Genomic DNA, 58,176 nt, shown 5'->3' with positions numbered 1-58,176 from the left:
CATTCTTTTCTTTTTCTTCTTTTTTTTTTCCATTAAAAAAAAAGAGTTGTTTCCATGTTGCTCAGGCTCACCTTGAACCTTCCAGGTTCAAGTGATTCACCTGAGTACTGGGAAGACAGGCATGTCTCACCCTTAATTTCAAATGTTCTCCTTTTTTTTTTTTGGTTTTTTTGAGACAGGGTTTATCTGTGGTTTTAGAGCCTGTCCTGGAACTAGCTCTTGTAGACCAGGCTGGTCTCGAACTCACAGAGATCCGCCTGCCTCTGCCTCCCAAGTGCTGGGATTAAAGGCGTGCGCCACCACCTCCCGGCCTTTCAAATGTTCTTAATACAAAATTTATACTTTTAAAATTTTTAAGAAAACTTATGAAAAATGAGAGAAGGATAAATGTTAATGTAGGGTTTTGTTGAAGTTTTCATTTGCTTTGATGGGATGGCGTATTTGGATTTGCTTTGGATGGGTTTAATACTGAGGTTAGTAAGACCAAATTAAGAGATACCTGCCTGCACTGTATTTTGAGTCTTCAGATCACCAGATCTGGTCTCTTTTTTATAAATTGTCCCCACTTTCAACTAGCCAGTGATTTGATAAAATTCTTTGTCCAGTAATGTAAACTGATGGATAAAAGGGCATATTTACATCACTATAACGTGAGAACTAGCACTTACCAAGAGCTTACTGTGTGCCAGGCATCATACTAAGTGTTTCCATGTGTATAAATGTCTCTCGTCACACTGTGAGGTAAGTATTAATAACCTTACAGATGATAAACAGAGGCACAAAGAAGTAAAGGAATTTATTCGGATTAAAACTAGAATTAGCTAAGATCAAACTACAAAAACTTGGTAGTTTGAACCCAGAACTAGTGCACCTTAACACTACCTATGCTGTGAGTCTTAGAAAGCCTTCTCTGTTTACAGCCTTCATTCAAGGTCTTTTGATTACACACAATTTCAACACGTTTTCCAAGCTAAAGAACTTCACTAAAAGCATCTAAAACAGTGGCTTTTTCTCACATTATATTGATAATCTAATGTATCCTGACAGCTGAAATAACCGTGGTGTACATTTTCTGAAGGCTTCAGCTTGTGACTGTGCAGCCCTCCTTCCAAATCCAGGAAACACGTTATCTACATTTGTCTCGCCAGGTGCTCCAATTATGGAGATTTTGGCCCTAGTGTCACTTTAGCACATGCCGGGGAGCACACAGCAGAATAGACCTGCGCATCAGTCAGATGGCAGGCATGGTCTATTGATGTCCAGGATTTTCTGCGGTTGTTCTATGGCGTTGGGAACTAGTTAATTTTCTAGAATTGCATAATGCAAGGAAATATGTCATTCAAGAAATGTGCCTTGAGTACTCCATCTTTACAATTTAAGGAGTCAAAGCAGGAATCTGCACATCATGAGTGGTTAGAGGGCTAGCAGGATTTTTGGGGAAATGAGAAAGTCTAAGGGCTTTAATCACAGAGGCTGCATCTGAATGTTTCAAGTCCACAAACCTTAGGTGGTTCCTTTAAGAAGTGGAGGAGCTGCAGCTTCCCGGATGTGGAAGAATGGCCCGCCTCTACCATCTGTCACAAATTGTATTGTGGTACTCAGTGACGCTAAGCAACACCAATGGTGGGGAATAGTTTCTGGGTGGGGCTGCGCCTGCGCCGCCTGGAAGCTCCTCCAACGCTTGCGCTGTAGGAACTTCCCAGGGTTCCCTGCGCATGCGTACCGCTGCCAGGCCCCCCCACCTTTCTCAGGTCGGGGCTGAGACATGGTGCTGTCAGAACTAGCTGTGCGCCTTAATTGCGCTGAGTACAAAAACTGGGTGAAGGCTGGACACTGCCTGCTGCTGCTGCGCAGCTGTCTGCAGGGCTTCATCCGCCGCGAGGTCCTCTCATTCCATCGCGGACTGCTCGCTGCAGTCCCTGGCCTTGGTCCCCACGCCATCTGTCGCGGTGGTTCCCGGTGCAGCCCTCGCGCCCGCCAGGTAAGTTGCTGGCCCCGGGGCTGGGACAGTTCCCAGCCTTTCCCCAGTTCCTTGAACTTGTCTTTTTTTTTTTCGAGGGGCGGGGCTGCTCCTGGGGTGTTCCTATTTCCTCTGCCCAGCACGCCTGGGTCTTGTCTCATGTCTGCCCCCTGTAGTTTCAGCCTCAGTGTGTGGTGTGCACAGAGTGGAAACGTGAGATCTTGAGGCATCATGTCAACAGAAATGGAGATGTGCACTGGGGAAACTGCCGGCCTGGCCTCTGGCCCGTGGACGCTTGGGAGGTAGCCAAGGTAAGCACTTGCAGCCTGGAGGAAAGCCGAAGGCAGGTCACCTGTTGCCCCAGGGCAGAGGATGGTTTGTGAGTGAAAGCTGACACTTAAGAAACTACAGGTACAAAGAGATTAGTTGGCCTCGTGTTCTAGTGGTTAAAGGCTGTTAGAGTGGACCCATCCCAGTGCACTAAAATAGAATCTTTTAGCTCTTCCTTCAGGCCTTTGAGCTTTGCTTCTTGAAAGCTATAGTAAAGATTTCAATAAGAGATGCTGATGCAAGACGTGTAGTGAAGCCAAATGCTGTGGCTCATGACTGTAATTCCACCACTACAGAGGCCCAGGCAGGGTTGCTCAAGTTTGGGGATATCCTAGGCTATGTTGTTTAAGACCTTGTCTCAAAAGAAGGGGAAAGAAGGTACAGACCAGGGGACGTGGAAGAAGAGATAAGGTGTGCCTTACAGCAAGATCATTAAAAGGCTCATTTTGGCCGCGGAGTGCCTAGCCAAGGTATAAAATTTTAGAAGGTAGAGCTGTGGTGAGTAGAGCTGTGGTGAGTTATGAGGTAGATGATGTTAGGCCTGTCTTTAGATTTTGGCGCTGTGACTTACTGCCTGGGCTGATTGGGAATTTGTTTTGATTTCTTGATGTTTCCTGGAAGCTCAGTAGTGAGTGGAGGGATGAGTCAGAAGTAGTAGCTTTCTAACACAAGTTGACTTTAGGAGTTAGTATATGGACAAGTACACAATTGCCAGGTGGAAGGGGGGCATTGCTGGGACTGCAGTTAACATGTTGAGTCCACCTCTGTTCTCTCCCTGTCTTTTCCAGTTTATTAAGACAAGATCTCATGTAACCCAGGCTGGCCTTGAACTCCTAACCATCCTGCTTCCATCTCCCAAGTGTTTTAGACTACATATATGTACTACTATACCCAACAGTCCTTTAAAAAAATAAGATTAGAAAGTTTCTATTGGGGGCTAGAGAGATGGATCAGCGATTAAGAGCGGTGGCTGTCCTTCCAGAGGACCTGGATTCAGTTCGCAGCTTTCAAATAGCAGCTCACAAATGTTCGTAACTCCAGTTCCAGGATACAAAACACTCTCATACAGTTATGCATGTAGGCAAAACACCAGTGCACATAAGTAAAACTTTAAAAGAAAAATTTCTATTGGGCTGGACTCGGTGGTGCCTGCCTGAAATCCCAGCACTGGGGAAGTAGAGGCAGACAGATCTATTGAGTTTAAGGCCAGCCTGGTCTACATGGCTAGACTACATAGGGATACCCTGTTTCCAAAAAAAAAAAAAAAAAGAAAAGAAAAGTTTTATATGTCAGTGTGTGAGTGTATGCCATCTGTATTCCGGTGCTTACTAGAGCCAGAAGAAGGAATTGAGTCCACTGGAGCTGGTGTAAGAGGTGGTTGTGAGTCTCCCAAGTTATGAGCTCAGTCAGTACATGGCAGATGTCCCCGAATATGAACCCATGGGATCAGCGACTTGGAGACCCATTCAGGCTGGTGGTGCTACAGTGAAGCCTTCCAGTGTGTCTAGTGTCTCAATCCTAAGCTTTCTGTCGACCCCCTGTATGGGACCTACTCACCTCACACCATTGACGTCATAATTGCTGACTCTCAGATTTCTTTATACCATATGCTCAGCACAGTGCTTTTTCTATGCCCACTTAACTTCTCACACCATCCTTTGATGTGTATGACGATACTTAACCCCTAATGACCAACAGAGACTGAGGATTAGGTAGGTAACTTGCCTAAGGCCATAAGGAGTAGCCTAGCTGGTGTTTGAACCTGGCTCTGTTATACTCCAGGTTATGGTGATGGATAGAAGTTTCTCATGTTACTAAGGAACTGTCTACTTTTTAATGACAGGCACTGCAGTTTTACCAAGGAAAAGAGGGGAAAGCATTTATCTTTTTAATATATACCTCTAAGACAGGACAGAAGCTGATGGTACATAGCTTAAATTTCAGCACTCAGGAGACAGAGAAAGTGGCTCTTTGAGTTCAAGGCTAGCCTGGTCTACATAGCAAGTTCCAGGACAGTCAGGGATACATAGTGAGACTTGTCTCAAAATAACAAAAAAGACAAGAGGCTGGGCATGGTGGCATCCACCTTTAATACCAGCACTCAGTAGGCAGAGGCAGGAAAATCTCAAGAGTTTGAGGCCTCTGTCACGGCTTACCCTCGTCCCGCAAGGAAGACGCGACCACCGGAGCTCTTCTCACTGCAGTTTATTCCAGGACTTGATTCACTTTCTCTCTCTCTTCCCCTCTCTCCTCTCTCCTCCCCCTCCCCCTCCCCCTCTCTCTCTCCCTCTCCCTCCCTCCCTCCCTCCCTCCCTCGCTCCCTCACTCCCTCGCTCTCCCTCTCTCTCTCTGGGCAAACCTCTCCCAGCCCTTAAGTAGGCATGGGCTGCCAACCCCGAACTGCCAGGTGGGCACTGCCCATAGGTTCACGCATATGCAGGCAGCTGATAATCATTGCATGATCATAGCATAGGTCAGGCCTTAGCCATCTCAGGAGTTGATTATAAATCTCCATCAGGTGTGATTCCACGCAGCTCGCTACAGGCCTCCCTGGTTTACATAGTGAGGTTCAAGAAAACCAGTTACATCAGCTCTATGTAATATTGCAGAGGGATAGTGCAACCCTTCAATTAGTCCCCTTGCCAAGGCTTAGTATGATATGACCTTTCCAACTTGCATTTTGAACTCATTGCGTTCTAGCTTGAAACTTCAGGGAATAAGAGAACATTAGTCATCAGTTGGGAAATGGAGAAAGAGTTGGAGGACACTCAAGTGACCTGGTACATCCTCTTACTCTAGGCCTTCATGCCTCGAGGACTGGCAGACAAACGAGGACCTGAGGAATGTGATGCAGTTGCTCTTTTAAGTCTCATCAATTGCTGTGATCACTTTGTGGTTGATCGGAAGAAAGTTACAGAGGTAAGAGCTGTCAGTTTCAGAACTGTCCACTCCATAGTGGTCAATACTAGGAAGGCTGAAATGAAACTCTGATGATAAGCCAGCCATGTAGGCATAGCATAGCAGCACTCAGAATGGCAATAGCAAAGAAAGACTTCAGTCCAAAATTGGCATCCCTAAACAGCTCTTGGGCCTCGTGTCATATGTACCTACTGTGATGTCCAAGAACCTGAATATGAATGTGGTCAAGCACTAACCCTACAGCTCTCTAAAATTAAAGTTTCCTGACAATTTGTTACTGTGCTTGTATAAAGAAAAACATTTAATTGGGGCTGGTTTAATTCATTGTTGTCATGGTGGGAGGCATGGTGGCATGTAGGCAGACGTGATGCTAGAGAAGGAGCTGAGAGTTCTACATCTGGATCTGCAGGCAACAGGAAGAAAGTGATACTGCGACTAGCTTGAGCTTCTGAAACCTCAAAGCGAAGTAGTGACACACTTCCTCCTATAAGACCACACCTACTCCAACAAGGCCGTACCTCCTAATAGTACCACACCACATGAGCCTATGGGGGCCGTTTTCATTCAGGCCTCCACAGTGCTGTACATGGAACTGAGATTTATCTTCTCTGTTCTGCCATAAACAAGAGCAAAGTTGTTTTCTATATAAAAAATGGGTCTGATATTGAGGAAATGGGTCAGTCAGTAGGCAGGCATGAGGACCTCAGTTCAGATTCCAAGCTCCTATGTAGCTGGGTGTGACAGTGTACACCTCTCACCCCGGTTCTGGGGAGAAGGACAGAGACAGGGCTTTCTGGCAGCTTGTCTAGCATAACCAGTATGCTCCAAGTACATTGAGAGACCCTATCTCAAAAAATAAGGTGAAGGGTTATGGATGAAGATACCCTATGTTGGCATCTGGATTCTACACAGACACAGGATCATACATGCATAGAACACACATACGCAAGACAGAAAAACACAGCGCACTGGGCAGTGGTGACATGTGCCTTCAATCCTAGTGCTCAGGAAGTAGAGACAGGCAGATCTCTGTAAGTATGAGGCCAGCCTGGCCTACAGAGTGAGTTCCAGGACTAAAACTTCAAATAAAAATACAGAGTTAGGTGTGAAACTCAATGATAAAGTGCTTGTAAGGCATGTACAAGGCTCTAAATTCCATCCTCGTCCCCACAATTACAAGCCAAAATAAAACAAACAATGGAAACAACACTGGCCTTCTACAAAATAGCCATGAGATCAAGTTAGGTAGAAGAAAATATAAGCACTAATGCACAATGCATGTCAGGGGAGATTGCTCTCCCTGTCGCAGAATTCCAGAAGGTTTTGATTTTCCACTATATCACCAAACAATAACCCTCACTCATCTTTAATTTTGAGGCCCTTGAAAAGAATGTGTAGAAGTCTTGGGTTATTTATAATATTGGTCAAAAATGATACTATTTCAGCAGCATAGCAGCAAGTGAAGATAAATTGATGATATTAAATCTCCCCCCTCCCCGAGATGAACATTTAACATAGTGGTTAATCTCATCTTCTAGCCAAGAACACAGACCATTTGAATTGTCTTTAAATATGTAGTAGCACCGTTTTTCTCATAAGCAAAAGTTTATTTTGTTTTCATTACGGTTTCCACATCAGAAATCTCCCTTTACTCAACTTCCTAGCACTGGATGGGATTTGAAAGATTTTGTGCATTTATGAGTTGTCTGCTGCAGCCTCAGGTTATATCTGGAGCCAGTATACTTGCTCTGTAGCAGGTTGTTTTAAGTCATTTGGGAGAAAAAATATGCAAAAAAAATTTTTAGAGGAAATAAAAACTTTATCTTTCTATTGCTGTGCTAGTTGCCGTGACTAAAACCAACCTGCTTACACTTCCACAGCACAGTCCATCATTGAAGGAGGTCAGAACAAGAACTCAGACAAGGCAGAAACCCGGGGGGCGGGGGCAGAAGCTCATGCAGAGGCCATGGAGGAATGCTGCTTATATAACAGGTGGCACCACCCACAGTGAGGTAGGACATCAGTCAAGAAAATGTACCACAGGCCAGTCGATTGGAGGTTACCTTTCCCAAAATGACTCCAGCCTATGTCACAGATATGTGCAAAGACATCTGGGGAAAATGATTTTCAGGGCAAAGGATGGAGATTTCTTTGTATTTCTTGTTTATTTTCTTCTTGAGACAAGGTGTCACTGTGTGTGCCTTGAACTCATGATTCTCTTGCCTCCCATGTGCTGTTATTTCAACTGCATGCCACCATGACTTTAAACCTTTTTGTTTAAAGAGCGATTATTTTTATTTTATGTGTGGGGGTATTGTGTCTGCATGCATATCTGTGTATCATGTGCATGTAGTGCCAGTGGAGGCCAGCAGAGGATGTCAGACTCCATGGACTGGAGGTATAGTCTTTCTTACCTGCCATGGAAGTGTTGGGAGTCAGGTGCTCTTAACCACTTAGCCACCTCTCCAGCTCCTTCTTTGTATTTCTCTACCTTGATTGTTATTTTTGTGTCACTTGGTTGAATAATTCTTTAACCCTTGACAGTCTTCTATACCCAAAATCTGGCTTGCAGACCTACTTTATTAATCCTGAGTTTACAAAATTATTAAGTTTTTTTTTAAATTTTTTTGTCATTTACTATATGTATATGAGTATTTTGCATACATGTATGTATGTGCACCATGTGTCTACCTGGTGCCTGTGGAGGTCAGAAGAGGGTGTTGTAATTTAAAAAGCAGCACAAGAGAGAAAAGACCACATGGCAGCTGGGGGAGGGAGGGTTTGTTAGGGGAAGTGAATGGAAAAATGGGGGAGGGGAGAGACCAGCCTCTGGGAACAAGAATGGCAGAAGAGAAGAGAGAGGCAGAAGAAGAAAGAGGGAGAAACACACACACACAGGGGGGGAGGTGGACAGGGCCCATCTTTTAAAAGGGAACATAGCCAATGTGAACAGAAGGTGCTCTTAGTGGCTGCAGCTGAGGATGGATCCATCCTGTCAGGACCTCAAGGGCAGCTAGTACAGATGCCTGAATACTAACAGGGCATCAGATCTCTTGGAGCTAGAGTTACAGAGGTTGTGAGGCTCTGTGTGAGTACTAGGAACTAAACCTAGGCTCCTTGAAAGAGCAACAAGTGCCTTTTTTGAGGGAAGGGGTTTTAAAACAGGGTTTCTCTGTAGCCCTGCCTGTCCTGGAACTGAGCAAGTAGATTAGGCTGGCCTCAAATTCAGATCCAGCCGCCTCTGCCTTCGAGTGTCGGTATTAAAGGCGTACACCAGCACCGCCTGGCCAAAAAGTACTCTTAACCACCAAGTGCCGTATATTTATTTGGGGTGTGTGTGTGTGTGTGTGTGTGTGTGTATGTGTATGTGTATGTGTATGCGTGTGTAGATGTGGTCATGTAACTGTAAGAGGATAACTTTCTTTTTTATTTTCGAGACAGGGTTTCTCTGTGGCTTTGGAGCCTGTCCTGGAACTAGCTCTTGTAAACCAGGCTGGTCTCGAACACACGGAGATCCGCCTGCCTCTGCCTCCCGAGTGCTGGGATTAAAGGCCGCCTGGCGAGGATAACTTTCAAAAGTCAGTTCTTTCCTCCCACCTTGTGGGTCCCAGGGCTTGAAGGTTTTCAGGCTTGGCAGTTCCTGCCAAGTTCTAGCCAGTCCCTGTCTAGTTATTTTTAAAACAACTTTTGAATTAGTTGTCATATCAGAATTTCTATCTTTGAAATAAAAAATAAGATCTGGTGACAGTGAGTTCACCCCTCCCATAGCAACAAATCACAAGGTTAGTAAGCTGCTGCTTAAATGGGACATCCATTCTCTACTTCATGCCTATCCCTCTGCCTTCATTTTCCTAGCTGTTTGAACCAGCTTCACTAAGGTTTCACCTGTCCCTTGAGAACATTTCAGTATGTGACTCAACAGAGATTTCACTGCTTGATAGATGCCCTCGGGGCAGGCACAAATTAAAGGGACTAAAGGCTTTATTGTATTGTGTGTTATTTTAAATACTTGCTAGAGTAAAAGCATGGCAACAGGAAGAGCTGAGCATGCACATGAACTATAAGTAGAAAACATGCTGGGAATGTCTTGAGTCTTTTGAAACAACAAAGCCTGACCCTGGCGAGTCTTGTCCTCCAACAATGTCACACAGCTCCTAATTATTCCCAAACAATTCCCTGTTGGTGGAGGCTGCTCATTTGTTTCCAGCTACTCAGACCTGAAATTTCACTGAGAAATCATATTATTTGCAATACTGTTTGGCCAATAGCTTAAGCGTATTTTTGGCTAATTCTGGTTGGTGTACAATTTTATTATTTATTTATTTTGGTTTTTCACGACAGGGTTTCTGTAGCTTTGGAGTCTGTCCTGGAACTAGCTCTTGTAGACCAGGCTGGCCTCGAACTCACAGAGATCCGCCTGCCTCTGCCTCCCGAGTGTTGGGATTAAAGGCATGTGCCACCACGGCCCTGCAAATTTTTATTTATGACTTTTTATTTGTTTTTGGTATGAGTGCTCCATCTGCATGTACCCCTGCACACAAGAAGAGGGCATCGGATGCCATTATAGATGGTTGTGAACCACCATGTAGTTGCTCAGAATTGAACTCAGGACTTCCAGAAAAGCAGTCAGTGCTCTTAACCTCTGAGCCATCTCTCCAGCACCCCCTCCCCCCGGCTAATTTTTTATTTCTTAAATTAACCCATTTCTATTATTTTCTATTTTACCACGAGGTTCATGGCCTACCAGCAAGGTTCCAGCTGGCAGCTTGCATCTTTTTCCTCTGGCAGCTCCATGGCTTCTCACTGACTCCACCTACTCTCTATCTCTTTCAACTGGGCTATGTTCTGTTGAGCCATTGGCCGAAAGCAACTTCTTTATTAACCAATAAAAGTAACACATATACAGAAGGACTTCCCATACCAGTTCCCTAATTGGGGATCAGCTATTCAAACACATGAGCCTGTTTGAGGCATTCTCATTCAATTCATCATACGTTCTACTGTGTGGGTTCCAGGGATTGAATTTAGGCTCTTGGTCTTGGCAACAAACACCTTTACCAGCCCAACTCCGTTTTGGGTTTTTTTTTTTCTGTAGGTAATTAAGTGTCGGAATGAGATAATGCACTCTTCAGAGATGAAAGTATCGTCTACATGGCTTCAAGATTTTCAGATAAAGATCCAACATTTTCTGAATGAATTCAAGAATATTCCAGAGATTGAAGCAGTACATTCCAGAATAGAACAGGTAAAGATGCCTCTACTTAAATGAGTGCTGGGATTATGGGCATGCACCACTATGCCCATCTGAAACTTCATTTAACAGTTCTGGTATACAAACCTAAGGGGTTTAAAACATCCATAGTCTTTTTTATGTTAAGTCAGGTGTGGTGGTATATGTAAGTCCCAGCACTTGGTACACTGAGGCAGAAGTATGGCTATTTCAAAGGTAGTCTTTATTACATAGTAAGCTCCTGGGAAGCCTGGGCTACTTAAGAAATAAGGTGAATTTGATGTTTATTTAAACTAAAATATATTTATTATTGTTGCAATACTGATGATAATGCACACACAGATCCTCATTCCCGACAAGCACTCTATACTCCTAGTCTTTATTTTATTCTGTTATTATTTGAGAGCCTACTTGGGGTAGAACCTAGGACTGGGCCTTTCACATGTCAAGCACTTTCTCACTGAACTACAATCTCAGCCCCAAGCTAAATTTTATAATGTGAACAGAGGAAAAACTGCTGGTATAAAATGTGGAATTAGTAGTTTTTTTTTCTTTAATAACTGTGTGGTTAAAATAGGTCTATCTAGATAATGGTATTTTATTATAAATCCTTCAAGTTACCCAGTAGAATTTCTTTTCTATTAATATTGTTCATTTATTTTGTGTGTATATGTGTGTGCCTGTGTGTCCACGTTGATGTGCACACGTGCATGTGGAGATCAGAGGACAACTCTTGGGAGTCTGTTCTCTCCTTTGACCTTAAGAAATCCAAGAAATCTAAGGTTGTTAGGCCTGCACTCAATTACAGGCTCTCTCTTATTGCAGTACAAGTGGCTGAGGGTGTGACTTGCTGGTAGAATTGTTATCTACCAGCAGGCAACATCCTCAGTTAGTCTCTGAGTTCCATCCCCAAAACTGCAAACAGTGATATATCTTAAGAATGAACTTTTAATGTGAGGATGAATCTTAGAGAAGTTAGAAGAGGAGTTAGATGTGAATATGATCAAAATACATTTTGTACATTTATGAAATTCCAAAAGAATTCATAAAAAATATTTTAAAACCTGAAATTTAAAAAATAATTTGTTCATATATTTGTGTGGTCACCCCATAGCTGTTGACATCTGACTGGGCTGTTCACATTCCTGAGGAAGATGAACGAGATGGGTGTAAATTTGAAATAGGAAGTTACTTGAGTGTGAGCCAAATCCATGAAATTGAAATGGAATTGCTGAAGGAAAAACTGCAAGATATGTATCTTCAAGCAGCAGAAGAAGAGGTGTTGCCCGAAGAGGTAAAGGAAAGAATGAAGTGTGAGGAGAAAGAAAGATGACAGCCAGAGCAGCAATAGTAGCTCGTTTTGACACTGTTTCTATTGCTGTGATAAACATGATGACCAAAAGCAGCTGGGGGAAGAAAGGGTTAATTTCAGCTTATAGCTCAGTTCACACTTCATCACTTAGGGAAGTCAGTGCAGGAACCTGGAAGTAGGGACTGAAGCAGAAGCCATGGAGGAGCACTGCTTACTGGCTTCTCTTTGCTTGTTCAGCCTGCTTTCTTATACAACTCAGGCCCACCTGCCCAAGGGTGCTATTACCCACATTGAGTTAAGCCTGGCCCTCCCACATCAATCCTTAATCAAGAAAATGCCCCACAGGCTTGCCCATGGACCAATTTGGTGGGAACATTTTCTCAATTGTGGTTCCATCTTTCAAATATCTCTAACTTATGTCAAGTTGACATAAAATTCCAGCCAGATCAGACACAGAGAGCCAGGTTTTTTATTTTTAAGTCAAGTGATTTCTTTCTTCTTTTTTTTTTGTAAAATTTATTTATTTTTATTTTTTCCCATGATATTTATTGTGCTCTACATTTTTCTCTGCTCTCCTCCCTGCCTCTCCCCTCCCCACTTCTACCCTTCCCCAAGGTCCCAATGCTCCCAATTTACTCAGGAGATCTTGTCTTTTTATACTTTCTACTTCCATGTAGATTAGATCTATGTAAGTCTCTCTTAGTGTCCTCATTGTTGTCTATGTTCTCTGAGATTGTGGTTTGTAGGCTGGCTTTCTTTGCTTTATGTTTAAAAAAGCACCTATGAGTGAGTACATGTGATAGTTGTCTTTCTGTGTCTGGGTTACCTCACTCAAAATAATATTTTCTAGTTCCATCCATTTTCCTGCAAAATTCAAGATGTCATTATTTTCTGCTGTATAGTACTCCATTGTGTAAATGTACCACATTTTCCTTATCCATTCTTCAGTCAAAGGGTATTTAGGTTGTTTCCAGGTTCTGGATATGACAAAGCTGCTATGAACATAGTTGAGCACATGTCCTTGTGGCACCATTGATCATCCTTTGGATATATACCCAAAAGTGGTATTATTGGGTCTTGAGGAAGGTTGTTTCCTAATTTTCTGAGAAATCACCACACTGACATCCAAAGGGGTTGTACCAGCTTGCATTCCCACCACCAATGCAGAAGTATTCCCTTTTCCCCACAACCTCTCCAGCATAAGTTGTCATCAGTGTTTTTAATCTTGGCCATTCTTACAGGTGTAAGATGGAATCTCAGAGTTGTTTTGATTTGCATTTCTCTGATGACTAAGGATGTTGAGCATTTCCTTAAATGTCTTTCAGCCATTTTAGATTCCTCTGTTGAGAGTTCTCTGTTTAGGTATGTACTCCATTTTTTATTGGATTAGGTGATCTTTTGATGTCCAATTTCTTGAGTTCTTTGTATATTTTGGAGATCAGCCCTCTGTCTGATGTGGGGTTAGTGAAGATCTTTTCCCATTCTGTAGGCTGTCGTTTTGTCTTGTTGACCGCGTCCTTTGCTTTACAAAAGCTTTTCAGTTTCAGGAGGTCCCATTTATTAATTGTTTCTCTCAGTGTCTGTGCTGCTGGGGTTCTATTTAGGAAGTGGTTCCCTGTGCCAATGTGTTCAAGTATACTTCCCACTTTCTCTTCTATGAGGTTCAATGTGGCTGGCTTTATGTTGAGGTCTTTGATCCATTTGTACTTGAGTTTTATGCATGGTGATAGATATGGGTCTATTTTCATTCTTCTACATGTTGATATCCAGTTATGCCAGCAACACTTATTAAATATGCTTTCTTTTTTCCATTTGATAATTTTTGTTTCTTTATCAAAGATCAGGTGTTTGAAGGTGTGTGGATCCGTGTCTTCTATTTGGTTCCATTGGTCCTCCTGTCTGTTCTTATACCAATACCAGGCTGTTTTCAGTACTGTGGCTCTGTCGTAGAGTTTGAAGTCAGGGATTGTGATGCCTCCAGAAGGTCTTTTATTGCCCAGGATTGTTTTTGACTATCCTGGGTTTTCTTTGCTTTTCCAAATGAAGTTGAGTACCTGTTCTTTCAAGGTCATTGAAGAATTTTGCTGGGATTTTGATGGGCAAGTCAAGTGATTTCTAGAAGTATATATTCTCCCAATGTTTACTGACCATATTTTTGTTTTATTGTTTTATTTGGTTTGATTTGGTTTGGCTTTCAAAACAGGGTTTCTTTGTGTAACAGCCCTGGGTGTCTTGGAACTCACTCTGTAGACCAGAGGCTGTCCTTGAATTAGATATCCACTTTCTTCCTCCTCCAGAGTACTGGGATTAAACATGTGCATTACCACTACTTGTCCTCTGATCATATTTTTTATTTTTACTTTTTTAACATTTGTTTTGGTTTCTTGTTTTTCAAGACAGGGTTTCTCTGTATATTATACAGCCCTGACTGTCCTAAAACTAGCTCTGTAGACCAGGCTGGCTTCAAACTCACTGAGATCTGCCTCCCTCTGCCTCCTGACTGCTGGGATTAAAGGCATGCCACAACCTGCCAGCCTGATCATATATTTTAACGGGTATTTTCATTTAGCACAAATTTGATAACTTAGTAAGTGCCCCAAAGTGGAATCGTGGCATAAGGGTTAAAACAGAACTCAGGTCAGGATGCTTGATGGGTTATCAGTTCTCAGGGGATACACCCCCCCCCAAAAAAGGGGGGGGGAGTTACTATTGAGCTACAACTCAAGGATTTAGTAAGAGGTCAGTAGTTGGCCTGGGAAGAAGGATGTTCTTAGCAGAAGTATGAAAGGATAGTTTGGGCTGGGCAGTAGTATGGTTATGGAGGAGTGTGGCAAGGTAGGGTGGGACTGTCTTGAAAGATTTTCTGTGACACACCAAGCTGTTTGGACTTTAGTCCCTGAAATCAGTAGGGTAACACTACTGATTTTTATAAGGTAAAGAGATTTTTAGATTAGCGGATAGTAAGTGTTGGAAATGTGTAGCCCTTCATGTGCAGCTGGTCTGCTGCTTCAGAGGCATTGATCACTGTACATTTCTAGTTCTCCTTACCCATTTGAGTTGGGAAAGGGGCACCAGGTCTCTCTGTAGAAAAGATAAATATGAATTTTTATGCCTTTTTGTTCAATGGTATAGACAGAAGTTTCTGTACTGCCCAAGTTCTGTAGCCATTCAGTCCCAAAAAAACACAGAGAGGCTTTTATTAATTATAAATTGTTTGGCCTATTAGCTCAGGCTTATTATTAACTAGCTCTTACATCTTAAATTAACCCATTATTCATATCTCTGTTTAGTCATGTGACTTGGTACCTTTTCTCAAGTAAGGCATCTTCTTTCTCTCCGCCTGACTGGTGACTGACTTTGCCTTTCCTCTTCACAGAATTCTTTTAGTCTGTTTGTTCCACCTATGCTTTTTGCCTGGCTACTGGCCAATCACCATTGCATTAAACTAATATGAGTGACAAATCTTTACAGTGAACAAGAACATTATCTCTCAGCATTTCTACTTTTTTTTCCTTTCAAAACAAGACCCTGAATCTAATCTCCTTTCTTCAGCTTTTTTTCTGACCATTATCCACAACAATTTGTAACTAACATACTTTAGTTATGTTAAAGACACACATCCATAATCCATTTTTTGGGAATGTGGGCATAGATTTCTAGGCTGCTTCTTCCTGCTGATTGGGGGTGCTGATAATCTTATGAGAACCTAAAAAAAATGTAGGGTTGTGGTCAAGTCCTGACTGTAGTACTCTGTGAGGCTGGATCATCTCAGCCAGCAGTCTTGAAACTGTTCTGGATGTAGAACTGGGCTATCTGTTCCCATTGGAGATTTTTCAGGTAATCTTCCTCAATCAAACCTTATTTTTCTTTTTTTTAAAAGATTTATTTATTTATTATGTGTACAGCATTCCTTCCATGTGTGCTCGCAGGTCAGGAGGGGGCGCCGGGTCTCATCATAGATGGTTGTGAGCCACCATGTGGTTGCTGGGAATTGAACTCAGGACCTCTGGAAGAGCAGTCAGTGCTCTTTATATTTATGGTTGTGAGCCTAGCCTTTAACGGCTGAGCCATCTCTCCAGCCCTCAGTCAGTGCTCTTAACAACTGAGCCGTCTCTCCAGCTCGAACCTTATTTTTCTTAACCCAGAATAAATACACAGTCTTTCATTACCAGTGGAATCAAAAGCAATACTTCTTCTCCAAAGTAAAATAAATTTTGAAGTCAATGCATTTTTCAAAATATATATTTTGGATTAATCCAACAGCATTTATAATCAAATGTCTTTTAGCAGCTGTTGCTTCTTCCTCAGCAGTCAAACAATTTAAAGACAACACAATAACATACAGTATCCAGATTATCTGTGTATTTTCTGTCTTTTTGTTGCATTTTTAAAAAACTTGTTTCTTTTTAAAAATTTTTGTTTTTTATGACACGGGGTTTTTTGCGTATCTTTGGGTGTCCTGGATCTCACTCTGTAGACCAGGTTGGCCTCAAACTAACAGATCTGCCTGCCTCCGCCTATCAAGTGCTGGGATTAAAGGCGTGCACCATTACACCCTGCAACTCTATTTCTTTTTTTAAGGACTTTCTGTATAATTTTTCTTTTCTCTTCCAAGCTTATGTATATTTTTTTAAACACACTGTAAACTGTTACAGTACTGAGGATGGAGCCCAGACTTTCTTGTTTTGAGGCTAGGTTTCACTACTAGCACACATACTAAAATTGGGGTGATACAGATGCGAAGATTTTATACAGATTTGTGGAGCATTCCATATTTAAAAAAATACATACACACGAGCACATGACATGTCTCCAGAAGAAATAAAATGGCACCAGCAGAGGTGGCACACTTCTGTAATCCCAGCACTCAGGAGACAGAGGCAGGGGTATGTCTGTGAGTTTGAGGCCAGCCTGGTCTACAAAACAAGTTCCAGTACAGTCAGGGCTGTTGCACAGAGAAACCTTGTCTCAAAAAAAAAAAAAAAGAAAAAGAAGTGAGATGACTATAACGTCACCTGTAAAGGAGAGACTGGGATAACTAAGGAAAGATTTAATTAAGAGTATTCACTTTTTAACCTTATATACCCTATTGACTTAGAAGTTTGTGTCTGTACATTTAATACTGTTTTATAGATGTATGTTCTACTAGAAATACTTGTATAGGCAAAAAATCTCAAAAATGTAAGATAAACACTTTAAACTTGAGTTTTGAAGCAAAAAAAATTGAGGTAATAAGCAAACACCCCCTATGTAGTCTTAGAATTAGCTATAGTGGAATATGTTTAGTTTGAGTGAAAGGTACTTGTTTTGTTTGTCTTTATTTACATATCGATACAGGCCTGAAACTTGTAGTGATCTTCCTGCCTCAGCCCTCCACATGCTGACTTCAAACAGGTATACCACACCTGTCTGAGTGTAGTTTTGTTTCTATTTTTTGTCTTGTCTTGTCTTTTGAGATATGCATCTCTGGCTAGCGTGCAACTCACTATGTAGAGCAGGCTGGACTTAAATTCACAGAGATTGACCTGCTTCTGCCTTCCCTGTGCTGGGACAAAAGTTTGAGCTACCACACATGACATGAGTTTGCCTTGTTTTAAAGAATTTGTTTTTGATGGGCTGGAGAGATGGCTCAGAGGTTAAGAGCACTGGCTGCTCTTCCAGAGGTCCTGAGTTCAATTCCCAGCAACAACATGGTGGTTAACAACCATCTGTAATGAGATCTGGTGCCCTGCTCTGGCGTGCGGGCATACATCGAGGCAGAATGTTGTATACATAATAAATAAATAAATTTAAAAAAAAGAACTTGTTTTTGGGAAATTTTGAATGGTCTTATTTATAAAGCAATAAAAAAGAATTTGTTTTTGATTTGAAGACTTAACCTATGTATGGATGGGTGCCAGTAGCTGGTGTTTCTGTCTTCTGGTAAACATATAGACAGAAACAGGTTGCTTGTTCAGGGGCATGATCCTGATGCTGAGCTCCAGCTCCAGCCTTGTGAGGCAACCTCCACGTTCATCTGAATTGAATTCTGTTGTGAATAGCACAGAATGGCACTTGTACACTTTCCTCTTGCAGGTCTCAAATCGACTGGATGCGGTGAAAGAGTTTTTGAAAAACAACACAGACCTCAGAAATGGCCTTACAGAAGACATGCAGAAGCTAGACAGTTTCCATCTACAGCATCAAAAACAAATTTCAAAGGACACTGAGAGTCAGACACCTGAAAGGAAGGCTTGAGGTAAGTTTAGGTTCAGGACATTAAAGAGGGACACAATAGCCTTATCCCTTTGTGTGTTTTTGTATGTGAAGCCATATTGAATCAACAGTCTCATTTGCTTTCCTTGTGCCCTTACTCTTCCAAAGGAAGGTTAGGTATGGTGGTTCACACCATTAATCTCAGCATCCGGGAGGCAGAGACAGGTGGATTTCTGTGAGTTCAAGGCCATTCTTTTCTACATTATCGAGTTCCAGGCCAGCCAAGACTACATAGTGAGACCCCCTTCTTGAAACGGACAAACGTAGAAACTTTACCAAGGAAAGGACAGTGGACCAAGAGTTTATTCTCTTATTAACGATTCACATATGCCTGTGAAGCCTCAACTCTGTAGACCTGAAGTCAAGGTCTGCTCTTATGTGACATGGTCAAAAACTACTCTGCCTTCAAATGATACCAGGGTGCCCAGCTTTTACTGTGGCATTAATTGTGCTTGGCTAGTTTCCATAAAAAAGCTGGTAACATAACCAGCTTGTTATTGTTTTTCTGCCAAATAATAAAAATGGAAATAATTCTCTTTTATTTTGTATTGTCCTTTGACAAAATGCAGGCATAATGTGAAAGCCAGTCTGACTTCCAGGTCAGGCATCCTCCTCAGCGCAAAAGAGAAACATTCCCAAAGCACAGGATTTTTTTGTTTTTTGTTGTTTTTTTTTTGTCTTGGCCTTTCCCATGATGCTTCAGATATTTTTCCCCCGTATTCATCACCTTGGAGTTGTGTGTTGTATGCAGTCAAAAATACTAGTGTTGTGTTGTTTTTTGCTTTCACCCAGGAACTTTGTGCTGTTGGTTTTTCTGGCTCTGAACCTCTTTACATGGTAATGACTAGGTCTCTGTGAGGGGGTCTTCTGTGTCCTAGCCGAAGTGTACTGTACTCTTCTTGCCTTTGTCGGGAAGTTTTCCTCTGTCAGTGCCAAAATGTGAGCTGGAATGTAGTGTCCAAACAGAAAAATTTTAGTTTATTTTTGCTTCTGATAAAAGGCAAGAGGAAAGTAGCCATTTTCTACCATTTCCCCTAAGTATAGAACTGTTGCTTCTGGACTTGAGTAGCCAGAGGGTTGCCAGGCTGCTCAGTGGCAGGCTAGAAAATAGCTTGACTGAGCCTACAGCAGAGGGACTAGGCTACTGTCCCAGAAAGGATATCTGGAAAAGATTAGTAGGTGTCAGTTTGCTATGGAGTGGGCATAGATGAGAAGTAAACTCCAGTGACACGAGATGGTGCCTATGATCTCAGCTAATTGGAAGGCTGCAGTGGGGGGATCCGAAGTCCTAGGCCAGCTAGGACAGCTTACTGAGACCCTATCTCAAAATAAAACAAATCATAAAGAAATGGAGGTGTAGTACGATTGTGGGACATGTATTTACCATGTCAGGCCCTTGAGTCAGTCCTCAGCTTCCTTTCCCCAAAAGACAAAGCAAACTTCCCAAACTACTCTTAAGTACTTTTGTCCCCTGTGCCAAGTGCAGGGCCTAGACCTCGTGTGCTGTGACTATTGGTGGAAATGCTACTTATACTCTTAGCTAAGCTGGCTCTTATTCTGTAAAATTAGAAATTTCATCATTCTTTCAGATACTCAAACAAGTCATTCTCTTTTAATACATTCATAAATTCACAGCTCTATTCCTTTTTTCCCTCTTTGTCCTATTCTCGAACTGTGCAGAAGCCTTGTACCATTGTATGTAGTATTCTGTGGGAGTCAGATTAACTTCCACTTTTCCTTCCGTCTGCTCATTTCCAAGGTCAATGGCATTAGACTGCTTCGGTCACCTTTGGACTTTACTGTATTCCCAAAACTGCCTACAAGAAATGCTCCATGCCAAGGCTCAGCAAAGATGATTTCGCTCCTTTACCTGATCAGCTGCCTCCCAAGATTGATTCTGCAGAGAGTGGGTGGAGAGAGAGACTGTATTCGGCATATATTTTGACTGTAGAACCCAAATGAACGTAAATGTGCCTGCAGCTTGGTTATTTCATTTCCTGGTCGCTGTTTGATTTTCAGTCTTGTGTTTTCTTTCTTCCTTCATTTGTTCTCCCTTCTCAGGTTACTTGGGAAGACTTCAAGAGTAAAACAAGATTTTGTACTTATTTTGCAACTTTGCCAAAGCAAAAAAACAAACAAACTAATGAAATTATCTCCTCCCTTCTAGTCTAGGGTACAAAACATGAAATCTTGATTCACTAACCCACGAAGACCTGGTTTCTAAGTGTAGAAACTTTAAGAGCTGAACTTTTCATTCTACACCCGTGTCTAGTCAGTTTGTCCTTATCAATCCAACACACAGTTATCAAGAGTCAACCCTGTGCCAGACATTGAAGTAGATAAAAATATAAAAAGTGGTGAAGTCATATCTTACTGCTTTTATCTTCCACTCTGACAAACCAAAGGTACTGTTCAGAAAACAATTGATGTTCACCACAGCATTGATACCCAACCACTAGTAGAGAGGACCTACCAAATAAGGCATAGAACATCTGTACTGTGTACTATGCCACATAACAGGTAGAAAGAATAATCCCATGCTACCTTACAATAATGTGAATTGCCTATAAAACATCTAAAGTCAAAAAAACAGCTGAGAGGGTGGGATGGAACTCAGTGGTAGGGCACTTTCTTGCCCAGCATACATGTTGCCTTGAATTAGATCCCCGCTCCACTGCCAAAAGCAAATAAATAGAAAAGCAAAGTTTTTAATAGCACCTAGCATGCTACAGTGCTGTTTGTATAATAACTGAGGTCTGGAAAGTCTGTCTGCTGTGTTGTCTATGAGAGGATTTGGGGCTGCGGAGTAGTCAGAAGAAATTTAGCTTTTGTATTTTGTATATTCTTTTTATAATAAATATGTACTTATGTATTTTGAAACTTCTTACTACAGTTGTTAATTTTGAAACAAGACACATGAGTAACATATCTTATTGCAAGCCTTCGGTGTCAGATTCCATGTAATTTGTTGTAGCCTCCTTTTTATGTCTCCACCTCCAGGGGTGCTTCCAAATCCTAGCACCAGGGCAAGAAGCCCAGGAAAGGCATTGCCTTCTGTCTTGGCTGCCTTCATCTCCCTGTGAAATACCTGTCTCCATCAAAAGTACGCTTTGCCCTCAGCCTCTCCCAGGGACACGGGTGGTCAATAGTTTTGAAAGAACTTGTAGAGAAAAATGACTAAGTCATTATAGTTGCACAGATAAGGTGGGTCCTTAGTTTAAACCTTTTTCTTTAGCAGAAAGTTCATAGAACCGAAGAAAATGTGACATATTAAACTCTGTAAAAACACCTGAATTCTAGGAAATGACTTAAGGGGTGGGCCACCCGTACTAATGGCAAACTAGCTCTGCTAAACCAGAGAGGGTTGCTGGCTTCTGAGAGCAGGGGGAGAGCGCTGAGGATGGTTTTATATTCGTAAGGGTGGGAGGATTATGCCTGAGAGGATTGTGAAATGACTGTTACTCTAATAATGTGAAGAGTTTGTTTTTATTGACATACTGGTTACTTAACATGACTTTAAACACTAGTATCCTAGGTGCTAAAGGGCCAGCTGTCCTAGGTGGGCATGTTAGAAATTAGGTAAATGAGCTGAGTGCTGCATCAAATTAGAGAGGAGAGTTGCAGTCTTTTCGATCACTTCTCTAGGCATTTGGCCTCTGACTTTAGAAAATGATCAGCAGAGATTACCTCCTTTCCTTTGCCAGGGTAATTAGAAATTTACCTACTCGGAAAAGCTTTCACTTGACAGCGTCTTTTATTAAAATATATCCAAATTACAAAATATACTTTGTGAGATATGTCTAAAATATTAATTTCTACTCAGGTGAAGTAAAAAACATTCTTTAATGTCTTAATAAAAATCTTAATATAGTTTACTTTGTAACTTTAAGGACTTGGCTTGTATTATTGCAACATAGTCTGAGTTATCTACACTATTAAGAGCTGCTTTTAATTTCCAGAAACTTCTCAACCCCATGTTCTGTTATATGCACATTAGTGGTGACCTTAGAACTCTATAAACTGAGCCCTTTGTGACAGGTCTTTCCAAGGTAGGTCTCTATTACTTTATACTGACTTTCAGAAAAGCAGGGTCGTTTTTATTTCAGAACCTGTGTGGCAGGCCAGCCTCCAAAGGTGACCCCTCACTATCCTTACCTTCTGTATTCTACAGTTAACCAGGGTCGGTTTGTGAACATAGCAGAAGTGATGATGCATCACTGCATGTGTAAGCTATAACAGTAAGACTCCATCATCCGTCCTTTGCAAACACCACTGTGGGGGAAGCCATGCTGTGTCTTTTGGAGATGTCTACAGGAGGACAAGGAACGAAAGACGGCAAACAATCATGAACCTGGAAATAGATATTCCAGCCGCAGGCTATGCTTCAGAGACCACAAAAACTGTGAGACAGTCTTATTTTAAACTGTTAAATTATGGGGCAGTCAGTTGAACAGCGACAGATAATTGTCGGCTGTCCTGTAATTTATTCCCTACCCTTCACCCTCATATTTAGAAAGTGAAAGGGACTTCCTACAAGCAAGACTAATGCTTGGATGCTGCATGAGATGAACTTTTCCTGTCTTAGCCAAGAGCTGATGGCGTCAGAACCTGGCAGAAGTGTTTCTAATTCCTTTGCATTTGCAGACTTTGTCAGAAGCAGGTTCAGCACTTCTGAACATGTGTATTGGGTCCCCCAGAAACCACCTAGGCCTCCTATATTCAGCAGAATCCTGAGCAGGGCAAGTTGTGGATCGAATTCCAGAAGACAGCCTGCCTCTGTGGTGAAATCTCACCCCCAACCTCATCTTCCATCTTTCCAAGCTCTCTGGTTTAAGAAATCGTTGGCACCCAGTGAATTCTAGAGGGTACTCTGAGCACACTGTAGCTGACCAGTGACACTCGCCCCCCATCCCTAGCTAGTTTCCAATTCCCAGGGTAGGCCTAATCAATTTGTAAACTGCTGTGATTTTCTATTTTAAAGGATAAATGGAAAGGATTTCTGAGTGCTTACCTAAAACTCTAGACTGATAGCCACCATTCTGACAATCATCTTCATAGCAGCTCATATAATTGTTCTAGGCCACCAAGAGACACTAGACTCTTGTATTTCAAAATCTAAGCTGGAATTTCACTACATTTATTTAAACCTACTTCTGAATGGTTTCCTCTACAAAAATAGTGTCCTCCTCTTTGGCGTTAGGGATTTGCCACTACCAAATTTTAATAAGTCATCTGTGACACCATCACCCTTTTTTCCCAGGGCACCCAAAAGCCTGCTAACCTAGAGAGGTTTGGTTTGGTTTTAGCAAAGCTATGAGTAGATGATTTTGTTTTCCTCCTGTCTTCCTCCCTTGTCTAACCCTGACTACCTGGGAAACTTTTTCCCTTCCATTTCACAAAACAGGCAACAATCAAGATCAATTTGATGCTTTTTTTTTAATTAACAAAACTGCAGGTTTAAATCAGGTTTTCACTGTTTTAGAGTCCAAACGAAAGCTTTCCTTTTTCTTTTTTCTTTTTCTTTTTCTTTTTTTTTTTGTTTTTTTTTTTTTTCGAGACAAGGTTTCTCTGTGGCTTTGGAGCCTGTCCTGGAACTAGCTCTTGTAGGCCAGAGATCCGCCTGCCTCTGCCTCCCGGGTGCTGAGATTAAAGGCGTGTGCCACCACTACTCTCCTTGGCCTTTCTTTTGGAGGAATAGAATCTAGTGCTTGCAAACAGCAAACTCTGGGTCAGGCTACCCCCCACCCCCAGTCATCAAGCTTTGGCTGGGGGGTTGCTGGCTTTGACCCCCCCCAGGTCAAGGTACCATCAGGTACCAGCTGGCCTGCATGCTCTGCACCACCACCTTGGTGAAATGGCGGGCCATCAGCAGATAATTTCGAGGCTGGACCCAGTAGGCAAAGCGCATGAAAGCCATGGAGTAGAAGCCATGAGGGCTGTTGTCATGCGGCCACCGACAATAGCAGGTGGCGCCTTCATATCCCTGAAGGCAACCATTGGAAGGCCCCAGTTGGCCACAGGACCCCAGAAGTGGGTGCTAGTTATGTAATCCTGGAACTCCTTGGTCTTCACATATTCTCGAGTTTTCTGCACTAGTGCTGCCACACCTGCCATGGTCGCTTCAGATGGAGGAATGCCAACGACGGTCAAGCTGCCAGCCAACAATGGAGCACCGAATGCCGACCTCGTTGCTGACCCTGATGAAGCAACAGCCAGCAGCAGCTTTTGTGCCTCTGCCATAAAGTACACAGGGTCCCACAGGGTCCACGTGCTGCTCACACACTGCTGCCATGCTCAGCTGATGCGGGTCTATTGGCCTGGAAGGACCTGGCTGCCTGTAGCCCGTCCTTCTTCCCATACCTGAACCCACACAGGGCACTGAGGTCTCTACGAGCTACCCAGCCCACTCTCCCCAACTGTCTAGAAGAGACTTACTTGTTCCCTCTGGCCTATAACTCCATGGCAGTTCAGTTTCTCAACCAGGTACAGAAATTCAGTCTTCAGTAATTTGAAGACATAGTATCATTTTACCCCTAAATATTTTAGCATCTGTCTTTTAGGAACAAAGGTATTTGTCTGCCTAGCCACAATGCCATTATCCACTGATAAATATGCAGGTCTGTATACAGCACTGTTAGCTGGTAGTACATAGTTACTGTTAGAGCTTGATGGCTGCCTTTGTTTCTGTTTCTCTCATTCTTGTTAGAAAGAACAAATTCAAAAGCCAGTCAGAGTTCACATTTGATTTATACCTGGGCTTAATCTCCTTTAATCTAGGACAGTTTCCCACCCACTCCTTTTTGTCTTGTGTAGAAACATTGATATTATTAAAGAGTCTAAACTATTGACTTCTCAGAATGTCCTTAATTTGAATTTGTGGGCTTTTTCATAACTCATTGTTCTTGTTTTTATAAAACAAGAACACCAATTATATTGTCTTTAGTACATTATTAGGAAGGCACCTGGTGTCACTGTGTTCCATCATTGTGGAACCTGGGTACTTGACTACAGAGTTGTCTAACAATTTCTCCATTATAAAGGTTTTTCCCCCTTCATTAATCAACAGATAATCTTAGGATGCACTTTGATAGTATATGGGCACCCTATTCTCCAACAACTTTCCGTAATAAATTTTTGTCTGTTAATGAAAAATCTTTAAAAGACTTACTTTATTTTATGCACATGTGTATATGTATATTTATGTACCTATTGTGTAATGAGCCTGTGGAGACCAGAAGAGGGTTTCTGATCCCCTGGAGCTGGAGTTATGGGTATTTGGTAACTAAATTCAGGTCCTCTGGAAGAGCGGCAGGCACTCTTAACCACTGAACCACCTCTCCAGTCCCACTGAAAATGACAAACTTTGTGGCTATTTTCCCAATGATTTTACTTTGTATAGTTAAAAAAAGGGCAATTGTTGGGCTAGAGAGATGGCTCAGTGGTTAAGAACACTTGTTACTCTTGCAGAGGACTTAGGTTCAATTCCCAGCACCCACATGGCTTTTTGTAACCTTCTGTAATTCCTGTTCCAGGGGATCTGAAACCCTCTGGCCTTCAAGGACATAAGGCACACACATGTTGCACATATATGCATGTAGGTAAGATGCTCATACATATAAACATAAAATACATCCTAATTTTTATAAATAGCAATTGTTGAAAAGTAATTGCATATGCATTAAAATACTAATACCTTCTGTGGTGATTTACAAACAAGTAACCTTTAAAATGAATGTTATTTGTGTAAGCACCCAGCATTGTTCTTTAAAAGGGAAGGACTTATAACCTGTTTTTCCAGAAGGCTGGGAATTATAGGTGATCAATAGCCTGGTGATCTGCATTATTTGTTGGGCCAGGCCTCTCTCACAACTAGGACCAGAGATGGCTAATACCCAGGTGACCTCTATGCTATCTGTATGACGGAGACCAGGCCAGATCCTTTCCCTAGTCCCTTAAGCTAGTATAGGTAGCCTGCCTATCTCTAGAACCCATTTTCTTGGAAGAAATGACATGTACATTGAGCTGAGTTTTGGTTATGCCTTCTTGTGCAATGGGGATTGTCTTATCCCAGGATATTTTTTCCAAATTATAATATGTTTAAATATGCTGGCAATAAACCTGGCCTCTGTTTATCTAGGTTGACAAGTCAGCCTAAACCTAGTTTTCATTCTCACCTCTTCACAGTTCATCTTCCTATGTGCTGTGATACCTGCAGGAACCCTTCCAGTGTATATTTACATCTCTGCTACTGTAGTGATAAGAGCGGCGGCGGGGCTGCATCCCCAGCACCCCGGCTGCCTGCTAGCTTATGCCCGAAATAACAACACACAAACTGTATTCATTTAAACACTGCTTGGCCCATTTCCATCTAGCCTCTTCTAGGCTAATTCTCACCTATTAATTTAGCCCATCTCTAATCATCTGTGTTGCACCCCAAGGTGCGCTTACTGGGAAGATTCTAGCCTACGTCCATCCTGGGTCGGAGCTGAATCATCTCTGCCCAGGAGAGCGGAGCATGGCGTCTCTATCTGAGGCGTCTTACCTGACTTCCTCTTCCTCCTAGCATTCTGTTCTGTTTACTCCACCCACCTATGTTCTAAGCTATGAGCCCAAGCAGTTTGTTTACTACTTAACCAATGAAATCAACAGATTGATATATGACATTCCCACATCACTTCCCTTTTTTCTGTTTAAACAAAAAAAGGAAGGCTTTAACTTTAACATAGCATAATACATATAACAAAACAGTTATCAAGTAAAGATTACAATAATCTTTATCATAACTAAGGAAAACTATAACTATTCTTAACTCCATCAAAGACTCCAGAAAGATACAATATTACCTAAGCAAACAAGAAAAAAGTAACTTTCAAACTCTAGAAATGACAGAGACATCTTGCTGCCTGGACAGTCACCCAAAGTTTTTCTGTATTGTTGGGGTATCAATCTTCGCCCTACAGGCCCATAGTATCCAGAGACATTTCCATGAAGCAGGACATTTCAAAGTCAGTTTAGTCACTATCTGTTGTGTCCTGCAGAATGTCTCGCAGACTCTTTCATGAATCAGAAACCCCGAAAGATCATCTCACCTTTAGGCAAGTTCAGTAGTCCTCTCTCTGTGGTTCTCTGTGTCCAGTTTATGCAATAGTCCAGGCAAGAGCAGTTTCTTGCCCAAATGGCTATCAAACTCCATAAGGATCCTCTTCTATGCCCATCTTCTTCTTGAAGTAGATTGGTGCTGCCAGGAGCAGAGTGTCTCATTGTCATGAAAAGTCCTAAGTTATTAAAACATTAAATGCCATATTCTGCAGTCTTTGAAAGATATGAAGAATGTCTATCTAACTGAAATGTATCTCTATATATCTAGAAAATCTAACTAACATGACTACAAGCTTGACCATTACTGATGATTATCCATAACCTATTTTTTAATTATACATTACATTTTTAATGAACTACACAATCACAATATATTAATCAATAGCAGAAGTACATATAACAAAATTGACCTTAAATCTCTATCAATAAAGCAAAATCTATACTAATACAAATTATTCATATCTATATCATATCCCCCTTTAAATGTTAAAGAATGTTTATAAACCATATTTGGGAACATGGGCGCAGTTTTTTCTCTCCAAACTGCTTCCTGCTGAATGGGGGCATCATTAATTAGGTCTTTCATGGTATAATCTGTGTGCTAGTTTCATCTCAGTTGGCAGTTGAGTGAAGCAATTTTCTGAAGGTGTTCACACCAACCCTTCAGGAGGGCGTGGTCCATCATACCAAATCGGAATAGAAGAAATGAACAGGGTCTCATCCTCTGTGAAAACAAAATAAGAAACTCCTTTCCAAAGCATCATGTCCTTAGATCCAAATTTCAAAGTCAAGACATTTTCAAAATATCTATGTTGGATTAGTTCAGCAGCATTTATAAACAAATATCTTTTAGCAGCTGTTGCTCTTTCCTCAGCATTCAAATAATTCAAACAGAGCATAATAGCATACTGTATCAAGATTCTCTGTGTATTTTCTATCTTTGTGCGCTTTATTTTAACCTCTATTTTGTTTATTTTTACTTTTATTTTTTTGCTTTTTGAGACAGGTTCTCTGTATCTTTGACCTGGAATGACTCTGTAGACCACGCTGTCCTTGAACTCTCAGAGATTTGCCTGTCTCTGCTTCACAGGCATTGGGATTAAAGGTGTACACTACTACACCTTGAACTACAGAGATCTGTTTGTCTCTGCCTTCTAGGCACTAGGATTAAAGGCGTGTACTACCACACCTTGAAGTCACAGAGGTCAGTCTCCCTCTGCCTCCCAAGTGTTGGGATTAAAGGTGTGTACTACCACACACAACAACTCTCTTGCTTTTTTTGTTTTGTTTTTTACTTTAAGAACTTCAACTTTTAGTCTGCATATATTTTTAACACGCTGTAAATCATTTAAAAATTTTCTTTGTCTTTGAATCTTTTTACTGTATCTCTCTCTCTTTTTCTGACCACATGAGTCTTTAATTTACCAAGCAATCTCAGTAGGACTAAAGCCGTGGCTTTGCTGGCTGGATCCAGCCCATTCCTTAGCTTTCCAGCCTCATGGCTGAGGTACTGGCTGTAACCATGTTTATAGCCACAACTCTATGGCGTTTCAAGGTCCTTGTCAGCAAGCCAGCTTCAGCAGCCTGTGCTTGCAAACCGCACGAACCGCCTGCGTAAAAGAGTCAGAGTTTGCCCTGGCAGGACAGCCCAGAAAGCCAGCTTTTTTTGTTTGTTTGTTTGTTTTTTGTTTTTCGAGACAGGGTTTCTCTGTGGCTTTGGAGCCTGTCCTGGAACTAGCTCTTGTAGACCAGGCTGGTCTCGAACTCACAGAGATCCGCCTGCCTCTGCCTCCCAAGTGCTGGCATTTTTAAAATGCGCAGCTTTTTTCCTGCTATGGCTGAAAACCGAAAAGCATGCATTCAGCTTTTCATCAACACCGTTTAAGTGTTTCGTGGCAGGACCTCTTAATGAGCTGCAGGGTTTTGCAGCTAAAGCTGAGTCAGGAAGCCTCTCTTAGATGAGAGCGCTTGCTTGCCTCTGGCAAGCAGAGTAGACCTGAGAAATTGCCACAAGAATCATGCTTTACTCTATTCTTTTCCAAGCTTTCTTAGGCTTTCTGTGGACTCAGTTAGCCACATGTCTGGGCACCATTCTGTAGTGATAAGAGCGGCGGCGGGGTTGCATCCCCAGCACCCCGGCTGCCTGCTAGCTTATGCCTGAAATAACACACAAACTGTATTCATTTAAACACTGCTTGGCCCATTTCTATCTAGCCTCTTCTAGGCTAATTCTTGGTCACAGGGCCTTTGGAATCCTGCTTGACATGAGTGACCACAAGCCAACCCACTTGCAAATGAGTGCTTTCAGTTCTTTTTAAGTTTTTATTTTGAAATAATTTCAAACTCATAGGAAAGTTGGAATACTCTTTACAGTCCCAAGAAAGAAAAAAAGAAAGAAAGCCCCTCATATATCCTTTATCTAGATTCACAGTGAGAGTCTATCTTTCCTCCCCCCCCCCCCCCAGAACACTATGTAACTGAGGATGGCCTTAAACTGCTGATCCTCTGCTTTCACCTTTGGAGAGGTAGAGTTATAGGCATGTGTTACCATACCTGGATCTAAGAGTCTTTCGTTCTGTTTGTTGTTTCTTTCTCTTGCTTTCTTCATTTCTTCCTTTCTCCGAGAGTATTTAACTCTGGTGTATATTTCCTGGCATGTAGGCATCCACATACTTTCTTTTACAACAGCCTTAAAATCAAGACATGTACCATCAAAACTAGTATACAATCCATAAGCAAATTTTGCCAATTGTCATTGTAATATCCCATAGAACAATATTTGTTTATTTATTATTTTTGGCTTTTCAGAACAGGGTTTCTCTGTAGCTTTGGAGCCTGTCCTGGAACTCATTTGTGTAGACCAGGCTGCCCTCAAACTCCCAGTGCTGGGATTAAAGGCATGCACTACCACCTGACAAGGACTTATTTTTATTGACTGTGTCCTTGAAGATTCAGTTCGAGCCTAAAGTTTAGTGGAATGTCCCTCAGTTTGTTTCCTTATGCCCATCTCTATGATCTGAATATGGATGTATTCTTGGAAAAATTTCATAGCTTGGGGTGGACACGGTGGTGCACACCTTTAATCCCAGCACCTGTGAGACAAAGGCAGATGGATCTCTATGAGTTTGAGGTCATCCAGGAATATACAATGAGACCCTGTCTCAAAAATATTCATATTGGAACCTAACTCCCAAGATGTCAGTTCCAAGTGGGGCCTACCAGGCCTCGTAGTGTGCCCTTTAATCTAGCATTTGGGAAGTAGAGGCAGGAGGACCAGATTTTAAAGTCATTCTTAGCTATATATTAAACAAGACTCTCTAGTAGACTAGAACCGAGAGATTGGGGAGGATTGTAAAGGGAATTTATTAATTTGGCTTACATGATATGTGTTTGGGTGGAAGCTTCACCTTAGCCCCTGGCATCCATTTATCCAAAGAGTCTGGATGTTTAGTTGAAAGCATCACCTCAGCCCTTGGCGCCCATATATCCATATGTTTGGGTGGAAGTTCCATCCCAACGCTCTTCCCCTGGGAGTTGCTTCAGTCCAGACTCCACCTCTGAGAAGGCCTGCCAAACAGTAACCCCTCCCCAGAGATGCTCAAGACTGCTGCCACAGAGTATTTAAACTGCCCCCCAGAGAACAAACACGTGGTTTTCTGGTCTTCTTTTCCCATCTCTTTGTGGGGCAGGAAGGCCACCCAGGAGCAATGGTATTCATTAAACCTGGACTTTTTCTAATTCAGTTTGATTTGGTCTGATTCAGATTATTGAATCTGAATCAAAAACCTTTCATCTGGAGGTCCCACCGAGAAGGCTGTTTTTCCCATCGACACGGGGCCACAGGTTGGGAAAACACCCTCCCTCGTACCTGCTCTCTGTCAGGCTAAGATCGGCTTCCTCTGGGTAAGTTCCAATTTCCAAGTCATTGCCTTTAGAGGCCCAGGGCAGCATACGATTTCCAGGCTGTCCTGTGGAAGACATGGCCATACAGGTGCCCAACCTGACTGGGACAAGGGCCTGCCTTGTCCCTATGGGATTCCTTTATTAGATGTCCTGTTAAGTGTATTTCTCATACCCCTCTGATTTTTTTTTTTTTTTTTTTTTTTTGGTTTTTCGAGACAGGGTTTCTCCGTGGTTTTGGAGCCTGTCCTGGAACTAGCTCATGTAGACCAGGCTGGTCTCGAACTCACAGAGATCCGCCTGTCTCTGCCTCCCGAGTGCTGGGATTAAAGGCGTGCGCCACCACCGCCCGGCTACCCCTCTGATTTTGACCCAAAATCTACCACAGTGAATGCATTGCATTAGGCATTGGGTTTGGCATAGACTTGCGAAATGGGTACCTAGAATTCGAGGCCTAATTCTCAAACGCCCTTGGGCTGCCTTTTATAAAATCTTTTTAAATTGGCGCTATCTGACACCATATGTCCTTAACGCCTCAAATTTTTACCAGCATGTAAACAAGTAAATAAGCCCCCATATGCCCATGGTTTCTGGATGCTGTGCTCCCCCCTCCCCAAACCCCTTCCCTGCTTCTCACTGCTTGTTTTTGTCTGCACTCCTGGCATGTGACCTGGTCATGCTGGGATCCTCCCGTCCCCCTGCCCTCCCACCCTGAGCTGCATAGGTGTTCCACTTTTAGTTTCTGTTCCCCTACAGCATCTGTTGATCTGCCCTCAGTGGGGCCACCTGTGTGCTTTCTGGCTTCTGCAGCCTACACCAGGATTTTAAGTTGGTCAGCTGACAGTTTCCTGGAAAAAGTTATGTCTGTCTGTTAATATATATATGTATAAATAATGTGGCCACAGTATTCTTGTTTTATGTCTGTGTGTGTATGTTTGTTTTAAAATCTGTAAAACTTATAACTCCAGATTACAACAGCTCTGGAAAAAATACAAACGTGGATAGCTGCCCTTTTGGTTGAGGTCAAAGTAAAAACCTCAGCGCCATCTTTGGTAAGAGTACCCACGGGTGTTGGTTCTACCAAGGAGATAATCTGCCGCCAATATGTTTTGACTTAATAAAATATTCCTTCTAATCTTCTTGCCTTCACTGGCACTGATAAGCTATAACTGATTGGGTAAGCTATATGTCTAAATTTAACTTACATGTCTAATTTATATATACCTAGCAGGTAATGGTACCCTGATGTTCAAGTGCCTATACAGATCTGAGAGTATGGGATTTAACAAAAGATCTTATGACAGAGAGACATGCTAGCTCCTGTAGATGCATGGTTGCAGAAGACCTTCTGCTTAGAGGCTTGCCTTTGAATATGGCAAAGCCATCCACACAGCAGAAAGCTGCTTTTACCTCTTCAGCTTCCTGGACACTACACCAGGGGATCAATCGTCTCACCCTGCCAAGACAGGTAGACTAAACCCCCGCACAGGAAAATCTTCAGGCCTCCTGGGCTCAGCAGTTAAAGGCAATTACTGGTGTTTGCCAAAAACTATGGAGAGACTTGGGATTGTCTGGGTAGCTAAAAAAGCTGTCTCACTTCTGCTCCTTTCTTTATCCCTCCCAGATCTGTCTGAGGGCGTTTGATGACTTAGGGTACTGGTAGTTCATCACTTTATTTGCTAAGTGTCCTGTAAAACAATATAGGCTTCATAGTCCAGGATTAACAGGTTTTAGGTGTATCTTCAGAGTTTCCAATTTCCTTTAATTGTCTTCTAAAATGTTCATGCCTTTTAACCTAAAGCCATAGCCTTTTGCTATGACACCAAGGCATAAATCTGTTCCAGTTGTCTTACAGATACCTGCAGGTTCCTTAAAAAAAAAAAGTCCTGCTGTATCAAGAAATCTGGTCTGATAAAAACAATCTCCAGATTCTATTTTAACTCCGCCCATTTTCAAGCATATTTTGCAGGCCACTCCTGCTGTCTGGGCCAAGACCAGCTTACAGAGGGCCTTCTAGGTAATGCCAGAACCTACACTAGCTCCTGGAACTTCATCATTAGTACCACCTCTCCTGGCTCAAATGGACACCTACCCAACAACTAAAATCTGGTTTTAAAGGGCATATCTGCTCTCGTCTCACTTATTCTCTGTACAACCAGGGCACTTCTCTGAACTCTTCCCATGGCTAGCCCCATGCATAGGGCCGATAATAACAATATATCTTTTCTCCTAGCCACCTGCCTTCTCATCTCCCTCAAGGAACAGATGCCTGAGATCTCCAGGATGGCAGTTAACCAGATGTTTCTCTAGTCACTCCTCCCGCTGAGTGTGAACCCATCAACTCCCAACTCTCCCCATTCCCACATCGTCCCATGCCCGCAGGAAGTAGCCAGACTTGGGCCGGCACCCCTATACCCAAAGAGTCTGGGATGTGTGGGTGGAAGCTTCACCTCAGCCCCTGGTATCCATATATCCAAAGAGTCTGGGAGTTGCCTCAGTCCAGAGTCCACCTCCAAGAAAGCCTGCCAAACATTGACCCCTCCCCAGAGATGCTCCAGACTACTCCCACAGTGTATTTAAACTGCCTCCCCAGAGAACAAACTCATGATTTTCCAGTCTTTCTTCCCCTGCTCCTCTCTGGGAGACTGGAAGGCCACACAGGAAAAATGGTATCCATTAAACCTGGACTTTCTCTAATTCATTTGATTTGGTCTGTTTTTGATTATTGCATTGGCGGTGAGATTTATTGGGACACAGAAACTTCTCAGTATAGTCTGGGTAGTCCAGCAGTGGCTGTGTTCACACAGGAGAGAGTCTAGGAACCCGGTAGCTGCTCCATGCAGGAAGCTAGATGACTAAACAGCTCCAGTCTGGCCTGGAGCATACCCTGAGTTTCCGGTCTTCAGTTCACGTCAGAAGGCTGAAGAAACTAGGCTCTGCTATCACTGGCGGATGGTGGCAGGGTGGCGGTTCTGTCGGCAGCAGCACTCAACAGCTAAGGCGAGCAGGCAAAACGCCAAAGATTTTTTTCCTCCGACCTCTTTCTGTCTGGGCCACTGGAAAGTGCTGCCCGTGTTGAGGGTGGGTCCTTCCACTTCCGCTAACCTAATCAAAATTGCTCACAGGCCTGCCAGAGGCTTGGCTCATGGGGAATTCTTAGAAGGAGAGAAACCTCGCCAAATGCTGAATTTCCCAAATGCTTAAATTTTAGACCTCCTGGCTTCCAGAACTGCGAGGAATATATTTCTGTTATTTAAAAATTACCCAGGCTAAGGAATTTCATTAGAGCATCTCAAACTGACTGTGACAGCTATCTTGAGGGTGTTCATTTTTGGCAGGCACACAATAGAAGAGATGTTGTACCTCCAGGGCATTGTATTAGGAAGCACGCCGTCTCTGGCTCTTTATGATGTTAAGGTTGTGGTTGCCAGCTTTCTCCCCTGGAAAGTCAGGGGTTCCCCCTTTGCAATTAATAAGTAATTTGTGGGAAGATACTTTGAGACATTGTAAATGTCTCCTCATTAAATATTTAACCCTTGAGTGCTACCATCTCTTGATGAGTCTTCCTAGAATCAAGCATTATAATGACATTTCACTTTCTAAGAGTTTTCCTCTCCTAATTTCAGACATTAAACATCAGAAATGTATTTCACTAAATTTGCCCTGGAATGCTGGTCAAGGCTTTTGCTTTGTTTTGTTTTGTTTTATTGGGGGGGGTGTTGTTTTTAAAACATGGAACTGTTTCTGAATTTGTGTCTTTATAAAAATGGGACATTCAAGATTTTTTTTGCCCTCTTCCATGCTGAGTTCCTTGGAATATTCGCTCATCATTTCTACCAAAGGGAATAAATAGCATTGTGCCTCATGAGGCTGGATGAATAAAACAATAGGCCGTTATATCGGCTCTGCTATTTTCAGTCAGTGCTAAAAGCAATTTTCCAGCCATCTGTGGCCCTTATTCGAATCTCTCATTCTTTACTGTTTCTCTCAGGTGTGTACAGCGGCCAAAGGTGGGGTGCTCCTCTCACCCCCGCCAGGAGCTATATAGGATGACGATGGTTGTTTGGTGTGTTGTGTCTCAGTTTGCCCCTTTGTATGGTCTCCTAGCCGGGGTCCCTCAGTATAAATGGCAAAAGATCAGTTGTGCCCCGCCTCTGTGGAACCACTGCCTCCTCTCAATATCTTGCGTATATTGCCTTTGCCTTTTGCACAGGCCCACAGCCCCCTGGCCGTCAGGTCAACTGTGAGCCCAGCAGATGCTGCACTTTTCCTTCACTTCCTCTCTGCTCAGGGCCCACTTTGGAGGGTCCTATTGCAGGGGAGGGGCATGTTTATTGCTCACCAAATAGCTCCCAGCTGGACCTAAGACTTAAGTTGACACAAGAGAGTAACAGGAGAAAAGCATACGAACTTGTAAGAGATTTACATAACCGAGGAGGTGGCAGGACTGATGCTCTTTTGTATTAGGTTGGACAAAGAGAGGCAAATTGTAGAAAGTCAGTCAGTGGGAGATCTGTGTGCGCAGAATTCTCTCCACTGAAAATTGTTTCTCTTGCTATGCAGAGGGCATGTTTCTATGAGGAAGTTCGTCTGTTTTTCTGAAGAAATGAATCTGCTGGGTGCCTTTAGAAAGGAATCCCTGTGGCTGAGTGGCACATTTTGGGGTGCCATATTCACTCTTGTAGAGGTAGTAGTGCTCACTCCTAACAACTACTCTTTGCATCAGAAATAAAAGCTTAACTTTCCCCCGTGAGATGACCAACTATTTTACATCTCAGGAAGATACATACGAACAGAATTTTGACTTTAAAAAAGTTTTCATGGGTACTGGGGATGGAACCAAAGGCTTGCACTTGCTAGGCAAATGCTCAGCCCTAAAACTCTTTATTTAAAAAATACACTATGTAATGGGAACAGGAGGGATCAGGTGGGGAAAGATGGAGGGAGAGAGTAGGAGAGACAGCTGGTACCTGGAGGGCATCTTGGGGAGTGGCTAGACACCTAGGGCAGTGGAAACTCTCAGGAATCTATGAGGGTGACCCTAGCTAAGACCTCTAGCAAAGCAGGATATGGAGTCTGAACTGGCCAGCTCCTGTAACCAGGCAAGGCTTCCAGTGGAGGGAACCTTTGACTTACAGTTTGTCCTGCCTACAGAATGTACTGGGGTAAAGTTGGCACAGAAATTGTGGGTGACAACCAATGACTGGCCCAGCTTGAGACCCACAGCATGAGAGGGAGTCACCCCTGAGAGCCAGGACTGAGAGGTGGGAGACCTAGGAAAGAACCAAACACAACTGGCAAATTAAAAAAAAAATCAACGAAATGACACCTAATGATATTCTTCTATACTACAGATTGGTGCCCAACTGTCATCAGAGAGGCTTCATCCGGGAACTGATGGGAGCAGATGCAGAGACCCACAGCCAAACATTAGGTGGAACTCGGAACTCGGGGAATCCTGTGGAAGAGGTGGGAGGAAGAATTGTAGCAGCCATGGGGGTCAAGGGCACCACAAGAAAATCCATAGAACCAACTATCCAGGGCTCATAGGAGCTTACAGAACCTGAATGGACGAACAACCAGGGAGCCTGCATGGGACTGACCTAGGCCCTCTGCACATATGTTACAGTGATGGAACTTGATCTTCTTGTGGGACTCCTAACAGTGGAAGCAGGGGCTGTCTCTGACTCTGTCACCTGCTTTTGGGACCCTTCTACCAGATTGCTTTGTCCAGCCATAATAGAAGAGGAGGTGCCTAGTCCTACTGCAACTTGATATACCATGGCTGGCTGTTATCCATAGGAGGCCTGCCTGTATCTGAAGAGAAACAGGAGGAGTAGTGGATGCGGGGAGGGACGGAGAGGAGAGGAGAGGAGAGGAGAGGAGAGGAGAGGAGAGGAGAGGAGAGGAGAGGAGAGGAGAGAAACATTGATTGGGATATAAAAACAAACAAATATTCTATGAGTTCATAGAATATTTAATTAACTGGGCTGGGAAAATAGCCCAGTTAATAAAGTACTTGCCTTGGAAGCATAGGGACCTGAGCAAGAGCTCCAGAACCCACATCAAAAGCCAAGTGTGCACTGCCAAGTACACACTCAGCGTTTAAGAACATGTTCTCCAGCTGGTGTGGTGGTACACACCCCTAATCCCAGTACTGAGGGGCCAGAGGCAGGAGGAACTCTGATGGAGGAAGGTCATTGGTTAAATTAAAAGAAACTGCTTTGGCCCATCTCATTGGTTAGGAGATAGGTGGGAGGAGTAAACAGAACAGAACGCTGGGAGGAAGAGGAAGTGAGGTCAGACTCCGCAGCTCTCCTCTCCGGAGCAGACGCAAGAGAGACGCCATGCTACCTGCTCCAGGGAAGACGCACGCTATGAAGCTCCGACCCAGGATGGACTTAGGCTAGAATCTTCCCGGTAAGCGCACCTAGGGACGCTACACAGATGATTAGAAATGGGCTAGTCCAGGTGTGAGAATTAGCCTAGAAGAGAATGGGCCAAGCAGTGTTTAAAAGAATACAGTGTCCGTGTAATTATTTCGGGGCATAAGCTAGCCGAGCCGGGCAGGTGGCTGGGGTCTTGGGGATGCAGCCCTGCCGCCGCCCCCTATTACTACAAATGACGCCCAGACGTGTGGCTAACTAAACCCACTTAAAAAACCTGAGAAGGCTTAAAAATAAGGAAGAGAGCGTTTAACACAGATTTTTGCTGTTTGTTGGTGGCGTGCTGTAGAGAGATTTCCTGATTCAGCAACAGCAGCAGAAAAAACGCTGTGTCATTTCAAAGCGTGGCTTCCTGGGGCTGTGCCGCCAGTGCAAACTCTGGCTTTATGTTTGTGTTCCCGCTTGGGATCGGAAGGAGAGTGCTCTGAGACCTTGATGATGACTCAGAGCTCCCGGCCTGCTCCTGGGCAGAAGGCAGAATCAGGCTTAGGCAGGCGGAAGAGCATGGCGGATTCCTGCCGCCATACAGGGATGTGTTTTCAGACTGCGTAGTGCTCTGCATGTCAGATTTGGATATAACTTGGATGAAAAGAATTTCTGTGCTGCACGCTCAGTCTCAGAATTAAAGTGCTGAGTGCCGCTCCTACCTGGTAGCCCCAAGAGGCTTCCTGACTCAGCTTTAGCTGCAAAGCCTGCAGCTCATTAAGAGGTCCTGCCACGAAACATTTAAACGGTGTTGACTAAAAGCTGAACGCATGCTTTTCGGTTTTAAGCCATAGCAGGAAAAAAGCTGTGCCATTTAAAAATGCCAGCTTTCTGGGCCATCCTGCCAGGGAAAACTCTGACTGTTTGAGGCAGGAGGGCCGGCTACCAAGAGAGGATTTGAGTGTTGTCTGTTGTAGCTTGCTGGCTGGCAGGGACCTTGAAATGCTATAAACATGGCTACAGCCAGTACCTCAGCCATGAGGCTGGAAAGCTAAGGATCCAGCTGTCAAAGCCACGCCTTTAGTCCTACTGATATTGCTTAGTAAATTAAAGGCTCATGTGGTCAGAAAAAGAGAGATATACAGTAAAGAGAGATTCAAAGACAAAGAAAATTTTTAAATGATTTAAAGTGTGTTAAAAATATATGCAAGCTGAAAGTTGAAGTTCTTAAAGCAAAAAACAAAAAAAGGAAGCGAGTTGTTGTGTGTCGTAGTACACACCTTTAATCCCAACACTTGGGAGGCAGAGGGAGATAGACCTCTGTGACTTCAAGGTGTGGTAGCACACGCCTTTAATCCCAGTGCCTAGAAGGCAGAGAGAACAGATCTCTGTGAGTTCAAGGTGTAGTAGCAAACACCTTTAATCCCAATGCCTGGGAGGCAGAGACAGGCGGATCTCTGAGAGTTCAAAGACAGCCTGGTCTACAGGGTTATTCCAGGTCAAAGATTTGCGCTCAAAAAGCAAAAAGTTAACTTAGGAATGTCACAGCTTAGATTCTTAAGCGCCTAGTGATTTAAAGGTGCAAATCAAAAGTGCTCCTGGATAGTAAAAAATTGTAGATTCACAATAGGACAGATTCAGACCACTAAATGAGTCACACTGTTGGATGAATGTACGTTGGCTTGGGAGAGAGAAGAAAAAGAATATAGAGAATAAAGTTAATGGTTTAAAAAGAAAAAAGTAAAAGTAAAGTCTTTAAAGAGACAGAGTACAGATAGTTATAGATATAAATAAAAATAAGCCGCGTAAAGATGGAAAATTCACAGAGAGTCTGGATTATGTACATTGTGTTTTCTTTAAAATTTTTGACTGTGAAGGAGCTAAGTACAGAGAGACATTTCATTATATGGGCTGCCAAGTGGAACCAGAACGGATATCATGAGGGTATGATTTCAGAATTTGGGTCTAAGGATATGATGCTTTGGAGAGAGTCTTCTTTTGTTTTCACAGAGGATGAGACCCTGTTCATTTCTTCTATTCCGATTTGGTATGATGGACCACGTCCTCCTGAAGGGTTGCTGTGAACATCTTCAGAAAATTGCCTTGCTCAACTGCCAACTGAGATAAACCTGGCACACAGGTTACACCCTAAAATCATTAACGACGCCCCCATTCAGCAGGAAGCAGTTTGGAGAGAAAAAACTGCGCCCATGTTCCCAAATATAGTTTATAAATGTTCTTTTACATTCAAAGGGGGATATGATATAGACATGAATAATTTGCATTAGTATAGATTTTCCTTTATTGATAGAGATTTACGGTCAATTTTGTTATATGTATAAATGTTTCTGATGTAACTTTTACTTGATAACTGTTTTGTTATATGTAATTTTGCTATGTTAAAGTTAAAGCCTTTTTTTTTGTTTAAACCGAAAAAGGGGAAATGATGGAGGAAGGTCATTGGTTAAATTAAAAGAAACTGCTTTGGCCCATCTCATTGGTTAGGAGATAGGTGGGAGGAGTAAACAGAACAGAACGCTGGGAGGAAGAGGAAGTGAGGTCAGACTCCGCAGCTCTCCTCTCCGGAGCAGACGCAAGAGAGACGCCATGCTACCTGCTCCAGGGAAGACGCACGCTATGAAGCTCCGACCCAGGATGGACTTAGGCTAGAATCTTCCCGGTAAGCGCACCTAGGGACGCTACACAGATGATTAGAAATGGGCTAGTCCAGGTGTGAGAATTAGCCTAGAAGAGAATGGGCCAAGCAGTGTTTAAAAGAATACAGTGTCCGTGTAATTATTTCGGGGCATAAGCTAGCCGAGCCGGGCAGGTGGCTGGGGTCTTGGGGATGCAGCCCTGCCGCCGCCCCCTATTACTACAGAACTCTATGAGTTTAAGACCAGCCTGTTTAACAGAGTGAGTCCCAGGACAGCCAGGGCTATGTGGAGAATCATTGTCTCAAAAGAGAAGGAAGGAAGGGAGGGAGGGAAGAAGGAAGGAGAGGGAGAAAGAAAGGAAAGGAGGGAGGGAGGGAGGGAGGGAGGAAGGAAGGAAGGAAGGAAGGAAGGAAGGAAGGAAGGAAGGAAGGAAAAAGTCCTTTTGAAGAGGACTGGTATTCAACTCCTGGCACCCACATCAGACAGCTCACAATTGCCTTATAACTCCAGCTCCAGGGTAGCCTCTATGGGAATCTGCACTCAGGTGCACATGGACATGTATGCATATAGCATATACATCATTAAAAATGAAGTATTTTTTAAAAAACCAAGCATGGTGTCACATATTTGTAATTCCATTGCTGGGGGGGGGGGGGAGATGGGCAGATCCCTAGGTTTTGTCTACTTGAAGACCTCCAGGCCAGTGAGAGACCCCATCTCAATAAAATAGGTAGATGCCCCTTCAAGAATAACACCCAAAGTTGTCCTCTGCCATCCACATGCATACATGTATGTGTGTCCCTACCTACACAAACACACACACACACACACACACACACACACACACACACCAGGTGCGGGGAGACAAGGGGAAAGGAAGTCTAAAACCTATAATCCCAACACTGTTGTGGGGCAAAAGCCAAAGGACCACTCAGCAAGATCAGCATCCAGATCTGAAAGTCTTTATTAAACTAGCCAGTGAGAAGCAGTTCTCCCAGAGCAGCCCCAACTGCTTTCTGCAGGTAGCTTTAAAGGCAAAAACCACATCCTGGTTGGCGGCTGCCGGGGAAAGTAGGGCAAGCAAGCAGTTTAACAGACGCAAAAAGCAGCAGTTAGCTGGAACATCTTGACCTTAAGTTTCTGGAACAGAGTTGGGTGATTTTTGAGGGACTTTTCATAGGGTAGTCTAAGTGAGGGGGGTCAACTCTGGGTCAGACCTAAGATGGCTGCAGCAGAGACAAGATGGAGGAAGCTTCTTCTTAGTTCTGGTTTGCCTTTCTTAACTATGGCCATCACCGTGTCGCCCACACCAGCAGCAGGAAGTCTGTTCAGTCGTCCATTGATTCCCTTCACTGAGACAATATACAAATTTTTGGCTCTTGTATTGTCAGCACAGTTGATCACAACTCCTACCGGAAGACCCAGGGAAATCTGGACTTTTGCTCCGGAGGACCCACTGATATACTCAGGAGTCTAAGACAGGAGGATTGTACGTTTGAAGCCAGCTATATAGTTATACCTTATCTCAAAAGGAAATAAAAAAGCACAGAGCTTTCTGACTCTTTCTGGGCATTCAAAATGTCGAAGCTAGGACTTGGTGGTCCTCCAGAGCAAAATTCCTTAGGAGCTGTCTTGAAAAACCAAAGGAAAAAAATCCTGGCTCTCTGTTTTGTGTGTGTGTGTGTGTGTGTGTGTGTGTGTGTGTGTGTGTGTGTGTGTTTATTGTGTAGCTTTGGAACCTGTCCTGGATCTTGCTCTGTAGACCAGACCAGGGTTGCCTCAAACTCACAGAGATCTGCCTGTTTTTGCGTCCTGAGTGCTGGGATTAAAAGCGTGTGCTACCACCTCCCAGTTAACTTTTTTTTTTTTTTTTTGGTTTTTCAAGATAGGATTTGTCGTAGCTATGGAGCCAGTCCTGGAACTCACTCTGTAGACCAGGCTGGCCTTGAACTCATAGAGATCCACCTGCCTCTGCCTTCCGAGTGCTGGGATTAAAGGTGAGCACCACTACTGCCTGGCTCTATTTAATTTTTATTCTCACTTTGAGACCCCCAAACTGGACTTGAACAGGCCAGCAGATCTCTTGGTTCTCTTCACAACATAGCCACATTGAATAAATTTCCCTTTTGTGTTTTTTTTCCCTTTAGTTTACTGTTTTGATTGGCCTTTCAAGGATAGGTGGCTAGACCTGGCTTCTTAGGGTACAGACTGTAACTGTAATTGGCTTATTAAATATGGTTGGTCAAACTTGGCTTCCTGGGGCACAGCATGTGCTCCCAAGTTTGTTAGCACTACTTTTTCCTAGTATTACAGATCTTTCACGGTAATCTCTGTATAGGATGAAGACTCTGAGAAATATCATTTCTAGCTTACCCAAGTCAGTCTAGAACAAACCATGACAACTCATTTAAGCAATTTGTTTCATTCTTTTCATGATGTATGTATGTGTACACATGTAACTATAGATGAGTTTATCAATGTGTGCATATACACATATGTGTATGTATTTCACATCTATTTTATTCTCTCTGAGCCTTCGAGTAGAAGTAGCAAACATGTTTCTGCTTTACTTCTTAATACTTCAGTGCCTGTTTTCTTAGACAAAGATCATGTCTGCTATGATCATCATCTGGTTTTGGAAGCTTAATATGGATGCAGTCTTTAGCATTGTGAGTCCCAGCAATATCCTTTATGGCCTGTTTTTCTTCAGTATACAATCTGGTCATGTGGCAGGCAGAGTGTTTAATAGCCTCCTGAATCTAGAAGAGGCTTTGCTTTGTTACTGGGCCTTGCTTTGTTTTGCAAGAACACAGTCGCTTCACAGAGTGTTCTTTGGTTGGGTTTTGTCTGATGTTTCCTCAACATTACATTTATGTTATGTGGTCTCATCCAAACTATTGTGCAAGTATCCTGTGTGCCCAGAGCACTACATGTTAGGCAGGATCTTGTCCTGAAAGCATCAGTTCCTTTATTCCTGTTAGAATCAGGCCTTTTTTTTTTTCAAAATCCTTGAGCACAAACTTGACTCCAACATTACATTTCCTGGTGTTCTTTTTCTGTATGTATATATACATTTTGTATTTCTTTTTGCCCCAACTTCTCCTTTTCATTAAAGATCTGCATAAAAGTTATTATTACTAACAATGTGCCAGAGTCAATACTAGGCTGTTTTAAAATCTCCTCTGCCAATGCCATTAGTCCAAAACTCTTCAATTTAGCCTCAGGCAGACTTTGCATGATCTCTAGACGACTTAATATTTTTCTTCTCTGAAACTTCTTGAGCTGAGCTCCCATATTCCACATCACCATCACGGGCTTCCTACTCTATCTTCCTTGTTCCTACTAGGATGGCCCATTAAGCCCCACTTAAAATGTTCAACTGCTTTTCTTGTCCTTAGTCCCAAAGTCTACCATATTCCTCCAACAAACAGCATGATCAGGCCTGTCACAGCAATACCCTGGTCCCTGGTGTCAACTTCTGTCTCAGTTACTGTTCTATTTCTATGAAGAGACATCATAACCAAGGCAACTCTTTTTTTAAAAAAGATTTATTTATTTATTATGTATACAGTATTGTCAGTATTCTGTTTGCATGTGTGCCTGCAGGCCAGAAGAGGGCACCAGATCTCCTTACGGATGGTTGTGAGCCACCATGTGGTTGCTAGGAACTGAACTCAGGACCATTGAAAGGGCAGGCAGTGCTCTTAACCACTGAGCCATCTCTCCAGCACCCCCCCCCAAGGCAACTCTTATGAAAGGAAGTGTTTAATTGGGAATCTTGCTTATAGTTTCAGAGGTTTAGTCCATTATCCACATGGTGGGGAGTAGATGGGCATAGTGCTGGAGCAGTAGCTAAGAGAATTAAGCCCCAATCCAGAGGCAGCAGGCAGAGAGAGAGAGAGAGAGAGAGAGAGAGAGAGAGAGAGAGAGAGAGAGAGAGAGAGAGCATTGTCTGAGGTTTCTGTCCTGCTCAGTTCCCACACTCATTAAGTCCCAAAGAAATTACACAGAGGTATACATTAATCATAAACTGATTGGCCCATTAGCTCAGGCTTCTTATTAACTCTTATAACTTACATTAGCCCATTATTCTTACCTGTGTTAGTCATATGGCTCAGTACCTTTTTCAGTGGCGTAGTCACATCCTGCTTCATCTGTGTCTAGACAGGACTGCAGAGGGAGCTTCCCTCTTCCCAGAATTCTCCTGTTCTCATTGACCTGCCTATACTTCCTGTCTGGTTGTCCTGCCTATACTTCCTGCCTGGCTACTGGCCAATCAGCGTTTATTTAAAACATGATTGACAGAATATAGGCAACTGTCCCACACACAGAGAGAGAGGATCTGCCATGACTTTTGAAGCCTCAGAACCCACTCCTAGTGACACACTGCCTCCAACAAGGATACACCTACCTCATACTTCCTAACCCTGTCAAACAGTTTATCAACTAGAAATTAAACCTCTGGGGCCATTGTCATTTAACCATCACAGAGACAGAGTCATATGTAGGTCAAACTGGCCTCAAACTCTGTATTAGTTTCTTTTCTGATGTTATGATAAAACATAGTGACCAAAAGTGACTTATAGAAGGAAAAATTTGCCGGGTGGTAGTGGCACATGCCTTTAATCCCAGCACTCGGGAGGCAGAGGCAGGCGGATCTCTGTGAGTTCAAGGCCAGCCTGGTCTACAGAGTGAGTTCCAGGACAGCTAGGACTGTTACACAGAGAAACTCTGTCTCAAAAAACCAAAACCATAAATAAATAAATAAATAAATAAATAAATAAATAAATAAATAAAGCAAGCAAGCTTATTTTGGCTTGCAGTTCCAAATGGATAAAAGTCCATCATGGGGCAGGCATAATAGCAGTCAGACTTGGCAGCCAGAGAAAGAAACCAAGAAATCACATCCTCAACTGAAAGCATGAAGCACAGAGAGTGTGAACCAGGAGTGGGTCAAGGCCATATGATCTTAAAGTCCACCCAAAGCATTGAAAACTCCTTAAACAGTGCCACCAGCTAAGGACCAAGTATTCAAATACCTGAGCCTATGAAGTATCTTTCTTATCCAAACCACAACAGTCCACTCCTTGGCCTACATAGGCTTGCTACACAATGATGCAAAATGCAACTTCCAAAGTCCCCATCCTCTTTCACAGTCTCAATACTTTTTGAAGGTCCAAAGTCTCTTCTGGATCTCAAGGCAATCTCTTAACTGTAGCAAATTACATATTTCCAACATAAATGGTGGGGAATATACATTACCATTCCAAAAGAGAGGAATGGGAGGGAGGGCATCATGAGGAAGTATTGGACCAAAGTAAGATTGGAACCCTGCAGGGCAAACACCAAATCCTGTAAACAGCAAATGCTGTAGCCCCATGTCAAGTAGCAAAGGGCTTAGATGGCTTCATCCCTCCAGTTTTGCTGCCTACAGCATCTAGCTCTCTTTTGGACTGGTTCCATTTCTGATGTGGGAAGTCCTGTATATATGTGTTGCTTTTATTGGTTAATGAATAAAGAAGCTGCTTTTAGCCAGTGGCTTAAGAGAATATAGCCAGGCTGGAAAGGATATATAGAGAGAGTAGGTGGAGTCAGGAGAAGCCATGGAGCCACCACCGCAGACAGACATGCTGGAAACTTGCTGGTAAGCCACGGCCACACAGCGATACACAGATTAATAGAAATGGGCTAACCAAAGATATAAGAGCTAGCTAGCAATACACTTAGGTGATTGGCCAAGCAGTGATTTAGATAATAAAGTTTCTGTGTGGTTATTTTGCGTCAGGGAGGCTGGGAACAAATAAGCATACCTCCCCCAACACATTTCCTCTCTGCAGCTCTCATTGGCAGCTGTCTCTTAGCTCCAGCATCGCTAGCATCTTGGGGTCTCCACTACAGCCCAGATTTCACTTTCACAGCTTCATGCAATGGTCTCTCAGAGCCTGCCCTACCCATAGCCTCAGTGACCCTCTGAAACCAGGGAGGGAGAATACATGGCCCCTTCACCCTTACATTCTTCGTGACTCTGAAGTCAGCACCAAGTTTGACTGCCAGCTTAGGATGGACACCGACCTCCTTGAATCACATTAGCATCATCCTTTTTTATTCTGTTGCTTTTCACAAGTTGGAAGCTTGGCTGGATGGGGCACCTTACCCCTCTTTCCAGTGCAGAGCTGGAGGCCTTTAACTGTGCTCATCTCCTTGCTATTTAGAGCTTCTCTTCCAGCACTTGCTCTGGTTCTAACATGAAGCTTCCTAGTGTTTTTTTCTCACCAAGTTACACATTTCTGTTCTGGTGGAAGCTCCACCCCAGCCCCTGGCATCCATATACCCAAAGAGTCTGGGATGTTCTGGCAAAAGTACCACCTCAATCCCCTTCCCCCCTTTCTTCCCCCCAAACCCTGCCTCATCTCAGAAAGCCCACCCAATATGGTTTCTCCCGCAGAGATGCTCAAGACCACTCCCATAGGGTATTTAAACTGCCCCCCAGAAAACAGACACATGGTTTTTCAGTCTCTCTTCCCTATCTCCTCTCTGGGCTTTTTCTAATTCGGTTTGATTTGGTCTGATTTGGATTGCTGTGTTGGTGAAGAGGCTTCTCGGGGTGCAGAAAAATTTTCAATTTTGTATTTCTTTCTGCCTCATTTGTTCTTTTTCCTTGTAGACCAGCATAAGTGCTATCAATAACAACCACACCACAGGTTCAATGTTATGGTGTCTTGAAATTTCCTCCACCAAAGAAATTAGTCCATTAGCTTCAGGCAAGTTCTTAATTTAAGGGCAGAAGGCAGCCAGGTTATTTGCCAAAATATCACAGAAACGGCCTCTTACCCAGTTGCTGTTAAAGTATTCATACTGCCTTCCAGTCTCTCACTAGAATGTGTGGTGATGTATTTTCTGGATAAACCTCTTGCCTTCAGACACTGAACTTTTTCCAGACCTGGCAGCTAAGTTAATAATATGCCCCAAGGGGTTGGAGAGATGGCTCAGTGGTTAAGAGCATAGCCTGCTCTTCCAAAGGTCCTGAGTTCAATTCCCAGCAACCACATGGTGGCTCACAGCCATCTGCAATGAGGTCTGGTGCCCTCTTCTGGCCTGCAGGCATACATGTAGACAGAATATTGTATACATAATAAATAAATAAATAAATATTTTTTTAAAAATAATATGCCTCAAGATCTTTTAGGACTATGCCCTTAACCTGCTGCCCTGCTCTGTTTTCAGTCTGTTTATGTGTAACCTAAGAACAATGTGACCGAGCAACCTGACTATGTCTTGGACTTCCCATGCAATCAGCTTTGATAGCTTAAGCTGAGCACATAGCTTTCATCTTATGTTATGTATTCTTCCATGCCCCTGACCCAGAATACTAGCTCTGCATGTGCTCGTATGTTGTACTCATCTGCTGAAAGCAACCTTCAACAAAACAAATACCCACAGTAAATTTTGGAAGCAACATATGGATATACGTTGTTACATCTATGTGGTTTTGCCTGTTATTCTGGGTTAGGTGGGATCAGTAAAGTGATGCCTTCCATTGTGAAACTGTTAAAGATTTCTGTACAGAAGCTCTCATTCCTTTCCCAGAGCATGGATTCTGTGTTCTTCATTAAATACAGAAGAAAACCCTTTGTTAAAGATACACACAAGCTCGACAACACAAAGGCACAACACACAGACAAATCAGACAGGCAACTGGGCCACACAGACCAGACATACAGACCAGACAGACTATAGACAGGCCAGTAACCACCAACTACAGACAAATGACACAGGGAGAGGTAGAAAATCCAAAATTGGGCTCACTCTTGGTTTAAGCACATCAAGGGGAAGTTGCTTTTAAAAATTCCTTAATGTGATATTTTGGTGCCCCTCTGGGGTTTCTTTAACACATTAACTCGTGCAAGAATGGCCCTTTAACTTCTGTTTACAGCATTCAACTGTTTTAGAGTCTTCCACATAAAAACATCCTGGAGAAAATGGACATATATTCATGCATTTGTGGGTTTCATGTACCTCAAAAAGGTATGTTGAGGTTACTCTAGTGTAGCCTTTATTTGGGCATAGGGTCACTGTGATTGAATTCACCAAGATAAAGTCATTCTGAAGAAGGATAAAACCTTAATTCAAAGGCAGCTGTTCTGTTCAAGAATTCTTCTTTAAAGCTGTGATACAGAAATGCTGCTTGAGTTTCTAGCATGCTTCTTTGTCTTAATAATGCATGCAAGCAATTCTTCAAAGAAATGGTGTGGGGATATAGATTTTTAGAGATTTTTTTCCCATGCAGAAGGATTACAATTTATTTATTTATTTGCAGTCTTGTGGCTCAAACCTGGGGTCTTGAATATACTGAGGAAGTACTCTGAGCCCTATTCCCAGTCCCATCTGGTGTTCTTTTCATTTTAAGACTGTTTTGGATGGAGCTGGAGAGGTGGCTCAGTGGTTTAGATCACTTGCTGCTCCTGCAGAGGACCCATTTAATTCCTAGCATCTACATGGCTGCTCCCAATTACCTGTAACTTCAGTTTCAAGGGGGAAATCCCACGCCCTCTTCTGGCCTCTGTGGGCACTGCATACGGTACATAGACATACATTTAGGCAAAACACTCATATATAGAAAATAAAAATAAATACATCTCAAAAAGAAATTTCAGTTGGAATTGTTTTATTATGTACAAGACAGCCAGGCTAGTTCGAGAATTCTTGACTTGCCTTTTTCTATTCTTCCAATCTATAACGTGACCTTTTGTCTGGATTTGTGTGTATGTGCTAGGGATGAAACTGGCCTCCCCCATGCTAAAAGAGATCATCTGTCACCAAGCCACACCCTCTTGCCCCTTGCCAGAAGTTTGTCCTTAAAGGCTAAATTTGGGGACGTAAATGAACTTGCCATGCAAGCCTGACAACTTGAGTTAGATCCCAGGACCTCATGGGGTGAAAGCAGAGAAGCTACTCCCTAAAGTTGCCCCCCTCATAATAATAAATAAAGTGAAGAAGCATAATAAAATGAGGAAGTGTAAATTTTTATCAAAATATGTCTTGCAGTTAATTGATATAGATCAGTTCGCCAAGTCCCTGAAAGGTCCATTTAAGTTGTAATTCTCTTATTTCTAGAAAGTTTTCTTGAATTAGTCTTTGGAAATGAGCTCTCCCCTGCTATTTCTCCTCAGGGACTTCAACTATACACAGGTTGGTGATTTTGCACAGTTCCCGCTTCCACCGCATTTTCCTCTTACCCTTTTTACTTTTCTGCTTCCAGTTTCTTGTCTATTTCCCACTCTATTCAACATTCTTTCTTCAATTTTATTAGACTCTCTTCTGTGAATGGCTGGTAATTTACTTATTTCTGAGGTGGCCGTTTGCTAGGTTCTTTCCTGAGTTCAAATCTCATGCATTTCTTCCCATCTGACCCTTCCTTTTTTTGTTGTTGTTCATTTCTATTCTTAGCTTGGTAATTTCGATTATTTAAAAAAAATTAAAGGGCAGAGCAGGCCAGCAGAGGTACTGGGACTGGTTTTATAGAGCATTATGAGCCGCTATGGATGTGTCCAGAGTTGAACCTGAGTCGTCTGGAAGAGCAGCCAGAACCACCCAATATGAGTGCAAGAACTGAATTCAGGTCTTTTCGAAGGGCAGCAAACATTTTTAACTGCTGGGCCATCTCTAGACCCACAATTTATTTTTATGTGCATGTATGGTTTATGATGTATGTGTGTGTGCACATGTGTGTCCTTTAGAGACCTGAGATGAAGTTGCAACTGTAAGCTACATGATGTGGGTGCTGAGAACCAAACCCTCTGAAAGAATAGCGAGTAGCAAGCAACACTAGCTGCTGAGCCAGCTCTCTAGCCTTTTGGATTTTTTTAATATCAAAAATTTAAGAGTATTTAATTTAGATTGGATTTTTGTTAGTTTTCTGCTTGATGGTTGACTTTTATGAAGACAATTCTCAGCTAATTCTTCGTTGCTTTTGTTTGTTTGGGGTTTGTCTGCTTTGTGGCAGGATCACTGTGTAGCTCCGGCTAGCCTGGAACACACTATGTAGACCAGCCTGGCTTTGAACTTGCAGTCATCATTCTGCTTCTGCCTCCCAAGAGCTGGGAATAAAGTCATGCACCACCAGCGCCTAGCCCAATTATTTACTCCTACTTAAAGAGATAGCATTGCATTTTAAATAAATGTAATGAAAAGAAACATAAAAACTTGTAGTTTTGAAAGGGAATAAAAGTTATCAAAAGTTAATTGGGGTGGCTGGGGAGATAGCATGAAGGCCTGAGTTTGAACCTCAGAATTCACATGAAGTCAGATGTGGGAAGAGAGACAGGCAGATCTCTGGGGCTTGCTGATCAGATAGTCTAGCTTCTCACAAGCTCTTTGCCAACGAGAAACCCTATTTCAGAAAACCAAGATGGGTGATACCAGAGGAAAGACACCTAGGGTTGACCTCTGGACCTCACACACACGTACACACACACACTCACACTTATACATGCACACACACACATTATTCATAACTTTTCCATCCCAGACATACAACTATATGCTCACTTTGAACAAAACTAGTGTACACCAATCAACTTTCTACAGGGCCAATGGAGGTTGTTGATTCTCAACCTAAAGGGTTGGATTTGTTAACAATTTTACATGCAGGGGGTGATATGTAGCCTAAATATTCTGTGTTTTGTCTTAATGACTTATTTACTTTCAGTCAGTTTTGCTATGTATCCCTGGTTGACCTAGTATCCACACTATATCCCAGGCTGACCTCAAACTCACAGCAATCCTCCTGCCTCAGTCTCCTAAATGCATGTTCTCTCTCTTTCTCTTTCACACACACACACACACACACACACACACACACACACACACACACACACGATGTAGGAGTTAAGCATGGTGTGGTAGCACCCACCTGTAATCCTAGCATTTAGGAGGTGATAGCAGAAAGGTATGATACTAGCTGGGCATATAAGGTGAGTTTCAGCACAGCCTGGACTATATCCAGAGACCCTGTCTCAAAGGGCATGGTGGTATATGCCTTTAATCCCAGAGGCAGAGGCAGAAAGAAGGATCTCTGTTGAGTTCAAGGCCAGCCTGATCTACAAAGTGAGCTTCATGACAGCCAGGGCTATATACAGAGACCCTGTCTCAAAACAAAACAAAAGTAAGAGTTAAATATAAATTCTGGATTTTACTTAATTGTAGTAATAGTTGACCAACTGCCTTTAACACATTTGTCTTTATGACATTGCTTCACTGGGCATGAACTAGTTATAGATCATTCTGTGTGTGACTCACTATGCAAGCTTTACAACCAAACTTGTTCAACAAGCCTGTTGTTGTACTTGGCAATCATAGAATATCACATTGTTGTAAAACTTACTTACCACAAGTGGTGTGGCACATACCTGCAATCCTGGCAGTTAGGAGGTTGACACAGGAGACCAAACAGTTTGAAGACAGCCTGAGCTATATAGCAAGTTCCAGACCAGCATGGGCTACATTCTGAGACCCTGTCTCAAACAAACTTCTCTCATCTGAGTACTAACTGGACCTAAGCCTGCTTAGCTTCCCAGGTCAGAGAAGATCGGGAGTATTTGGGGAAGTATGTCTACAGACAACTTCAACACTAACTCCATTTTTTGGTACTTATCTGGCTGTGCCAGTCCATTCTGAGAAGGTCCCTAGTCTAGAAGACACCTTCTCTCCTCAGGAGTAGAGGTGTGCCGGTGCCTTCCTACTTCCTCATTTTGTCAGGTAAGTGTGGTAATAAGAGCGGCGGGGCTGCATCCCCAGCACCCCGACCGCCCACATGGCTAGCTTATGCCCCAAAATAATTACGCGGACACTGTATTCATTTAAACACTACTTGGCCCATTTCTATCTAGCCTCTTCTAGGCTAATTCTCACATATTAATTTAGCCCATTTCTAATCATCTTCATAGCACCACTAGGTGTGCTTACCGGGAAGATTCTAGCCTACGTCCATCCTGGGTCGGAGCTTCATCGCGTGTGTCTGGCCGGGCGAGGGGAGCATGGCGTCTCTGCTCCAGAGAGCAGAGCTGTCAAGTCTGAGCTCACTTCCTCTTCCTCCCAGCATTCTGTTCTGTTTACTCCTCCCACCTATGTTTTAACCCTATGAGGGCCAGCCAAGCAGTTTCTTTATTTTTTTAACCAATGACCTTCCTCCATCAGGTAAGGTTCATTCCCAACTGATAGCACGTTTGCTTGCTTAAAATCCCAGACTTTCTCCCCAAGATGTGCCTGTGGCTAACTTGAAAATTCAGTTTATTCAGAGAAGTCAAAAATACAAACTGGGAAAAAGCATCTTCGACAATTGGTGCTGGTCAAACTGGATGCCAGCAAGTGGAAGAATCCAAATTGATCCATATCTATTCCTTGCACAAAACTCAAGTCCAAATGTGTTGGAGGAAGGAGACGCTTGTTTGTCCTGGCTGCCCAGAACTGAAATAATCACACAGAAACTGTAATTAAAACACTGCTTGACCCATTAGCTCTAACTTCTTATTGGCTAATTCTTACAACTTAATTTAACCCATTTCTATTAATCTGTGTATTGCCACGTGGCAATAGTTTACCAGGTAAAATTCCAGTGTCTGTCTCTGGCAGCTCCATGGCATCTCTCCTAACTCTGCCTCATTTCTCCCAGCATGCCATTTAGTTTTCCCTGTCTACCTAAGTTCTACCCTATCAACAGGCCAAGGGAATTTCTTTATTCATTAACCAATGAAAGCAACACATAGACAGAAGGACCTCCCACACCACAAGTGGATAAATAACATAAAACCAGATACATGGAACCTGATAAAAAGTCGAAATGGGGAATAGCCTTGAACTCATTGGCACAAGAGATAACTTCCTGACTAGAATACCAATAACACAGGCACTAAGACCAACAATCAATAGATGGGACGTTGTGAAACTGAAAAGCGTCTGTATGGCAAAGGTCACCATCATTCAAACAAAGTGACAGGCAGCCTACAGAATGGGAAAAGATCTTTACTAATTATACATTCCATAGAGGGTTAGTATCTAAAGCATATAAAGAACAAAACAAACCCTTGACATTAAAAAAGAATAACCTAATTAAAAAACGGGGTACAGACTTAAGCAGAGTTTTCTAAAGGAATTCAAATGTCTGAGAAACACTTAAAGAAATATTCAGCATCCTTAGTCATCAGGGAAATGCAAATCAAAACTACTTTGAGATTTCATCTTACACTTATCAAAATGGCTAAGATCAATTAAAACAAATGACCGCTCATGCTGGTGAGAATGTGGAGCAAGGGGAACACTCCTCCACTGCTGGTGGGGGGAGTGCAAACTATTCCACTATGGAAATCAAGGTGGTTCCTCTAGAAGCTGTGAATCAGTGTCCCTCAAGATCCAGCTATACCACTCTCCAGCATATGCCAAGAGTTTATATCCTGTTACACAGATACTTGTTCATCCATGTTCATTGTTGCTCTATTCATAATAGCCTAGATGTCCATCAAAAGATGAATCATGAAACTGTGGTACATTTACATAATGGAATACTACTCAGCTGTTAAAAATTTATAAAATTTGCAGCTAAATGAATAGAACTAGAAAAACCCATCCTGAGTAAGGTAACTTGGACTCCAAAAAGACAAATACTGTATGTTTTCATTTTATATGTGGATATTAGCTTTTATGCCTTCAAAAGGCATGCTATAATCCTTATAACCACAGAGGTTAGGCATAGAGTAAGGGACTGGGGGTAGGCAGGATATCCCAAGGAATGGGAAATAGAATACATAGCTATAGAGCAATGTGGGGAGACAAAAGTGGAAGGATTAAATGGGGAGGGGGGCTAGAAGAGAGGGGTAAGAGAGGGAATAACGAGGAAGAACAACTAACATTAAGTACCATTTGAGGTGTCATATGGAAACCGATTTTACTGTGGAAAGCTTTCTTTCTTTCTTTTTTTCTTTCTTTCTTTCTTTCTTTCTTTCTTTTTTCCTTTTTTTTTTCAAGACAGGGTTTCACTGTAGTTTTGGAGCCTGTCCTGGAACTAGCTCTTGTAGACCAGGCTGGTCTCAAACTCACAGAGATCCGCTTGCCTCTGCCTCCCAAGTGCTGGGATTAAAGGTGTGTGCCACCACCACCTGGCTTATAGAAGCTTTCTAAAATATATTGGAGTCACCAAATAAAAGGGCGTCTTAGCTAGGGTTTCTATTGCTGTGAAAAGACGCCATGCGCACAGCAACTCTTATAAAGAAAACATTTAACTGTGGCGGCTCACTTACAGTTCAGGGGTTCAGTCCCTCATGGCAGGGAGCATGGCAGCATGCAGGCAGGCATGGTGCTGGAGAAACAGCAGAGTGTCCTACATCTTGCAGGCAACAGGAAGTCGACAGGTTCACTGGGTGGTATCCTGAGTATATGAAATGTCAAAGCCCGCCCCCACAGTGACGACACACTTCCTCCAACAAGGCCATCCTCACACCAACAAAGCCACACCTCCTAACAGTGTCACTCCCTAGGAGAATATGGGATTATGGGGGGCCAATTCCATTCAAACTACCACACAGGGGAAACAATGCCCCAACTAGACACCTTTTGCCAAGTGAAACCTCAAGTACCAGGAATAGGGTACATCTAGTGTAGTTCACACAGTGGCAGGCACTCAGGTGGTCAGGCTTGGCAGCAATGCCTTTACCATTTCTCTTGCCCCGTAGCTTCAATTTAATCACGAGCAAACATCAAACCCAAATTGGAAGGCATTCTATGGAATAACTGTGTCCCAGATTAAAGATGACCAAGTAGACATGACAACTGAATAGGACGTGTGCTCCTGGACTGGACCCCAACCTAGGAGGAGGACCTTAGGACAACCGACAAAGCTGAAGCGGAAGTCTGTGCCTTTGCTCACAAGTGAGACACCATCAATGGGCACAGTGGGAAGTCAGAGTTCCTGGAAGGCAGCGCTGCTAGGATTTGTGTTTATGAAGCACCCATATACTTACAATGTGCCTCCCACCTATTGCCAGTTCCCGCTGCTAGGATTTGTATTTATGAAGCACCCATATATTTACAATGTGCCTCCCACCTATTGCCAGTTCCCACAAAGCTGGGGTCTAGCCACCTGCATTACATACATTAAAAACAGATTCTAAGACTCAGGGATTTGTCCCAAATTGGCCAGCTAGTAAGTGAAGCCACAAATTCCATCTACCTGGGTGACTGCACTGCATTTCATCATGGTATTGCTCTAACAGCCTTTGTTCACTATGGTTTTCAAAAGAAACTGTCATGTGTTTAAGCATTCTGTCATGGAAAGGCTCGGGGGGTGGGGGTTTAAACCCCAAACAAAACAAAAGAACAAAAAAAACTTACCAAAATCTAAGGTTAGAAGGCCTGCTGCCAGGGCATAGCCATTTGACAGTGGAAAGAAATTGCTAGGGTTTTGTTTTCTTTTGTGTCTCGGTTTTTGACAGACACCTGCTTTGTAACCCTGCTGGATTCAAACTTGGGTGATCTTCCTGCCATAGCTTCCTGAGCATTGAGATAACAGGTGTGGGCAAGAGGGGAAACCAGAAACCAGCTGCACAGGCTACTCAGTGTCTTGAGGCCACGCCAACCTTACCACATCTCTCCTGGAACTCTCTTCCTCCCACTTCCTCACCATGCCAGCCCCTTTGAGCCTCACTGCCCAGTACTTTACTCAGAATGTAAGTTACCCTACACACGGGAGACAAAGAAGCCAAAATTAAAAACTCTACTGTATCGGGGCTCTGTCTTTGAGGGTGGAAAACCCAGAGACTGTGCTAATACATGATAAACTGTTTCCTACTAGAGCCCTGGCCTCTGATAACAAAGCCTCTACTGCCATCAATATGTGTAGCCCATGAAATTGTTAGAAAGTTATAGACTGTGGATAAAAGCTCAATTGCTAAAGTACTTGCCTAGCATGTGTGGGGCCCTGGGTTCAACCCCCAGAACTGCAAGAAAACAAAGAACAAAGAATTGTTGGGCAAAAAGTCAGTTTGTGCAGCTGGGTACGAGTGCAGGCGCACATTCCCATTAAAATCCCAGCACTCAGGAGGGAGGGGCAGGAGGATCAGAAGGGTCAAGGTCAGCCTCTATAACACACACACACACACACACACACACACACACACACACACCGTTTGAAGCCAACCTGAACTACTTGAGACCCTGTCTCAAAGTAAAAAGGCTCCTGAGCTGGTCACGGTGGCGCCACTCGCCTGTAATCCCAGCATTCAGGAGGCTAAGGTAGGAGGGTGGCCTGCTTTGCACAATCCAGCATAAATTACATAATGAGACCATGTCTCAGAAAAACAGTTTCTGGCTCCCAACGAATCGGGGTCTGGGTGTGAGAGGAAAAGATAGAGCTGCAGAAAATAAAAACGGCTTCTGTGTTATTCCTTGGGGTTAGGTCAGTGATATTTACCACGTGTAGAACCTCAAATATTTTCTAAAGCTGGGCTCAGTGAGACTTGAGCCGGTAGTCCACCATGAGTCTGCCTGCCCTGCCTCTCAGTCTCCACTGTGATTTATGTTCCTGAACAAATTAGACTTAATTTCAGAGCAAATCATCAGCAACAGGTATAATAATCTTGGCAGAACATTTATTTTAATTAATTGCTTTCTGCTTAATGTAGATAGGAGGATGCTGGTGCCACTTACCCTGTAAGGATTAGTGCTGTCATGTAGCTCATTTTTCTTCCCCTGGAACTCAGTCTCATCAGTTTTAAATTCCAAAGACATTGGTTTACTTCGTATTTAATCATAACAGTCTAACTTCTGTGGCAAAGTTTATGACAGACACTTGTGAAAGAAAAATGGATCCTGAGAGCCTTGCTGTATGAGAGATTCCTGCTTCTGTCCACAGGTCCTGTCAGGTAACCTGAGAGTCAGGTGGGAACTGAATGATTCTCACCCCCACAGACCCGGCGAGGGGGAAGTGTGTAGGACACGTGCGTGCTTCCACAGACCTGGCGAGGGTAAGTGTGTAGGACACGTGCGTGCTTCCACAGACCTGGCGAGGGGGAAGTGTGTAGGACACGTGCGTGCTTCCACAGACCCGGCGAGGGTAAGTGTGTAGGACACGTGCGTGCTTCCACAGACCCGGCGAGGGTAAGTGTGTAGGACACGTGTGTGCTTCCACAGACCCGGCGAGGGGGAAGTGTGTAGGACACGTGCGTGCTTCCACAGACCTGGCGAGGGGGAAGTGTGTAGGACACGTGCGTGCTTCCACAGACCCGGCGAGGGGGAAGTGTGTAGGACACGTGCGTGCTTCCACAGACCGGCGAGGGGGAAGTGTGTAGGACACGTGCGTGCTTCCACAGACCTGGCGAGGGTAAGTGTGTAGGACACGTGCGTGCTTCCACAGACCCGGCGAGGAGTAAGTGTGTAGGACACGTGCGTGCTTCCACAGACCCGGCGAGGAGTAAGTGTGTAGGACACGTGCGTGCTTCCACAGACCCGGCGAGGGGGAAGTGTGTAGGACACGTGCGTGCTTCCACAGACCCGGCGAGGGGGAAGTGTGTAGGACACGTGCGTGCTTCCACAGACCCGGCGAGGAGTAAGTGTGTAGGACACGTGCGTGCTTCCACAGACCTGGCGAGGGGGAAGTGTGTAGAACACGTGCGTGCTTCCACAGACCTGGCGAGGGGGAAGTGTGTAGGACACGTGCGTGCTTCCACAGACCCGGCGAAGGGGAAGTGTGTAGGACACGTGTGTGCTTCCACAGACCCGGCGAGGAGTAAGTGTGTAGGACACGTGTGTGCTTCCACAGACCCGGCGAGGGGGAAGTGTGTAGGACACGTGTGTGCTTCCACAGACCCGGCGAGGGGGAAGTGTGTAGGACACGTGCGTGCTTCCACAGACCCGGCGAGGGGGAAGTGTGTAGGACACGTGCGTGCTTCCACAGACCCGGCGAGGAGTAAGTGTGTAGGACACGTGTGTGCTTCCACAGACCTGGCGAGGGGGAAGTGTGTAGAACACGTGCGTGCTTCCACAGACCCGGCGAGGGGGAAGTGTGTAGGACACGTGCGTGCTTCCACAGACCTGGCGAGGGTAAGTGTGTAGGACACGTGCGTGCTTCCACAGACCCGGCGAGGGGGAAGTGTGTA

At 43.3% G+C, this 58,176-nt stretch overlaps 1 protein-coding gene across 4 annotated transcripts; it reads left to right on the top strand.

The window, feature by feature from the left end:
• Positions 1-265: 265 nt before the first annotated feature.
• On the top strand, positions 266-36,873 carry CXHXorf38 (chromosome X CXorf38 homolog). Of its 4 annotated transcripts, none has more exons than XM_075956848.1 (7): positions 267-1,981; positions 2,137-2,271; positions 5,090-5,209; positions 10,305-10,454; positions 11,554-11,733; positions 17,827-17,989; positions 36,360-36,873. In XM_075956848.1, exons 1-6 carry the CDS (start codon positions 1,766-1,768, stop codon positions 17,986-17,988), a joined length of 963 nt encoding a protein of 320 aa, XP_075812963.1. In that variant the 5' UTR covers positions 267-1,765; the 3' UTR covers position 17,989; positions 36,360-36,873. The 4 variants fall into 4 exon arrangements, with proteins under 4 accessions (XP_075812965.1, XP_075812963.1, XP_075812964.1 ...); XM_075956849.1 differs by lacking the exon at positions 36,360-36,873 and adding an exon at positions 22,178-25,096; XM_075956847.1 differs by lacking the exon at positions 36,360-36,873 and adding an exon at positions 19,766-20,886 and having other exon boundaries at positions 270-1,981.
• The last annotated feature ends 21,303 nt before the right edge of the window (positions 36,874-58,176 follow it).

The sequence above is a fragment of the Microtus pennsylvanicus genome, chromosome X (assembly GCF_037038515.1).
Source record: "Microtus pennsylvanicus isolate mMicPen1 chromosome X, mMicPen1.hap1, whole genome shotgun sequence".
Taxonomy (NCBI): Eukaryota; Metazoa; Chordata; class Mammalia; order Rodentia; family Cricetidae; genus Microtus; species Microtus pennsylvanicus.
Note: the sequence above shows the minus strand (reverse complement) of the source record. Positions and strands in the feature narration are given on the sequence as shown.

Bases quoted from the DNA above. Each gene is read 5' to 3' on its own strand.
- CXHXorf38 (XM_075956848.1), top strand. From the start codon at position 1,766: ATGGTGCTGTCAGAACTAGCTGTGCGCCTTAATTGCGCTGAGTACAAA. The intron at 5,210-10,304 runs GTAAGAGCTGTC...TTTTTTCTGTAG, and splicing joins ATCGGAAGAAAGTTACAGAG to GTAATTAAGTGTCGGAATGA. The intron at 10,455-11,553 runs GTAAAGATGCCT...GTCACCCCATAG, and splicing joins TACATTCCAGAATAGAACAG to CTGTTGACATCTGACTGGGC.